Source organism: Dromiciops gliroides, chromosome 2 (assembly GCF_019393635.1).
Source record: "Dromiciops gliroides isolate mDroGli1 chromosome 2, mDroGli1.pri, whole genome shotgun sequence".
Taxonomy (NCBI): Eukaryota; Metazoa; Chordata; class Mammalia; order Microbiotheria; family Microbiotheriidae; genus Dromiciops; species Dromiciops gliroides.
In genome coordinates this window covers 95,233,946-95,306,034 of record NC_057862.1, presented here as the reverse complement: position 1 = coordinate 95,306,034, position 72,089 = coordinate 95,233,946, and the positions used below count along the sequence as shown (strand labels likewise).

Genomic DNA, 72,089 nt, shown 5'->3' with positions numbered 1-72,089 from the left:
TGGTTAGTGGGAATGAATGGATCTGGAGACTGTTATGGAGTAGTCAAAAAGGTAAGAGGAGAACAAGGAGAGAGAAGAGAATTATGAAAACCTGGAAAGTAAACAGCATCCAGGAAAAAAGAGTGATCAGTGTCAAAGATTACATAGAGGTTGAGAAGGATGAGAAAAGACCAGTGGGTTTGACAATTAAGAGCTCATTGTTCCCCATAACTATACCATAGAATTCCAGGGTTGTTGATGTTGACTCTTCTCTAGAAATGGGATGGCCTTGAAAGAAATGAACAGTTAAAAAGCAAGTGAATCTAGGGCCTTCAAACTATCATCAAAATTAGTATATGGTGACAAAAATCTAGATTGTGTGGTTGGGCTGCTTCTGTAGTGTTTTTTAGGGCAATCTTATTCAAAAGCCTTGGTACTTTAGAGTTACCATTTTTTACTTCTGCAGTACTTGCTAGAGAAGTTGTAGTTGACATTCATCCTAGGGTAGGATGATCCCTTTGTTTTGCATTATTCACCACTAAGCTATCTTTTGTAGTTGAGGCATATTCAATAACAAATAGCAAATAATTCTGTCCTGCAGAGTTCTTCAGTGGTTCTGATGACAGGATAAAACATTTAGGACTCCACTTCCAAAAGCAGTGTCAGCCTTTTTTCAGTTATTGGTGACTAAAGCAGAAGATGATGATAATGGGCATAGGTTACAGAATCCAGCTTCTTCACACTATGATGTAGGTAATAGATCAAGCCCTATAACAAGAAAGTCTCCCTCTCTTTTTCCTGATGTAAGGATTTGTCTTTGGATTTGTGTTTTTCATGGTCCAAATGGATATGAAAATGATTTTTTAAATTGCATCTGGGTCTTTTTGAAAGCATAGATTAAGAAATGTACTTGCTTCTGAATTGCATTTATTCATTGGTAAAGTCCTTCCTAGAATTGTTGGTAACAAATCTGCATGGTTCCCTATGCTGGTAAATAACTTAATAGAAAATGTTCGAATGGACCATATGCCTATCACCACCAATTCAATGTTCTGTAAATGGTTCTGAATTTCTTGCATCATTGCAGCAATATGAGATTTTGTTACTTTTTTTACATTTAGAACTATCATGTCATTTATTGTAAAAAAATTATCTTTGACCTAAAAGTTTCATAGATATTGCCCCCAAAATCACTCCAATTGTTTTGGTCAGAAAAAAAAAACACATTTACTTGGGGCAGAGTTAAGATGGCAGAGTAAAGCCAGGGACTAACTGAGCTCTCTCAAATTCCTCTTCAAACAACTTTAAAATATTGCTTCAAAACAATTTATGGAGCAGCAGGACCAACAAAAAGATGGGAAGAAACATTTTTCCAGCCTAAGACAACCTAGAAGATTAGCAGAAAAAGTCTGTCTAACTGAGGTAAGAGTAAATTGCTATCCAGCACAGGCCATGCTGACAAGCTAGCAACAAACCTTGGGAGTGACTGAATCAGTGATGTCAGGGGCTCCTAGAGCTCTCAGCCCACAGTAAGGGGGTCAGACAACTAGTCAGACAACAAGGGTACCCTTTATTGGCACTGGGTGCAGGAATCTGTTGCATTGCCCATGTTTTGTTCAGGGTTACAGTTGTAGAGCAAAAAGTAACACTAGCACACTAGAGCTTGCAGCCATAGGGTAACAGAAACCTTGGTCATAGTTCAAGGGTGGAAAAAAATAATTGTGGTCACTAACAGAACAGAGCATAATCAGGAGGGTAGTAAGCACAGCTCTGCTCAGATCATACCATTTTGGAAGAACTGAAAACTCAGACCTCCAGAACTTGCCCCCAAAACAGTAGCATCACAACATTAAGGTTGGGAAAGTACCCCCAGCACCCTGGAGAGCCAAATATTAAAGTCTCTTGACTAAAACTAGACTAGAAAAATGAGCAATCAAAAAGTACCATACCATAGACCATATAAAATTACTATGGTAACAGGGAAGGTAGAAATACAAACTCAGAAGGAGACAACTACATTAAAATACATACATCCAAAGACTCAAAAACAAAGGTGGATTGGTCTCAGGCTCCAAAAGAATTCCTGGAAGAGCTCAAAAAGGATTTAAGAAAACAAATAAGAAAGGTAGAGGGAAAATTGAGGAAAGAAATAAGAGTAATGCAAGAATAACATGAAAAAAAGAGTCAGCAGCTTGGGAAAAGAAGGAACATAATAATACTGAAAAATAAAAGAAAACAACAACAAAAAAACCCACTCACCTTAAAAAACAGAATTGGTCAAAGGGCAAAAGAAGCACAAAGATCCAATGAAGAGAATAACTTAAAAAGCTGAATTGGCCAAATAAAAAAAACATATTTAAAATTCACTGAAGAGAACTCCTTAAAAAGCAGGATTGGCCAAACGGAAAAGGAAGTACAAAAGCTCACTGAAGAAAATAATTCGTTAATAATTAGAATTGGTATTTGACTTTCAAACACAAGACCCTAGAGAATCATAAAAAGGTAAACAGGAAAAAGAAATTAAGAGGGATGTTAAAAGGTTAAACTGTTTACATTCCTATATGGGAAAATGATATGTCTAACTCATAAGAACATTCTCAGTTTTAGGGCAGATGATAGAAATAAATTTAGACAGAGGGAACAGGTGGGAATTGATTATGAAGGGATGATATCTGTAAAGCATTTATTTTTTGTTCATATTTTTTGTGGGGTGGTTGGAATTGGGTGACATGCCTGGGATTGTACAGTACATGAGTGTCTTGTGTCTAAGGCCAGATTTGGGCTTGGGTCTTCCTGGGTCCAGGGTGAGTGCTTTGTCCACTGGATCACCTAGCTGCCCATGGTGACATCTTTAGGGTAAAATTTAGGGGTGAGAGGAATGCACTGGGGGAGAGGGAAGGGGAAAAGTAGAATGGGTTGAAATCTCACAGGAAAGAAACAGGAAAGGGCTTATGGAGTGGGGGGAGAGATGGGGGAGGATCAAAGCAGTGAATGAGCCTTACACTCATCAGAATTGGCTCAAGGGGGGATTAACATACACACTCAATTGAGGGGAGTAATCTATCTAAACCTGCAGGAAAGTAGGAAGAGAAGGGGATAAGGAAGGGGGGGTGAAAGAAAGGAGGGCAGATTGGAGGAGGGGACAGTCAGAAGCAATTCCCTTTTGAGAAGGGATAGGGTGAACAAAGATAGAAAATAGATTAAATATAATAGGGAAGGAAATAGGATTGAGTGAAACCATTAAAATAGTAACTGTGAAAAATTTTGAAGTAGAGGCAAGAGTAATGTAAGACTATGATGATGATGGATTGATGGACTGATGATGATTGGATGGAGATTGATGACACTGAGGATGGATTGATGGTGATGAAACTTATGGTACTTAATTTGCTCGGTTATTGTGAAGAAAATTCTTTGTCAGGTATAAGGTACTATATAAATGTTATCTATTACTGTTGTTGCAAGAATCAACCTCATGGGTTTATTGTAAGGAAATCTTTTTAAAGTACTATATAAGTGTAGTTTACTGTAAAAAAAAATGATGAGCAGGAGGCTATCAGAAAAACCTGGAAAGACCAACATGAACTGATGCAACATGAAATGTACCGTATACAAAATAACAACAATACTGTAAGATTATCTTCTGTGAATGCCTTCCTTATTTTCAGCAATGCCATGATCCAAGACAACTCTGAAGGTCCTATGAAAAATGGAGTCCATCAACAGAGAGAACTTATGGTGTCTGAATACAGATTGAAGCATAATTTTTTTGTTAGTCAGGATCACACAAGATTTAGCAGCTTCTATATTAAAGGATTGGAGGGCTTGGAATATGATATTTTTTTCTTAAGGGCAAAGGGGCTCAAATTACAACCAAGAATCACCTACCCAGTAAAATTTAATGTTTTCTTTCACCAAATGACTAATATGAAAATATTTTTCCATGACTCCAAGTATATAACCTATATCAAATTGCTTGCCTTCTCAATAAGGAAATGGGGCAAGGAAGAAGAGAATTTGGAACTCAAATATTTTTTAAAAAATTAAAAGTTGTTTTTACATGTAATTGGAAAAAATTAAAATATCAAAAAGACCCACATTTATTTAGAGTTAAATATGCATATTTAGGAGTCTTACACTTTGTCTATAAAGTCAATGCAAAACAGATGGTTGAACAGTTATTTAATAAACTTGGATAGTATAGATCACCAGTTTCAATAATTCATGTATTTTATTTATGCAATATTAATGTGCCCTATGTTAGAACCTTCACAAATGTTGTTTTATTGGTATATCTTCATTATGCAATTTCTCTGTTATTTATTGTGCTTATTTTTTATTAGAACTGGTTGTAGCTTAGATTTTTATTTTTAATTCTAAAAACCAAACCACATGTATATTTAAAGTATCCCAGGCCTAGAAGAGTATGGTTAAAAGCATAGATCATTTTAATACAAGAAAGATAACCAGAACTTTAACAACATAATAAAATTGATTTTAAAAAATACTTTTTTCAAAGTGGTTTGCCCTTGCAATAAACATATGACACTACATTTAAAATATTGCCCTAAAAATAAAATGATTTTTCCTTCTATTTAAATGTATATATTACATTTAATGATGTTTTGTTGCATATAGAAATGAAGTCTATTTTTTCCAGAAGAAATATGTTACCAGTTGATAAATTTGTCAGTTGTACCTTATAACATCTCTCAGATCTGTACCTTTCCATCAGGCACATGGTTTCTACCCTAATTCAATCAATTAATTTATTTAGTTCCTATTTTGTGCCAGGCACTGAACATTCAGGACCTCGTCACCCTCACTAACCTTGGGTGTCCTCTGTGACTGTTCTGAGCCCTCTTTTCCTTTTATAATTTCTCTCTTGGTGGTTCAATCATTCCTATGGGTGCAATTATCTCTATGCAGATGATCATCACATCCATTTATTGAAAACACAAAACCCTCAGTCTAGCATTTAAATCCACTCACTCACTCAAGTACATGAGAATGTCTGGTGCCAAGAGATGGAGTTTCCTGTTCTGCTAGCAGCCAGGAAGCCAGTGTCACTGGATCGAAGAGTGATGGATCAGGGAATAAGTTATAAAAAGACTGGAAGACAAGCATATTGTAGCTCCCATCTACCTTTCCTGGCTTCTTTCATATTATTCCCCATTACACACTCTTTGTTCCTGTCAAAATGGCTAAATACCCTGTTAGCTATTCTTTGTATCTAACATTCCATCCCGACTCTTGCCTGGGCACAGCTGGTCTCTCATCCATGTAACATTTTTTTTTCTCTTTTCTCCAGAGAATTCCTAGTTTCCTTTAAAGCACAGTTTAGTGCCATCTCCAGCATAAGGTCTTCTCTGATCCACCCCTCTTGAAAATATTTACATATACTCTGTACATAGTTATCTGTGTATCAGTGTGCATGCTGTATTCTCCCACCTGCTCAGTAGAATGTAAGCTCTTTGAAGGCAGGGATTGTTAAGTCATTGTTTACATGTCCCTCAGCCCTAGCACAGTATACTGTCCATAGTAAGTAATAGATGCTTCTTTAATTAAATCAAACTGAAAGAAAACTGTTAGGTCAGAAAATTATCCATTGAAAGACTAGAGCAATTCTAAAATATGCCATTCCATCAAGCATTAAATACTAATGAACAATCATTTATTTTCATTTAAAAGAGGTGATCATTGCAATAAATTATTCAACTATATAAGCCTCCTATTTTTGAACAGATAAAATAAGTTGCATCAACAAACCTGCATTGAAGACAGATGGAATATGGCTGAGACATGAGCAAGACATGATATGAATATTTTATTATTATAAGATCTGATTTAACCTGTCTTTATAAGTACACAAAAACTTTCCATTTGATGTTAATATAATTTTAATTATATTAATAATATTTGGGGAAATTATTCAATTTTGCTATCAACAAAACACTTATTCAGGGATGTCAGATGAATTTCCCATTTTTCATTTACATATTTATTTAGCAATTGTGTCAAAATAGTCATGTAGGATCATGTTTAGGGAAAAGTGTGCCTGATGGAAAAGTGACCATTCCATGATGGAGTTCTTGTACTTCAAAGGAAAAAGTCTTAAATTTAACAAATAAAGTGCCATCCCTTCTTGTACACAAAATGGACAGTTAATATAAAGTTGATTGATTAAGTACTTTGATTTTGATTAAGAAATTGCTCTTTTTTTCATTCCAAGTTCTGCTGGAGGTAGAAAATGTGAACTGTATTATTGTAGATTGTATCAATGGGCCATTAGTATACATCACTGCAGTAAGTATATTCCAGGGATCAGGAACAGAAGTAGCCTACTTTATAGATATCCTTGTGGTAAGAAAACTTTATTTTAAAAAATTACATGGGGGCAGCTAGATGTTACAAAAGATAAAGCACAAGCCCTGGATTCAGGAGGCCCTGATTTAAAATCTGGCCTCAGACACTTGATACTTAGTATCTGTGTGACCCTGGGCAAATCACTTAATCCTTATTGCCCTGCAAAACAAAACAAAACAAAACAAAAATTACATGGAATTTTATGTTTCTTTCCCCTTTGCAGATGCTAGAATCTTGCTTTTGACTATTTCATTCTTCTCTGTCTGTCTGCCTTTGTCTGTCTCTCTATAAAGTAACATAAGTGAAATGTAACCAGAAAATAACTGCAATTTATAAAAATGCCACTGGATGGCGATGTTTCTTTACATGATTATCAATGAAAGAATAATGTCAATGAAATACCAGTTTGCTGTCTGGGCAAGTATAGATCATAATGGAGACTTGCCTTTAATGATTACTTGTTTTATCTACCAATACATGCAATTAAAGGGTGATCAATTCATGCAAACAACCCTGTTGATAAATAGTTAGCATGATCGTCTCTCTACCCCACTAGTTAGGTAGATGCTTCTTGAAATTTAGACAAATCCAAAAATATTTGTTTCTTTCCATGAGTTTTAAATCTGCCTTTAAAAAGAAGGAAGCACATATTTATTAAATGTCTACTATGTGTCATGTACTGTGCTAGGTACTTAACAAATACTGTCTCATTTGATCCTCACAGTCACTCTGAAAGTTATATACTATTATTATCCCAGTTTTTCAATTCAGGAAACTGGGGCAGACAGATTTAAATGACTGGCCCAGGGTCACATAGCTAGTAAGTTTCTGATGCTATATTTGAACTCATGTTCTCCTGCCCAGAGATATATCTACTATACCACCAAAGTATGCTCTCCAGAGTTGTCTCTTATGTTGGACTGCACTATTTTAAGAGCATATATAGTTGTTTATCTTTGGAGGCATATGCTGTCTATGCTCTTTGTATACTGGGGGGTTTGAGTTTGTTAATCAGGTGAACTTTGACTGGCATAAATCTGCTGTCTACCAGGGGAGAAAATGTCTGATGAATAAAAGACCTCTGAACCTAACTGAACGTGCCTGAAGAGTAAAATTTTACCCTGACTATAGCAGCCATTTCTATTTTAGAGTCCATGGTTGTACCATTGCCTGTAGTTTTCTCCTTTAGCCAAGCAATATGGTAGAAGTGGGTGAACCTTGTCTAGCATCTCCCTACCTATGGATGTGATAAACCAATACAGCATTCCCACCCCCCAATCTGAGTTTCTTGGCTCTTATGTATTAAAGAATATATTGCAATCATTTTCTTATTGGTCTCCCTGACTCAAGTCTCTCCCCACTCTGACCCATTTTTCACTCAACTGCTAAAGTGATTTTCCTGCAGTATAGGTCTGACCATGCTCCCCTCCCCCCCACCCAATTTCATTAAACTTCAGTGGCATCTTGTTACCTCCAGGAGAGGTCCCTTCATAAGCTGGCCTCTTACACTTTATTCTTTCCCATGCCTTCTACTATCCAACTATACTAACGTACTTTCTATTCCTCCATCTCCCAATTCTATTCCTTTGAAATGACTGTCCTTTATGCCTGCAATGGCCTGCCCTCTTACCTCTCCCTCTTAGCTTAATTATTTTTTTAAAGACTTAGCTTAAATCCTACCTTCTGTAGGCTTTTCTGGTTCTCTTCATTTAATCCAGCCTCCCATCAAAATCGTTCCTCTGAGTTTACCTTCCATCTACGCTATTTATATTTTGTATATACCTAGTTATTCAAATACTGTCTCCCTTATTAGAATATAAGCTCCTTGAAGTTAGGGACAATATTTTTGTCTTTCTTTGAATCCCAACTCTTACGACAGTGCCTGGAATATATTAAGTATTTAATAAAGGCTTGTTGACTATTTTCCTTACAAATTTTCACCAGAAAAAACTGCATTTTTTTTTGCAGGGCAATGAGGGTTAAGTGACTTGCCCAGGGTCACATAGCTAGTTAAGTGTCAAGTGTCTGAGGCCAGATTTGAACTCAGGTACTCCTGAATCCAGGGCTGGTGCTTTATCCACTATGCCACTTAGCTGCCTCCAAAAAACTGCATTTTTCCAAAAGCCATTTATTTCAACATGCATTTGTTTGTGTGTTTGTTTACCCATTTATTTATTCATTCATTTATTTTTTTATTCATTTGTTTCCATCATGTATTTATTTGATAGGTCATAGTTTGGGAGCCCATTTGCTGAGGAAGGTGGATTAAGTATGCCAGACATTGGGAGAATAACTGGCCAGTGATTAATTGGAGTTTTATTATGAGCTATAACACAACAATAATGTCACATTGCTTTATAGTTATAAAGCACTTTAATATCATTTAATCTTTCCAATAACATATTTAGGCAACACAATTATCATCAATCAATCAGTAATCAATAGTCTTCCCACTTTTATAGCTTGGAACTTCCATAAAAGTACTCTTCCTATATTCTAAGTCTCTCACTCTAATTCTTCCTCTTGAAATTATGGATTTCCAAAGGATATTACACAACAATTCAAATTTTGATAAGTCCTGCCAAAGTGGAAAGGCTTCAAGTTCAGGCCCAGAGTTGTTTTGAGGATCAAATGAGATAGTAATTGTAAAGCACTTAGCACTGTGTTTGGCACATAGTATATGCTATATAAATTATTAATATTATTACTGAAAAGATAAAAGATAGCATTACTTGAAACATGATAGAAATAAAGAAAAATATTAAAATGCTACTTATTTCTCCATAGCTTACCATATGTAAAGAGTCTAGATAGGCAGATATCCCATGTTTCTTCCTATTTCTAAAACAGTATTGATTTGGGGAAGCTAGGTGGCATAGTGGATAAAGCACCAGCTCTGGATTACCTGAGTACCTGAGTTCAAATCCAGCCTCAGACAATTGACACTTAACTAGCTGTGTGACCCTGGGCAAGTCACTTAACCCTCATTGCCCTGCAACAAAACACTATTGATTTAAAATTTTTTAAAATCTTAGATAAAAAAGCAAAGAAAATAGCTATTTCTACTATCCATAATAGCCCATTAAAATTGTAAAAAAAATTACTTTTTCAGGTAGGCACCAACTTCAATATTTTTAAATATTAATTTTTTTAAAAGGTTAATTTTGAGGTCTCTTGAAAACAGGAATCTTAAAGAATAAGAGAAGAAAGCAACACTTACCTGCAAGTTCCCTTAGTTCCTCCCTAGGAACGTCTAGGACAAGCCAAAAGTTAAATTCAGACATACATTAGCTTGTATCTGTACAGCTCAGATCAATTGCTTCTGGAGATTATTAATATTAATATGTGTGTTTCAAACAAAACTGGACATTTTTAAATGGTTGGTTAGTTCATTTACACTAACTTCAGATCATGTCTACATATTCAAGTAGAGTGATAGTCAACTAAGCATTTACTAAGCACCTACTAATGTACAAGCACTGTCCTAAGTGCTGAAGATATGAAGAAAAGTATGACAGTCCCTGCTTTTAAGGAGCTCCCAGTCTGAGGGAGAGCTTAATGTCTGAGGAGAAATACGCTAATATGAAATTTTCATCTGATATGGGCCCAACATAAGGGATAGAAAATTAGTCAGTAGATAAAACTTGGTATGACTCCAGGAAAATTATTCCACCTCTTGGTCTCTTAAGTATTTAAGTCTTAAATTTACTTTTGGAAAAGATTGGTGACTTTTGGTTGCCTATAACAAAGAAATTACAGAAATTACAAAAATTGTGAGATGTATGCATTAATGTATATGTATTATATATGTATACACATAATACATATGTATATATGCATAAATACAATTGTAATCTCTTTTTATCTATCATGTCTATTCATCTCTCTAGCTAATTGTGGACAAAATTTTCTTTTTGTAAGGAGTTAGTTTTTTTGTTTTAAAACAAAGTAAAGGGGCAGCTAGATGGCGCAGTGGATAGAGCACCGGCCCTGGATTCAGAAGTACCTGAGTTCAAATCCGGCCTCAGACACTTAACACTTACTAGCTGTGTGACCCTGGGCAAGTCACTTAACCCCAATTGCCCCGCAAAAAAAAAAAAAAAGGAAATATGTTCAATCCCAGATTTTATATTAAAGGATTCTTTTCTTGAAAATTTATAGGAATGCACCCCCCACCCAAAAAGAACCATTTGTATAATCATTTCATCATGTCTTTTCTCTGGAACACAATTACAACTATTTCTAATATTCTCAGCACAGGTCTAGATCAGTCAATTTGATTTCTTTCAAATTGTATTAAGTTACTTTTTACTTTGACATCTGTCCTAAAATATATATGTTTCTGTTCATTACACTTTCACTTCCTTATGTGGCATGGAGACTTTGATCCAGAAGGGCCACATTTCCATGACATGCCAAATGCCAGATCCATCAGATGCTAAATTTATTGCAGCCCACTTACTCTTTGAATTTGGCAAGCTTTTAATACAAGTGGATATTGTGATGAAATGCATTGTAGACTTTTAGAAGCATTTATTGTTGCTTTTATTTATTTTAGGTGTCGGAACGATTAATCCCTGTGGTCATATTGATTTTTACCCCATGGGGGAAAGTATATGCCTGGATGTGGTGATTTAATTTCATCTTTTTTAAACTTGATTTCATCTCCTTCACAAAAGGCAATTTTGTTTCTTAAACTGTAAAATGATTGATGCATTATTTATACTGTAATTTTAAAGATATCCCATACTAGCTGCTAAATAATTTAATTTTTTGAAGGACTTTAAGAATATAATTTCCTATGATGGAATATTGGGGAGAGAGTAGAATTCTTAAAGGCTAAAATTTTGTAAAAATGTAGTCTTCTTCCTCTTGAGGTTTCTTGCAAATGATACCAGAAAAATAGTCGTTTCTAGACATATAGATATGTGGCGTCATGAAGTCAAATGATTTTGATAATTAGAATTTTACCTAATATATATCTATATATATCTTGATGGTGTTATCATTATAATTTTTAATTCTTTTTTTCCAGAGCTATAACTAACCAAAATGTATCTTTCTTGATAATATGTACATATTTATATAAGTATATACAAACATGCATATATGTACTTATAGAAACACTTTTTCTTAAAGAATAAACTTGTTAGATGTTTTTGAACATCATATAGCTCTAGATATCTTTTCTAAAAGTTATGTCTGATAAGTATGTCAGATCTTTTGTGAAAACCAATTACTCTACAAGATGATTAAAATGAAAGTTTGGATCATTTCCACCTTGTAAAGCAAAGCACATTTTAGAACAAAGCTTCCTAATATAAATAAAATTAACGTGCCTCATTTTCTCCTACTAAAATGTAAAATAAATTGCTATTTACTAAATACTATAAATAATAAGGCTACATCTTTACTTCAAATGTACTATTAATAATAGACCATTTGAAACTTGTGATAAGGACTATCATCATGATGAACTTTTCTTAAATGTTACGTTTAATGCAAATTCAAGATTTTTATTACATTTTTTTGGTTTACAAAGCCCTTTTACACATACAATCTCAGTTGAATTCCTGTATTTGCCATATTTTCCTTCTCACTTTCACTTCTAAATGCCTTGAAAATGTAATTTCCACCTGATACTTCTACTTCCTTACTATATGCTCTTTCCTTGATTCCTTACATCCTAGCTCTAAACTGGTCATCAACAATGGATAGAGCTCTGGGCTTGCAATCAGGAAGACTGAGAGTTCAAAAGCGGTCTCAGACATTTACTAACTGTATGACCCTGGGCAAGTCTCTTAATTCTCTTTGCTTCAATTCCTCATCTGTTAAATGAGCTGGAGAAGAAATGGCAAACCATTCTAGTACCACAGTCAAGAAAATCCCAAACAGGTTCATGAAGTTTTGGATATGACTAAAATTACTGAACAACACTCTAATGTGCTCTCCAAAATTTCCCAAAGACAATCAAAATTGTCAGATTCATTAGCAGTTTGTTTTTGTCCTCATTCTTCTTGGCCTCTCTCTAATGTTCAACACTGTTGACTTATTTGTTACTTAACACTTGCCCTTCCTTGGTTTCCATAATATCTACTCCACCTTCTCTAGCCACATTTTAAATTGTTTCTTCTCCATTTCTTCTTTCAGCACTCTTTCTGTTCCCTATGACTGGTCCCCAAAAGTCCTATCCTTAATCCTACTTTTTCCCTCTCTATCTTTTTTTCTTGTCAATTTCCCAAACTTAAATTAGGCAAATAATGTCCAAATCCATATTTTTTTCCAAATCCATATTTAAAATGAGAACTCTCTTTTGAATTTTAGATCTCTATTACATATATTGAATATGTGGCTGTGGGCAAATCATTTAACCTCTCAGTTCTCTTGGCAACTCTAAAAGGCTATAAGTTGTGGATAAGATGCCAACCAACTTACACTGGTAGAAGGAATTTCCTCACCTGATAGTTCCCTATACCAATGAAATCAAAATATTAATATCCTCTATTTATTTAATGTGTTCTATGCCCTCCAGTAAATTATGAATAATATACTTTCATCTGCCTTAGTTTTTGGCATAGTGCTTCTTCACACATTATTACATAAGAGACTTTCTCACATGTCATCTCCTTAAGACGTCCAATTCTTTACTCAGCTTTTGGTACCTCTTCCTACTTTTGACATTTGTGGGGAACTCAGACCTTAAAGTTACTATTCTACAATCCATATTTTATCAGTTATTGGAGGATGATGAAACTCAGACTAACAATGCGATGATGGCAAAAATAAACTTGAGGAATTGTACCACATATAGCATAGATGTCCATTAAGAACTAAAGAAACTGGTTTTCAATATATTTTGATAAGTTTATATTTCATGATATCCTTTAATAAAATATGGTCTTCCACAGAATTTGCTTCCTTCGTAGAAAATCATCATTTCAGAAGTCAGCAATTCTATTCTGAAAGTATTGTCAATGTGGATGGATTTGCAGCTCATCCTTGTAAACCCTATAACTCTTTGAATGCAATAAGTACAATTTTACAAGGGATCATAAATAATCAAGTCATTGCCCTAGAAACAACATCTCCCGAATTATGTATAAAGGGAAATCATGGCCCAGAATGGAGTGAGAGCTAGTCTCTGAGTTGGGAAGACCTATCTTCAAGTCCTGACTCAGACACACACAGGCTTTGTGACCCTGGGCAAGTCACTTAACCTCTTAATGTGTCAGGCAACTCTGTAAGGCCCTCAAAGGTGAAGAGCAGGTATCCAACTCCATTTTGCAAATGAAGAAACTGAGACCCAGAGATTTGAAGTGACTTGCCAAAAGTTACAAATGTTAAAAGTGGCAGAGCTAAGATCAAAATGCAGGTGGTATGATTCAAAATATTGTATTCTTTCTACCATACCACACTGGCATAAAACTCTTATTTTCTCTTAAAATAATATGACTACAAAGTTCCTCTGCTTTGGGAATTAGGAATTTCTATGATACATAAACCCTGAGGAGTTGCTATGGGAAAAAGAAGCTTTATGGGAAATTTAGCTATTCAGGAATTCTCAAAATATACCCAGCTTTTTGGAGAACTAGTACTTATCCAGGCAACTTATCAATAAGGATATTTAACTCAGTAAACTACATTGGAAACTGAGATGGCCCCCTTAATGATATCTCTTACTGCATTCTTTATTGGTTATTTTGCTTTATGCAAAAAGAATGGAGAGTAGACTTCAAGGAGAGGCTTAAAATTAAATCTCTAAGTATAAATAATTAAAAAAATAAATTTTACTTAGATTTTTATGAAAAGGAGAGCTTATCTAATATCTTCCCTCTGCCTCTCCATCTTTATTCCATACTCCCTATCCTCCCCCCGCCCCCCCCCGCAACTCCCACCATAATCAATGACTGTATGACTGGAACAAAGATTCTGCTTTTCTGTATTTGTTCATATGGCTTTCACCTATTGAATTCTTATGTATCCTTTAAGGCACAATACAAATGTCACTTCTTTCTTGAAAACCTTCCCTGATTCCCTCTCAATCAGTAATGACCTTTCTTTGTCTTGGACCTCACTAAGTACATTATACACACAAATATTAGATCACTAGATTTAAGGAAGGAAGGATTGAGAGATCATCAAATCCAACTCCCTCGTTTTCACAGATAAGGAAACCCAGAGAGGTTATAAGCTACCTGTTCAATATCACAGACCTGGTAAGTGTCTGAGGCATGGTTCAAACCCAGTTCTTTCCTCCAAGTTCTAGGGTTCTATCCATAACATCATCAAATCACAATACACATCATTTTACATGATAGCTACTTGTCATAGTATTTTCTTAGTTTGTTAATCTCTATAAAAGCAAAGACATATTATTTAAAGTCTATTTTCCCCCCAGTAACTAATAAATGAGTAATAAAAGTAGTGATTCAACTAAAATGGATTCTGCTTTTCTTTCACCAGGAAAGCTGTTTCTATAATCCCAAAGAAGGGTGTGCAATAATGGGTCACTGTGCTGATAGATTTCCTCTCAGAAATTCAGAATCTGAGAGATCATATTATTTTTAAATGCATGGATGCTTCATTCATTTATCCATAAGTATTATAATGAGTTTTTACTATAACATTTAAAAACATCCACCTTTCTGCATTTTTATTGATCAAGAACATGGAAACAACCATGGATATATGTGACAGAAAAATAGATTGCCAATATTTTACTTTCTTCACTGAATGAAATAATTTTTTTCTTAATAGCTTGGTTTCCATTTACTTTTCTAGTCTTATTTCATATTTCTGCCCTTCATATACTCTCCATTCCAATCAAACTAGACTGCTCTAATTCTGTGTCTGCAATTCATTTTTTACTCACTTCTGCCTAGTAAAATCCCTAGGTTCCTTTAAGATTAGGGTAGATATCCCACAGGAGGCTTTTTCTTATTCCTATTAGTATTCTCTCCTTTAAAAAAATAATGTGTATTATTTTGTATATACTTTATGCAGTTAGGTGGCAGAGTGGATAGAGCATTTGCTTTGGAGTCTGGAAGACCTGAGTTCAAGTTCAGACTCAGACATTTACTAGCTGTGTGACCTTGGGCAACTTACTTAAGTTCTATTAGCCTTAGTTTCCTCAACAGTAAAATGAGGATAATAATAGCACCTACATGCAGGGTTGTTGTAATGATCCAATAAGATAATATTTATAAAGAATTTTGCTAACCTTAAATAGTTTAAATATAAAGTAAACTGTACTAAACTACATGTAGCTTTCTTACCTGGACTCTATGTAGTATATCGTAAACACACAGAAAAAAAGATGAAGTATTTTGGCATTCTTGATGTCTGCTTTGCCGCAATTGTAGTAAAAAATGTCATTATTTTTAAATGATCTTTTTACTCCACCCTTTAAAAATTATATTAATTACATAATTTGACCTTGATCTGACAACAGTGTTAATGATTCATGATGATATTAATATAAGACCATGCTATAACATAGTGGTTTGAATGCTTGTATTTATAAATTTTGAAAATGAATGAAATGCAATCAGGCTTCTTTGAGGTATTTATGACATTAGTAGGAAAATGAATACTTTCGTATGGATAAGTAACCATCCACAGTATAAATGTCCATTTTTTAGAGTACACATATAGGAATTTTCAGTTATCCTAAAGGCAATATTTCATTTGTGTATAATTTGTATAATATTTCATGTATATAATAATAATAGTTTTATTGTTATTTGTGTTCTATTTCTTACATCTATATTCCTTTTACTTTCCTTGCAGTTATGCACAGATAGGCAAAAAAGTGAACCAGGCTGAGTTCTCTGAGTAAGATGCTCAATGGATTGTTGAACTGAACTGAAGGGATTATGCATTTTTTTGTTAAAAAGTGGTTTTCTTTTTCCTCTAGCAATTTTATTATTGAAGAAAAAATCAATAACTATGCATAAATGAAGCCAAAATATGCCTGAAATCTTTAGCAAAAAGAGAGAGTGTAAATGCCTGAAATGTCCACTATATTTCTTTAACTTGAACATTCTGGGAGAAAAGCTCCAGTCATCCTGACCAACACTTACCATCTATCTGGGTAAGAGCTAAATCTGAGAAGAATAAAACGAGATGACTGTGGACTTCAAAAATCAACCAGGGAGCCTTTTAGCTACATAAAATCATACGTTTAGAGCTGGAAGGGACCTCAAAGAAGTAGTTTAACTCCTTAGTTTTACATATAAATATGTTTCATATATAAATGAGGAAAATGAGGACAAGAGGCTCAATGACTTGTCCAAGATTATACAGGTAATAAGTTCATGCTAGGATTCCAAACCAAGTCTTCTGACTTCAAACCCAATGGCTCTTTCCATTGTACCACACAATCAGCGGTGAATAGAGCTTAAGAAGCATAAATTATATTCTCACAAAAATAATTCCCTATCATTTGCTATTCCTATTTCAAAAAGAAATATTTTGCAGGTGAATAAAATATATATGAAGTTCTTTATAGTCTTGGGTGGGGGGAAAGCCTTACAAAAATTTATAGTATTTTGTGTATGGTGATCTTTCCATTATTCCTTCAGAAAGTGAGGGGACATTTCTACATTTCATTGCAAATTGTGGTTGATTTTTCTTATATGGAGCTTTGGACCTATAATTTTCTCAGTGCAATGTCCTGTTAGGAAATTATTTTGCACATTGAAAGAATAGGAGTGCCAATTCTGAAAGGTAAATTTCAGCTCAATAAACTTTTTATTCAAATTATCAGGGACTTTTGAAAATAGTTTAAGCCAAAACAACAACAATAAAATCAGGCTTAAAATAGGACTACATATAAAATCTAATGAAACAATCTGTAGAATATTTGAAAAACACATATTTGCTATTTAGAGAAGAGAGAAATGAAAGTCCACATGTGAACAAAAAAACCCACAAAAGATGATACTTTTTTTTTCACATCAAGACTAGCAACCAAAAGATCAATTCACTTATAGGAGGAGAGAGAATTCCACTCATAGGTCTCTGTGAAAAAAAGGATTCACTCAAACGCCAGTTCTATTTAGTTGTTATTGCTGTTATGTCAATAAAACTAGTTCCATATGTGATGCCCTGTCAGTCTGAGTGCTTGCAGGAAGGATTGTTGAAGGTAGCATCATTGAGGATGAGCATTGTTCTGAACTTCCAAGGTGCCTCTTGGAACAAAATGAGTCAGATGCTAAAATCCCCAAGTTTCTTCTCAGTGGGGGGAAAAGTATGCCAATTTTAAGAGGTCCCCTAAAATTGTACCAGAGTTCTCATGTCAGGAAGGATGTTCTAAAATAGGGCAACATAACTGAGTACCAACCTAATAACTTATCTCTCATAAAATTCCCTAGATCAATTTCTTTTTGAAATGGATTATTTGGAGTGAAAATTGTAGAATCCAGAGCACTCCCTTCTCACATGTGGTAGCTGCTTCAAAACTGTCCCAGTTTCAAGATACTTTTGGTGCTCATCCATTTAAAACCATAGTTTATGGCAAAGAATTGGAAATTGAGGGAATGCCCATCAATAGCGGAATGGCTAAACAAGTTATGGTATATGAACATAATGGATTACTATTGTGCTGTAAGAAACGATGAGCAGGAGGAGTTCAGAGAAACTTGGAAGGATTTATATGAACTGATGCTGACTTAGAGGAGCAGAACCAGTAGAACATTGTACATAGTAACAGGAACATTATGTGATGAACAATGGTGATAGACGTGGCTCTTCTCAGCAGGGCAATGATCCAAAACAGTTTCAAAGAACTCATGATAGAAAATGTTCTCAACATCCAGAAAAAAGAACTGTGGATTATGAATGCAGATTGAATCATACTGTTTCTACTTTTTGGGTTTTTTTCCTTCTTTTTTGAGATTTTTTCCCTTTGTGCTCTGATTCTTCTTTCACAAGAGGATTAATGCAGAAATATGTTTAATGTGATGGCACATATATAACATATATCAGTCTGTTTTCCGTCTTGGGCAGGAGGGAGGGAAGAGAGGGTAGGATAAAAATTTAGAACTAAAAATCCTATGAAAACAAATGTTGAAAAATATCCTTATATAAAACTAGAAAACAAAATATTTTTATTTATTTAAAAAAACAGCATAGCTTACTAACCTCCATTAATGAGTTTACTTGTATTCGTCATCCAGAGATGAGGAAAATGATAATAATGACATCAATATCATATTTTAAGGTGTGCAAAGCACTTTACACAGCTACCTCTTTTGCTACTCAATGTGAGGCAGGTATTATTATTATCCTTATATTACAAAAGAGAAAACTGAAGCTGAGAGATGTTCAATGACTTGGCTAGTAAATGGCTTAAATAGGATTTGAACTCAGTTACTCCTAACTCCAAGGCCAGCGCTCCACTGAATTACCTAGCTGCTTCAGAATTAATGGAAAGGAACAGCATTGAATAAAATAGCAGTGTGAGAAAAGCAGCAATAAAAGATTCCTCATAAACTTGAGATGTACTTGTCCATGGATATGCACACTATGGGTAAAAAGAGTAGACAAACAGGGAGTAAGTAGAAGGGAAGAATAAAGGATATGGGACATTAGAGTTCACATGTGGAAACACACACACACACACACACATACACACACACATGGCACGTATGGGACCAGGGCATGGTTCAATGCTGCAGGGTCTCCCATGTCTCTGGTGGGCTCATCTGTCTGCTCCCATTAGGCTTATTCTCTACTAATTTCACATGGCTTATGGTCTCCACCAATAGTACATAGCACGTAGCCCTGTGAGGCCTTGCTCCATGGGTCTTGTGGCCACTACTAGGGACTGGTCTCCTGGGTACATGGTTAAAGATTTAAGTCAGTTCATTAAAAAGCAATTATGTGGGGCAGATAGGTGGCACAGTGGATAAAGGACTGGCCCTAGATTCAGGAGGACCTGAATTCAAATCCAGCCTCAGACACTTGACACTTACTAGCTGTGTGACCCTGGGCAGGTCACTTAACCCTCATTGCCCTGCCAAAAAAATGCAATCATGTGCCTACTTTGAACCAGGCACTACACTAAACACTGGAGATTCAAAGACACATATGAGCTAGTCCTTACCTTCAAGAAGCTTCATGTACAAAAATAAATATATATACAAAATAAATCAAAGGCAATTTCAGGGAGGAGATGGGGGCAGGGAGCAAGAGGGAACTAGCAGCTGGGAGGATCTGGCTAACTTTCATATAGAAAATGTCACCTGGGTAAAGTCTTGAAAGAAACAAGTGATTCTAAGAGGTAGAAGTAGCCAGGGAGAAAATCCCAAGCATAGAGGGAAGTCAGTACAAAGTCATGGAGATGAAAGAAAGATTGCCATGTGAAAAATAGCAAGCAAGCCTTTTTGGAAGGAGAGCACTGTGTGGGAAAGGGAGTACTATCTAATATAATCAGAGAGAATGGCTAAGGCCAGGTTAAGGAGGGTTATCAAAGGACTATGTCATAAAAAGTTAAATAGAAAAACTTGTATTTGATCCTAGAGGTATATGGAGCTCCTGAGAGTTATTGACTAGGGGAGTGACTCAGACCTGCACTTTAGAAAATTACTTTGGCAGTTCTATGGGAGTGTTGTTTTCAATGGGGAGAGACTTAAGGCAAGGAGACCAATTAGGAGACTGTGGCAATAGTTCAAGTAAGAGATGATGAGGACCCTAATTAAAGTGAGGGCCATGTTAGGAGGAAAAAAGGGACCATATAAGAGAAATGTTGTAAAAGTTGAACTTTTGGGATTTGGCAGTTAATTGGATGAAGGGTCAAAGATAACATCAAGGTTGTAAACCTGAGCGACTAGAAGCATGGTGGTACATTCAAATGAAACAGAAACTTGGGATTGGAATAGTTTTGAGAGGAAACATAATGATGACTGTTTTGGGCATGTTGAGTTTGAGATTCCTATGAGACATCCAGTTTAAAATAGGCAGTACCTAAATACATAAGGTGGTTCATAGCTCAGGAGAGAGACTAAGATTGGATAAAGAGGTATAGGAATCATCTTCATAGACATAATAATTAAACCTTTTAGAGAAGCTGAGGTAATTAAGATTAGGGAGAAGGCAATAAACCTTTTATAAGCACCTACTATCTACCAGGCACTATGCTAAGCATTTTATAAATAGTATCTCACTTCATCCTCAAAAAAACCCTGAGAGGCCTGATCTGAACTGAGGTCTTCCTGACTTTAGACCCAGGTTTCCCTTCTTTCTGCTCCACCGTTCTGCCTAGCTGCAATATAGAAAAGATTCAAAAGAAGAAGTCTCTTATGGCACAATGAAATTCTGACTCTATCTAAAACCCTCCCCCTCAATGCTGTACCTTCCTTCTTTTGATTATCACCAATTTGTTCTGTATATACTCTTTCTGTACATACTTGTTTCCAGGTCATTAGACTGTGAGTTCCTTGACAGTATAGATCATCTTTTGTTTTTTGTGCATGTTCATGAGTTTCCCTCAGTTCCCTTGCTTGGGACAGGATTTCTTTTTATGCAGTTTACTGGAGGATTGCTTTGCCATGTTTCAAGCAATCTCAGATTGTAGAACTTGACAATAGGTACATCTTCTCCACCCACAATACTTTTTGTTTTCTTGACAGTTAACGTCAATCCTGGATAGTTTGCGCACAAATTGGAGAAAACTGAACTCAATCAGAATGAGGACAGGTTAGGCTAGCTGAAGGTTATAACAAGTTTATACAGAACTTGACTTTGTTGACATTTTGATTATTCAGAGCCACAGATGGCAAGTGTCCTTCCTTTCCTTCACCTGGAATTTGGTGGTGCAAGGCTGCCAGATCTCTCTGAAAGAATACACGTGTGTCAATATTAATTTTTCTGCAAAAGCAACATTGAGGGTTATACAAAGATAAGTTTTGTTTTGTTTTCTGGAGTAGGGCAATGAGAGTTAAGTGACTTGCCCATGGTCACACAGCTAGTAAGTGTCAAGTGTCTGAGGTCAGATTTGAACTCAGGTCCTCCTGAATCCAGGGCCAGTGCTATATCAACTGTGGCACTTAGCTGTCCCCCAGGGATCAGTTTTGTAGATATTTTCATCTCTTTCTAAATTAGCTGAATTTCTATTTAGAGAAGTCTCTACTAATTTGTGAGGTTTTTTTTTGGGGGGGGTAGGGCAATGAGGGTTAAGTGACTTGCCCAGGGTCACACAGCTTAGTAAGTATCAAGTGTCTGGGGCCAGGTCTGAACTCAGGTCCTCCTGAATCCAGGGCTGGTGCTTTATCCACTGCACCACCCAGCTGCCCCCAGTCTCTACTAATTTGTGACTTACAATTACAACGGTTGAAAGGGTAAACTAGTTAAAAGATGATGGCTTTCTTAATTTATAATTATAGGTTTTAGAGCAAGAAGAGTTCTTAGAGGGGGCAGGTAGGTGGTGCAGTGGATAAAGCACCAGCCCTGGATTCAGGAGGACATGAGTTCAAATCCAGCCTCAGAAACTTGATACTTACTAGCTGTGTGACCCTGGGCAAGTCACTTAACCCTCATTGCCCTGCAAAAAAAAAACCCAAAAAAGAGAAGAAGGAGAAGAGAGCTTAGAATATTCTATTGCTATATTCTTATTTTACAAATAAAACGACTGAATTCCATAGTGAGAAGGTGACTTTAGTAAGATTACACAAACAGTAGAGTCAGGATTCAAACCCATGTCTTTTGTTTCTAAGCCCATTGTTCTTTTGACTGCATTATTCTGTAGGGGTGGTCATGCTCATGCCTTCTTGCACCATAATCTGGGTGCAGTATCTAAAGATATTTTATGTGCATTGGAGATTGCACACTATCTCTCTCCCCTTCCTTCCTTCCTCTCTAAGTATTTTTGAGAGGGCATGCTCATAAAATGTTTAGATGACCAAATTTGCTAACTACATGGATGATAAAATCCAAAAAGATTTCAGAAAATTAGAACACTTGGTCAAATATAAGAAGATGAAATTTAATAAGTGTAAATGTAAAGTTGTTTTTCCAATTACATGTAAAGTTTTCATCCTTCTTTTTTGTTGTTTAATTTCTTTTTTACTCTGTTTAGAATTTTATTTTCCAAATCACATGTAAAAAAAAATTTTGACATAAATTTTTTAAAACTTTGTGTTCCAACTTCTCTTCCCCCCTCCCTTACCACCTCCTACCCCCAGGAACTCAAGCAATTCAATATAAGTTATATATGAGTAGTCATGGAAAACATTTCCACATTTGCTAGGTTGTGAGAGAAAACTGATTAAAAACAAAAATTCATATTAAGGAACTGTGAAAATATATATATATATATGCTTCAATTTGTTTTCAGATACCATCAGTTTTTATCTGTAGATGGATTGCAATTTTCAGAAGTCCTTCAGAGTTATATTGGATCATTGCATTGCTGAAAATAATTACATTCTTCCCAGTAGATCATTTTACACTATTGCTGCTATTTTGTACACAGTACATTTCACCCTGCTTTAGTTCATGTAGGTCTTTTCAGGTTTTTCTGATAGCATCCTGTTCATCATAACCTTTATATAGTACCTTAAACTTGACAAAGAATTTTCTTCACAATAGCCCAGCAAAGTAGGTACCATACGTTTTACCATTATAGTTAATCATCATAACTATTTCTCTCCATCCTATTCCTTTCCCAAGATATTTACTCTATTTTCAATCTTCTTTTACCCTATTGCTCTTCAAAAGTGTTTTGCTTCTGACTGCCCCCTCCCCCTCTTTGCCCTCCCTTCTTTCACCCTTCTCTCTTTATTCTCTCTACCTCCTACTTTCCTGTAGGGTTAAATAGATTACTCCTCCCAGTTGGATGTGTATGTTATTCCCTCCTTAAACCCACTCTGATGAGATTAAGGTCTTTGAGCTAATTCTGTGTTCTAAATTTCTCTTCCTCCCTCCCTCCTAAACCCTCCCTGTGAAATTAAGCAATTCATTATGTCATACATGTGCAGTTATGCAGAACATCTTCACCTTCCGGAAAGTGCTTTGCTTTTTACTGCTCCCTCCAGCAATATGCCCTTCCTTCCTTCCCCTCTTCTCTACCCCTTATCTCCTTCCCCTCCCACTTTCCCTCAGGGCAAAATATATTAGTATAACCACTTGAGTATGTATGTTATTCCCTCTTTGAACCAATTCTGAGGATAGTAAGGTTCACTCACTCCCCCACTCCTTCCCCCTCTTCCCTTCCCCTCCATAAGCTTTTTTCTTGTTTCCTTCATGTGAGCTACCTCTCCCCAGTCCACCTTTACCCTTCCCCCTCCCAAGTCTATTCCTCCTACTCATCAACCCTATTTTAAAGATGTCATCATGGGTTAACTAGGTGACACAGTGGACAAAGCACCAGTCCTGGACCCAGGAGGCCCTGAGCCAAAATCCAGCCCCAGACTTAAGCCACCCCACCCTGCCTGCCACAAAAAAAAAGGTAAATAAAAAATAAATGCTTTAAAGATATCATCCCTTCATATTCAGTTCAGATCTGTGTCTTCTAAGTATATTCCTTTCAGCTGCCCTAATACTGAGAAAGTTCTTATGGGTTAGTATTATCATCTTCCCAAGTAGGAATGTAAAGAGTTTAATCTCTTAAAATCCCTCATGATTTCTTTTTTTTTAATCATTTTATGCTTCTCTAGGGTCTTGTATTTGAATGTCAAATTTTCTATTCAGTTCAGGTCTTTTCATCACAAATGCCTGAAAGTCCTCTTTTTCACTGAAATCCATTTTCTCCCAGAAAGATTATACTCAGTTTTGCTGGGTACGTGACTCTTGGCTGTAGTCCCAGTTCCTTTGCCCTCAGGAATATCATATTCCATGCCCTCCAATCCTTTAATGTAGAGGCTGCTAGATCTTGTGTTATCCTTATTGTAGCTCTGCAGTATTTGAATTCCATTTTTCCCAGCTGCTTGCAATATTTTCTCCTTGATCTGGGAGCTCTGGATGTTGGCCATAATATTCCTGGAGGTTTTTCCTTTTGGGGATCTCTTTCAGGAGGTGATTAATGGATTTTCTTCAATTTCTATTTTACCTTATGCTTCTAGAATATCAGGGCAATTTTTCCCTGATAATTTCATGGAAGATGCTTTCTAAACTCTTATTTTGGTCATGGTTTTCAGGTAGTCCAATTATTTTCAAATTATCTCTCCTGGATCTATTTTCCAGGTCAGCTGTTTTTCCAAGGAGATATTTCATATTGCCCTCTATTTATTTTTTAATTTTTTAAAATTTTTTAGTGAGGCAATTGAGGTTAAGTGACTTGCCCAGGGTCACACAGCTAGTAAGTGTTAAGTATCTGAGGCCGGATTTGAACTAAGGTACTCCTGACTCCAGGGCCGGTGCTCTATCCACTGCACCACCTAGCTGCCCCACCCTCTATTTTTTTATTAATTTGGATTTGCATTACTGTGTCTTGGTTTCTCATAAAGTCACTAGTTTCCATTTGTTCAATCTTAATTCTTAGGCAATTATTTTCATCAAACATTTTTTTTAAATCTCCTTTTCCATTTAGCTTTTCAAACTGTTGACTTTTTTCTCATGACTGCTACATTGCTCTCATTTCTCTTTCCATTCTTTCCTCCACCTCTCTAAATCTTCCTTCTATCTCTCCTACTTTCTATTAAAAGTCCCTTTTGAGTGCTTCCATGGCCTGAGACCAATTCATGTTTTTCTTGGAAGCTTTGCATGTAGGTGCCCTGAGGTTATTATCCTTTTCTGAGGGTGCACCTCAATCTTCCTTGTTGCTAAAGAAACGTTTGATAATTCTCAACATTTTTTGCTTGCTCATTTTGCTGTATTTTATTTGACTTTTAACTCCCTCTTACAGTGGGGCCCTCCTTCTGAGCTACACTATCCCAAGCTTCAGAGGGTCCCTGGTTTTTCAGTTTGAGGGAGGGAAGGTTTTTTTCTCACCTGACGTGTTCTGTGTTCTAAAGATAACCTCAAGGCAACTTTCTAATTAACCAGCCAGCAGAACTTTGTGTGCTGTGGTAGTTCTTAGCTCTGACAAGCCTGCACCTCTCCCTCACCTGGGCCCCATGCCACTCAGAATTTCTTCCTGGTTTCCTGCGGTGGTGATATAACTGAATTCCTCCTTAGGTCCTTCAGACACCCCTGTAACCCCCCCCCCACCCCGCCCTGCCATTCAGTCCTTTTAGCCAATTGCAAGTTCAGTTCCAGAAGATGCTAGTGTTGCAGCTGATTCAGTGGCTTGGGGGTGAGTTCCTCTGTCATAGTGTGTCTGGGGTCTGTGTCAACTTGATTGTGGGGTTGGACTCTTCTAATAGCCCAGAATGGTACCCTCTAAACTGTCTTTGGCTGGAAAATAATCTCAGCCATCTTTTTGTGGATTTTGCTGCTCTGGGGGTTGTTTTTTTGCTGGTTTGGGGGTAATTGTGTCTTTCCTCCACCAACTTGGCTCTGCCCCATCAACATTCATTTTTATAAGATTTTAAGTTCCAAATTCCCCCCCCCTCCCTGTTTCCTCTCCCATACTCTACATGGAAAGCAATCTGATATATATGTGTAATCATGTTAAGCATGTTTCTACCTTAATCATGTTGTGAAAAAAGAAACAGAAGAAAGGGAAAAACCATGAAAAACAAAAACAGTAAAAATTGTATGCTTCAATCTGCATTCAGACTCTATAGTTCTTTCTCTGGATGTGGATAGAATTTTTCAACATGAGTCTTTTAGAATGGTCTTAAATCATTGTATTGCTGAGAAGAGCTAAGTCTGTCATAGTTGATCATCACACAATGTTGCTGTTACTGTGTACAATGTTCTCCTGCTTCTGCTCACTTCACTCAGCATCAGTTCATGTTAGTCTTTCCAGGTTTTTCTAAAATCTGTCTGCTCATCATTTCTTATAGCACAATAGTATTCCATTACATTCATATACCACAACTTGTTCAGCCATCCCCCAATTGATAGGTAATCTCTCAATTGCCAATTCTTTGTCACTACAAAAGGAGCAGCTATCAATATTTTTATACATATGGGTCCTTTTCCCTTTTATATGATCTCTTTGGAATACAGACCTAATTGTGGTATTGTTGGGTCAAAGAGTATGCACAGTTTGATTGCCCTTTGGGCATAATAACAAATTGTTCTCCATTTGGATCAGTTCACAACCCCATCAACAATGCATTGGTGTTCCAATTTTCCAACATCTTCTCCAACTTTTATCATGTTCCATTTCTTCCATATTAACCAATCTGATAGTCATGAACTGGTACCTGAAAGTTGTTTTAATTTGTATTTCCCTAATCAATAGTGATTTGGAGCATTTTTTTCATATGACTATAGATAGCTTTGATTTCTTTATCTTAAAATTGTCACTTCATATCCTTTGATCATTTCTCAATTAGTGAAAGACTTGTATTCTTATAAATTTGATTCAGTTCTCCATATATTTGAGAAACAGGGCCTTTGTCAGAAACACTGGCTGTAAAAATCGTTTTCTAGTTTTCGGTATTCCTTCCAATCTTGGTTGTATCTGTTTTGTTTGTGCAAGAACTTTTAAATTTAATGTAGCCAAAATTTTACATTTTTGCAATGAATGTAAGGTCATTGTATTAGTTCAAGTAGTCAAAGTTACAAGTATGAGATGTGGTAAGATAGGAGTTTACCTTAAAAAAAGATGTGGGGGGCATCTAGGTGGTGCAGTGGATAGAGCACCAGCCCTGGAGTCAGGAGTACCTGAGTTCAAATCCGGCCTCAGACACTTAATACTTACTAGCTGTGTGACCCTGGGCAAGTCACTTAACCCCGATTGCCTCACTTAAAAAAAAAAAGAAAAAAAAAGGAAAAAAAAACGATCTTGGAGCTTTCATGAGTACCAAGTTTGATAGATCAATAATGAGATAAAGCAGGCCAAAAGTCTGATGCAAAAACTTAGGGTGACTTAAGAATAGCATAATTTCTAGTTCTAGGGATCTGCTGTTATCCATTCACTTCTTTTTACTTTTAAATCTGATTACTTGAATCATGTCTAAGACTTTATATCTATAATCATTAAAATCCATCTTATTACATCTGACCCAGTATACTAACATTCTGAGATCTTGTCAGATTTTTGTCATTTAAAAAATAAACTATTCTTCCTTGGTTTTGAGCTCAGTTTCTAGCTCTAGGGGAGTGATTATTCCAATGTACTCTGCTCTGGGCAGACTAAATCTATTATACTGGCTTCAGTTCTTGGCACCACAGTTTATTTTATTTTTCTCTTTAAAAAGTTGTATTGTTGTCTCTACTTTTTATACCACAGACAACTTTGGACATATCCTCTTAAACAGGAGTGATCTTTCCTTTGTTTAAAAAAAAGGGTATGGGGTTAATGCATAACACAGCTATCACTTTTTTTTGCAGGGCAATGTGGGTTAAGTGATTTGCCCAGGGTCACACAGCTAGTGTCAAGTGTCTGAATCTGGATTTGAACTCAGGTCCTCCTGAATCCAGGGCTGTTGTTTTATCCACGGTGCCACCTAGCTGCCCACAGCTATCACTTTTGACAGTACATACAACAAGCTGCACCCTGCCTTTACCAAAAACAAACAAAACAAACAAACAAACAAAACCTTGGGGAGGTTAATTTCCTAGCCTTTTGACAAAAGCCAGTATTGGTCATTGTAATAAGTGTCCAACATTTGACCTCATTTCATTATTTATTTAATATACATCATTGTGATCCTTGTAGTGTCACATTTTAGGAAGGGAGCTAATAAGTGCGAGAGCGTCCATAAGAGTGCACCAGAACAGTGAAGGGCCAGAAGAACATGACATATGGAAATATTTTAGAGGAACTGGGAATGTCTGTGGCTAGTGAACAGAAGACTCAGAGGCAATATAATAGTTCTGTTCAAGTATTTGAAAGGTTATCTTGAGAAGAAGGATTAGATATGCCTTACATGGCCCCAGAGGACAGAACTAGGAACAATGGGTAGAATTTGCAAAGTGACATATTCAGGCTTTATATAAGGAAAAGCTTCCTAATGATTTTTAAAATGCTTAATTTATGGAATAAAACAAGTATGTCCATAACAGTACAATAAAAAAGATGTTTGCACATGAAACTTCTAATCTACTATACACAACTTGCTCTTCATTTCAAATATACAACAAATTTATCATGTAAATTTCTTGTTTTCCTTTTTTTTCTTCCCTTACTCCTTCCCTAGAGATGGCTACCATTAGACATATATTACACACACACATGCACACACACATACACACATGTAAAAGTATTCTATACATATTTATATTTTTCATTTCTTTCTCTAAATGCAGATAGCATCTTTCTTTATATGCCCTTTAGAGGTAGTGTGGGTATTTTTAATAGACAACATAAATTATTTGTTCAATGTCATTCTTAAAAAAAATTGCTGTTACTGTATACAATGTTCTCTTGGTTCTGTTCATTTCACTCTTCAGTATTTCATGCAAGTCTTCCCATGATTTTCTAAAATTGTTGAGCTCATAATGTCTTATAACACAGCAGTATTCCATCATAATCATACACTACAACTTGTTCAGCTATTCCCCAATTGATGGGCATCCCTGAAATTTTCAGTACTTTGCTGTGACAAAGAGAGCTTCTACAAGCATTTTAGAATATATAGATACTTTTCCTTTTCCCCTATTGATGTTTGGAAATAGAACAAGTAGTGGTAATGTTGGGTCAAAGGGTATAGATAGTTTAATAATGCTTTGGGCATAAATCCAGATTATGCTCCAAAATGGATGGATCATTTCTCAATTCTGTCAACAATGAATTACCATCCAGATTTTTCCATATCCTCTCCAACATTTGTCACTTCTATCATTTTAGCCAATTGGGTAAAATGATATTTCATGGTTGTTTTATTCTGCATTTCTCTGATAAATAATTATTTAAAGCATTTTATACTTAAATAAATTGTTTTGATTTCTTTCATAGAAAATTTCCTGTTCACATTCTTTGCTAATTTATCATTTAGGACTTCCTAATGATCTGAACTCTTCCAAAATGGTAAATGCTGCCTTGAGAGACATTGGGTACTCCATTCCTATAGGTCTTTATGCAAAGGCAGAGTGATCACTTGTTGGATATTTTCTTATATCTTTTTTCACATCCTCAACCAACTTCCCATAAAGTGCTATCAATATTTGGTTACTCGTGGTGACAGCTAGGTGGTGCAGTGGATAAAGCACCAGCCCTGGATTCAGGAGGACCTCAGTTCAAATCTGGCCTCAGACACTTGACACTTACTAGCTGTGTGACCCTGAACAAGTCACTAAATCGTCATTGCCCTGCCAAAAAAAAAGGAAAAAAATATTTGGTGATTACTTCCTTTATTCACTCCTAAACCTTTTGCAGACTGGCTTCTGACCTCATCACTCAAGTGAAGTTGTTCTCTCCAATGTTTCCAATTGTCCCTTTTTTTTCTTTTCTTTCTTTCCTTCTTTTTTTTTTTTTTTGGAGGCAATCAGGGTTAAGTGACTTGCCCATGGCCACATAGCTAGTAAGTGTCTGAGGCTTATGATCTCTTAATTGCCAAATCTAACTGCTTCTCTTTAGTCCTTATCCTTTGTAATCTCTCTGTACCATTCAAAACATTTATACAACCTCTATTACTGGATATTGTCTCCTTTCTGGGTGTTGTTGACACTACTTTCTTTTGACTCTCCTCCTACCTGACCATCTTTTCTCATTCTCCTTTTCTGTATCATCATACATATAATAAACCCTAACTGTGATAATACTGCAAGGCTTTATACTTCATCCTCTTCTATTATTTTTCTCCACTTTCTCACTTAGTGACCACATCATTTCCCATTAATTAATTATCATCTCAATGCAAATTACTCTCAGAGCTGTATATCCTGCCCTAGCATCTTTCCTGATCTATTGTCTATTGGACATTTTGAATTATATATCCAAATAGGCACCTCAGACTCACCAAGTCCGAAATGTAGCTTCTTACCTTTCTACATCTCACACAGCAATCCACCAATCTACCCTGGGCCCCTGAGCTTCTGATTTGTGATATTTCTTTTCTTTCTTTTTCATTTTTATGTATGGAGTAAAATAAGCATTTCCACATCATAGTATAAAAAAGATGATTGCACATGAAACTGCAATTCTATTATATACAACTTGCTATTCCTTTAAAATATATAATAAATTTATCACATAAATTTCTTTTTCTCTCCCTTTACACCACCTTAGAGGTGACTGTCATTAGACACAAATAGGTGTATGTATGTATGTATGTATGTTAACTTATTCTATATGTGTGTCTATTTATCAGTTCTTTTTCTTTTCAGCATACTGAGAATCCTACAGCTGTCTGCCTCTGTTCTCTCTCCACCCTTATTGTTGAGAAAATAATCAATTCAACACTAATATTCTCAGAAAGGACTTGCCATTCAATTGCTCTATACCATAACTATAACTTCCTTCACCAAAACATCCTTCGCAATCCACTAGCACTACCTTATATGTCATCTTTCCCTATTAGAATGTAAGCTCCTTGATGGCAAGGACCATTTTGCTTTATATTTTTTGTATACCTAGCACTTAGCACAGTGCCTGGCACATAGTCCTTAATTTTTTAAAAATACCTCTTATCAACTTTTCAATTATTGAAAAGGGAACACTCATCCTTCTAGCCAACCAGGATCAGAACCTCAGAGTCATCTTAGATTCCTCAATTTATCTTACCTGATATATCCAATCAGTTGTCACATCTTGCTCTTTTTACCTCTATAGGATCTCTCTCAAGTGTCACTAGTCATTGCTTTTATAGCCACCATATTAGTGTAATTCCTTATCACTTCTTGCCTGGACTATTGCAATAACTTCTTGATTGGCCTATCTACTTCATGACTCTGACCTCTAATCATCTATATAGCTGCCAAGTGATTTACTTAAAGCATAAATCTGACAAGATTATTCTCCTACTCAAAAAACTACAATGGCTTCCTATTACCTCTAATATCAAATATAAATTCTTCTGAATGGAATTCACATGTAAATTCTTCTATTTGGCATTCAAAACTGTTCAGAGTATGGTCACTAATTTTCCAGAATGTAACATGCAAACAGTTTTACACATTTCTTTTACTTTTTATCTTATATCTTTACTATCTTTTACCTTTTGTCCCATATCTTTTTTAGAATCTCTAGTTTCATTGAAGATTCAATTCAACCAATACCTCCTATATGAGACCTTTGTTAATACCTCTGGCTATTAGAGCATTCATAAACAAAAAAGGGTCTTATATTTATTTTTGTATATATGTATATAATGTCTTTTTTGTCTCTCCTGGAAAAAATATGGAATGAAGGAAGGAAATGAGTATTTGTTAAGCATTTGCTATGTACCAGGTACTATGTTAAGCAATTTACAAATAATATGTCATCAGATCCTCGCAACAACACTAGGAGGTAGGTGTTATTATTATGTTCATTTTATAACTGAAGAAACAAGGCAGATAGAGGTAAAATAATATCAAGGGTCACACAGCTAGTAAGTGTCTGGGGCAGGATTTGAACCTAGGTCTTCTTGTCTCAAGACCCAGTGTTCTATCCTCTGTCACCTACTTCACATTTTTGGAAAGTATTTTATTTCATTTTTTCCAATTACATGTAAAGATATTTTCTCCCTCCATCCATTCCCTCCCTCCTCTGGAAGCCAACAAGCAATCTGATATAGTTTACACATTAAAATAATGTTAAATATATGTCCACATTAGTTATGTTCTGAGAGAAGAATCATAATAAAAAGCAAAAAATATAAGAAAGAAAAAAACAAGGAAAGTGAAAACAGTATGCTTGAATATGAATTGAGACTCCAAAGTTCTTTTCCTAGATATGGAGAAGATTTTCCATCCTGAGTCTTTTGACATTGTATTGGATCATTGTATTGCTGAGAAGAACTAAGTCTACCACAGCTAATCATCACACAGTATTGCTGAATAATGTTCTCTTGGTTCTGCTAATTTCACTAAACATCAATTCATGTAAGTCCAAGTTTTTTTCTGAAATCTGCTTACTCATCATTTCTTACAGCATGAGAGTATTCCATTACATTTGTATACTACAACTTGTTTAACCATTCCCCAATTGATGGGCATCTCCTCAATTTCCAATTCATTACCACCACAAAAAGAGCAGCTATAATTATTTTTGTACCTATGGGTCCTTTTCCATTTTTTAACAATCTCTTTGGGATATAGACCTAGTAGTGATATTGATGCGTCAAAGGGTATGACATTTGGACATGGCTCCAAATTGCACTCCAGAATGGTTGATCAGTTCACAACTGCACCAGAAATGGATGTGTTCCAATTTTCCCACATCTTCTCCAACTTTTATCATTTTCCTTTGTGACATATTAACCAATTGGATAGATGGAAGGTGGTACCTCAGAACCTACTTCATTTGTCTTGGTATCCCTAGTGCCTATTCTAGTGTCTGGCACATAGGAACAGCTTAATAAATGCTTGTTAATAAATTGATTGATATTGTAGAGGGGATACTTGGTTAGGTTTGAGAGGGTCTATATGACTTGCAGGATCTCTTCTAATTCTCAGATACTATCACTCCATGATTATATATTACATATCAAAAATAATGAAGAACCCCAATTTCACTTTTTAAAATTAAAATTTATTTTCAATTGGCAGACATTCATTTTCTCTTCCTTCTCATTATCCCCCTACTGGAATAAAGGGAAAACGAAGTTATCCTAACAAATATGAATTTTTAGTGGGAGATTATATATATATATATATATATATATATATATATATATATATACAAAGGAACTCTTTTTTTTGTTTTGTTTGTGTGTGTTTCACTTTATTCCAATATGCCTAGAATAGCTGTTAATAGTAATGCTTTGCTAAATAATACCTACTCAATTATATTAAAATTATATATAAATTATATGTAAAATTTATATTGTGCTATATATACATAATATTAGACAAAAATAAGGGTAATTGTTTTTACTAATAACCAGAGATTTTGAGTAACTCTATTAGCTTAATAAAGACACTTCAGAATATATCACTTCACTAGCAGCTGTGGACCCCTTCTCCAATAAAGATTTTTTAGTTAGTTTACAAATATAGCAAGTGGAGTCCTTTCTAAAACTTTTGTTTAGGGATTAAATTCCAGGTTTTAGATACTTGTCACCTGAATCTGCTTGGCAGGCACATTGAGGATACAATGAAAGGCAAAAGACAATTCTTGCTTTCAAGGAGCTGAGTGGCCATCCATACGCATGTCATTGTGGTTTAATGGTTTAGTCATTTTCACTCATGTCTGACTCTTCATTATCCCTTTTGGGGTTTTCTTGGCAAAGATACTGGAGTGATTTGCTGGGTTTTTTTCTACAACTCATTTTACAGAAGCAAACAGGGCTAAATGTCCTGCCCATAATCACACAACTAATAAGTGTCTGAGAACTCAGGTCTTCCTGACACCAGTCCCAGAGTTCTATCCACTGTACGACCTAACTACCCCATCCACATCCATAGATTCTACATAATTATAGAGGGCCACCTCCAGATGAGCCACTTAGTCTTCTTAGTTGGGACCATAGTTCATACTTCTGTGGCTAGATACATTCAAGCAATATACAAACTTGCTAACAGTCATTTTTGCCTAGCTCGAAGAGTCAAGACATGGTAATTGTCTTCTCTGAAAGTTAGAAACATTATTTCTGTAGTCTGACTATGGAGACCCAGCTATAACTACTGAAGAATTGTCCCCACAATAAATAGGAAACAAAAGACCTGATTTCTTGTTTTTGTGAAGCAAGAACAATAAAGTTGAAGGACAGGGAAAAGATACAGATTTGTTTACCTGATCCTAGATATTTATCTTCTGGAATATTTTTAATATAGTTTCAATAGAGAGGTCATAAAAACCATTGTGCTTTTGTGAAATTTTATAGGAAAGTTGGTATTATTGAAGACATTTTATGAGGAAAAAAAGAGAGAGAGAGAGGCAGATGAACAAGCAGGCAGTGCAATACAGTAAAGATAGCACTGGCTATAAAATCAAAGCACCTGAGTTCAAATTGGGTCCCAGTTTCTTCATTTGTTAAAAAAAAAAGATGGTATGGAGTGGGGAGACTTAGACTTGAAGAACTCTTAGGTCCCACCTAGGTGCATGTCTACGAAATCATCTCTTAGAATGACAGCCATCTCCCAGCTAATTATCAAAGGATATGAAGAGGAGATTCTCAAAGGAAAAAAAAATCCAAGCTAGGAAAAAATACTTCAAAGTTCTAACAATTAGAGAAATGAAAATTATTAAACCAGTCTATTTGCCCCATATCTATCAGATTGGTAAAAATGGCAAAAAAGGAAAATGACAATTGTTGGAATGGCTATGGGAAGACAGACACATTGCTTTGCTATTGATGGAGTTGTGAATATGTCTAGACACTTTGGATTAGTTCAGAACTGTATTCCAAAAATCAAGAAACAGTGCATATCTGTTGACTCAGCAATGTCACTACTAGATCTGTATGCCCAAGAAATAAAGAGGAAAAATTCATTGATATAGTGATATTTATAGTAGCCATTTTTGTTTGCAGATGGATCATTATCTATCTCTTATACCTTCAGTGTTAGAGTATTCCAAAGCTTTCTGTCCTGGGCTCTTTTTCTGACTCTCTCTCTCCTCTCTCAGACATCTCATCTGCTCTCATAGATTTGAGAATCACCTCTGTACAGATAAATCCTAAATATATAAATCAACCTGTAATTATGTTTTCTCAAATATAGTCCCACATATCAATTATTTGCTAGACATTTCCTCTTAAATGTTCTGTACACACATCGTCATTACTTTAAAAGGCAACTCGATAGCTTCTCCCCCCAAAACTCATCTTTTACTGAGGATAAAATGCTGACTACTCAATATTTTATCTATAGTATATAAAGCCCATACCATCTGCTTGCTTCCTACCTAGCCTTCTAGTCTGCTTTCATATTACTTCACTTTACACACTCTTTGTTGAATTTGTTGAATGTTTGTTGAATCTGAGTAACTACTAATCAGAATAGCAAAGACTGGTTTACACCTACCCATTTACCATGGAAAATTTACCCACTATCTTGTTTTGTCTGTGATTAAAGTTAGAAATACACTTGGCAGCTTTCCTCTTTTTTTTGCATCCTTTTCCCATGGCAACGCTAGCAGAAGATAAGATCTTGTTATAAAAGAACTTTTACAGGCTGTTTGGAGTGGTGCATGGGGCTTGACTGAGCTTCCAAGGTGAGTGAGGGAAATCTTTTCCATGGTTTATTATGTAGATTATTCAAAACAAAACAAAATAGAACAATTGAAAAAATCAAGTTATCATGAATCATTAAAATCTTTATTATGTTTCTCTACCAAGACTCAACTCTTTATTTGGTTTTCTTTAGATGCTGCTTATTTGGACAATCTCACTGCTATTGGGCACAGTGGCAGGTAAGAAATTTCAGTGTTTGGACATGTAAGTCCCTTGGGTGTCTCAGTCTGTGAAATGGTTCAGGATTACTTCCTGTATAGAGACAGTCTAATGTGATAAATAGAAAACCAGCCTCTGCATCAGGAGAGCCTGGGTTCATGTCTTACCCCTGGTATATACAGGCTGCATGCATTTCCAGCAAGCAACTTAACCTCTCTGTGCTCTGGGGAATTATCTAAGACCAAGCTGCAGAGCAGGGATTGATCTGCAATGTTGAGAGATTTCTTCTCAATGAGTTCCCTGTACCCATGGAATCAGGATGGCCAAAAATAAGCATCTCATGCAATAGTGTTCTAACTTGAAGTTCTGGTTGGTAACTTTGCCAACATTGATTTTTTTTTTCTTTGGGAGAGTCCACTGATATAATGTTCCAGCCTAGAATGATGCTAACCTTAGAACTGCTTTAGCTCATGGGCTGAGCTTGCATCTCCTCAATCTTAAGTGTGTCTTGGGACAAAGATTTGGTTGGGCCCAAAGGATAAAAGTTTTTTGGATAAAATTTAAAGCTGGGGACATCTGTCCCTCAATAAGGCTGGAAAGAACACATTGGTTTACAATTGCATAATGATTTGCTGCTCAACACAATTCAAAAGACATGTACTGAATACCAACTATGTACCAGGAATTATATATAGAGAGAGGAAATAAAACATAGTTCATTTCCCTAAGGACTTATAATGGAATGAGGAAGAGGAAGCACGTACAGAAATAGCCATATTTCAAGGTAGAATATTCTAAGTGCAAAGGAGAGATCCAAGCAAAGTAATATGAGAAGTTTGAAGATGGGGAAATCACTTCTAGCTGGCAGAATTAGGGAAGACATTGTTGGGAAGTAGACCTACAATTGGACCTTGAAGGAAAGGAGATGAGGAAAGGGGAAACCATGAACAAAGGATAACTAGATCTAGAGCTGGAGGGGTCCAGAAAGTCCAATACTCTCATTTTACAGTTTCCTAAATGAAGCCCAGGGAACTTAAATTACTTTGCAAGGTCACACAGCTCAAACTAAGTATCTAAGTCTTTCTGACTCCAAGTCCAGTCTTCTATTTACTATACTCCTGACTGTACATGGTGCAGAGAGTATGACAGTGAGGGATGGTTAATAGTCTAGTTTGACTACGAATATATGAAAGGGATTGATATTTGTCAGAAATAGATAAGGCTATAAAGGTAGGATGAAATCGGATTGTGTAGAGCTTTTAAAGTCAAGACAAGAACCTTACACTCTATCCATTAGACAGTGGGGAGTCACTGATGCTGTTTGATAAGAGTTATATTTGAAAGGTTCCATTATCAAGATTATAACAGAGAGAACAGAGAAAGTGGAGGCATAAAGACCCATTAGAAAGTATTGCTATTGTCCAACTGAGAAGTGATGAGGCCTTTAAAATAGGAAGGTTGTAGAGGTAGCAGAAATGAAAGGCAGGAGGTGAGAGATGTTATAAAGGTCAAAGAGGCAGGACTTGGCAATTGATTTACTGTGGAGAAGAGAGAAAAATCCAAAATTACTTTGAGTTTTCCGGCTTTAGACACTGGGAAGATGGTGCTACCATTAACAGAAACTGACAAGTTAAAATAAATAAAGGTTTTTGGAGTGAAGGGGTGAGTTCAGTTTGAGGCATGTTGAATTTAAGGGACTGATCTGACAGGTGCTATAGGCAACTGGATATACAGTTTTTCTCACTTGATACCCCAACAACACTATTATGTATTATTGTCATCCCTATTTTGCAATAAGAAAACTGATGGGCATAGACACTGCAACTTGTCCAGAGTCATAAAACTAGTAACAAAATATAAATCACATTTATGTGTTACTTTATGGGTTTTTTCATGTTTTAACTTTATCATTAAAAAAATATCCTTTTTATCTACGTTTTTTGACTCTGTGCCTGTGCCTTCAACACCTTCACAACAATTTTCTGCTCCTCAGTCAGGAAAGCACACTTGATCCTGTCATGGACACATTTAGCACACATGGAGCCAGCCCTATTGACATGCTTTTGGGTGTTTGATAGCCTCATAAGAATTTTAGGTCTCACTGCACGAATACCTCAAAGTCTTCCTAGGCACACACCACAGTATGATTTTGGTGCTTTTCCAACTTTCTTAGTATAAAGGTAAACAATTCTGTTACCTGGGGTTCGTGACAGCTGAGTTTTGTTGTTTTGTAGGACAACCTACAATGATATGTCAGATGCTGAACAATTTTTAATTTCTGTCAGGTCTGTCACTAGAAGAGGGAAGAGCACTTTATGTTTTTTAGAGCAAGTTGTCAGGACTGGAATTCAAACCTACTTCTTTAAGCTACAAGAACAAAGTTTATTCTACTGCACTAGTCTGTCTTTAAGGTATACTTTTTTGAGACTGGGTCTCCCTATATCTCCCAGGCATACTCAGTGTCCTCATCTAATCACCACTGGAAATTTTTATCTATTTTCTTTCTGACCTGGATCATTTCAATCCCTACCTAGATAGACAACATTGTAGCCCCCTGTTCTGAATGACTCTATCTATAGAGACCAGTCTGAGCATATTGCAACTTAGAAATCCCGAGTTGAAGAGGTCCTTCAAATTTAGCCTCCCTGGTAGCAGGGACTATGCTGTGGGCCACCACATCTAGTGCTAAGATAATCTTAGCAGTACTTAGCACAGTGCCTGTCACATACTAGGTGCTTAATACATGTCTGTTGATTGGTTGGATAAGGTGTGCTTTCCAAAGATTTTATTGCCTCTGGATCCAGCACAGAAATGTTGGGATCTAAAAAAGGGGGTTTGGGGGAGGACTTACCAGGGCAATAAGATAAATGAGGCACTTTAGTACTTAAAATACTGTGCCTTTAGCTATTAGGAAATAATATGGATGTCACGTATAAACATTTAGGGATTTTGACAAGAAGGAAGTAAAATCGAAAACATTCTTTTAACAAGTCCTCCTTCTGTGTAGCCTAGAACTCATCAAAACTGCTTTCTAGTTTACTTTGTTACTGAGATATTCCTTTTGGGGTTATTACAGGAAAAGAAGTTTGCTTTTCCAGACTTGGATGCTTTACAGATGACAAACCATGGACTGGTATTATACAAAGACCCCTTAAGTTGCTTCCCTGGTCTCCAAAAGATATCAATACCCGTTTTCTTCTGTATACCAATGAAAACCCAAACAACTACCAAGTAAGTTCTGCTATTATTGTAAGATTTATGACTTGTGCATATTATTTATAGGAAATAATAGGCTGTCTACATTTCCTAATTCCTCACTGAACAAGAGAAGGCACTTTTAGTATTTGGAAACCTTTAAAAAACAATAAGACCAAGTTTTCCTTCACTATGAATTTTCCAGGGAGTCACTTTTTTTCATATGTCAAGTTCATTCATGTCAACAAGTATTTATTAGGCACCTACAATGTTCCAGGCACTGTGCCAACTGCCAAAGATATAAAGAGAGGGAAAAGAGTCTGCTCTTAAAGAGTTCATAGCCTAATGGGGAAGACAACATGCAAACAACTGTGTGTAAACAAGTTGAAGATCTATATTTCATATGTAAACTATGAATAATTGCTTTAAAAGTAACAGATAAAGAATTCTTCCTTCCATGTCATATTTTTGTGCATTCAAACTTCTCCCACTATCATTATTAGAATAGATGTTTTACACTGCATTTCCTATGGAATTTACCAAGTAGGCTGTGATTTGAGGTAGGGTTAGTGTAGCTATGTAAAGATCCCTTTTCTCAAAGCTTTTCCCTTCACATAGAAAGAATCATACTTCAGAAAATGGAGGGGTTGATATGTATTTTTTCTTTCTTTTCAGATAATTTCTACAGAAGATTTGGAAACTATCAAAAGCTCTAATTTCAACAAGAATAGAAAAACTCGATTTATTATTCATGGCTACATAGACAAAGGTGAAGAAAACTGGCTGTCAAACATGTGCAGGGTAAGGTAATAGTAATAATAATCCTAGTCCGCTACTTCTGTTATACTTATCTTTCTTTACAAGGCCCCTTCCTCATTCTGTATATGAGAGAACTAAGTGGTCAAGTGTTATCACTTATGCTCACACTGCTGAAAAAGAAGTGAAGTGGGAAAAGCATTGGATTTAGACTCAAAGGAGCTGGATTCAAATTCTGCCTTTGAAGCTTACTACTTGTGATCCTATGACCTTCTCAGTGAAGTAACCAGCAAGATCTTTTTGACCCCCTGACCAGTGTTCTTTCTACCTTATCATGTTGCCTTTGATTATACTCTTATGTTGTCACTGAAGGTACTCTCTTAGTCTTTTTTCAGGGTTTGTTATTCTCCCTGAATTCCCAAATGAAATATTTAATTTGGGGAAGGACAAAAATGTTCCATTAGACTGACTTCTTACTGAAAGCAAAGCATTCATTCATTCATTCAACCTTTACTTCTGATTTCAATGTTCAAAACCTGGAAATGGTTGTTTCCTTCTGATCATGTGTATTATTTTTAAAAAGAAGGATTAAGAAATTTTTACCTTACTACTAAAAATAATCAGCTTCCAATAGCCCAAGGACCTGAACAAAATAGTATTTTGGTGACACACATTAATTCATTTGCTCATTTAGAAAGTGTATGCTGATAACCTACTATGTGCTGAGATCATCGACTTCTCCAAGACTCCCAAAACAACTCAGTTAAAAGTTGTGCCCATTTCCCGAGGTTTAACCTAAGGGCTAATCCTTTCAGTTCTTCACTTCCATGGATTTTCCAATAGACATTTATTAAGTACCCAATATGTATGAGGGCAGCATGATGGCCCCAGGCCATTTGCTATAATTTAATTCACTGGAGGGAAATCCACAATGAGTATAAAGATGATGTCAATTGCTATATAACAACCTATTCTTTTCACAATTTTATACATGATGAACTACACTAGTTTTCTAGAGTAATTGAAAACTGGAGAGAGAAAAATTGTTGTTGTTTGTCCTTTGTTCTCAAAGAGGACCATGACATGGGGAGGTGATGTCATGACTTGCAGTGAATTGGATTTAAGTGATGTAGGGCTATGTAAAGTCAACAGCCTCACTCTCTCTTCCAGAGCCATCTGGATCCAGTAGCAAGATAGGTATCAGAACGACTGGAGATGGCTCTGGATGTTTGAGGCAGTTGGTTTAAGTGACTTGCCCAGGGTCACACAGCTAGTAGTGACAAGTGTCTGAGGCTAGATTTGAACTCGGGTCCTCCTGATTCCTGGGCCAGTGCTCTATCTACTGTGCAACTTAGGCTGCCCTATAGAGAAAAAAATAGATAACAAGGAAGGAAAACTATCATAAAATCATTTTTTCCTACCAGTGAGGATGTGAGCTACAAAGGAACATTTGTTCTAATATCATAGAAACAAAATTTCCTATGACATGGTAGGATTATACATGGAAAGAGAACTTATTTGGGAGGCTAATCCTGGCTTTAGTATTTACTATGTGACTTTTTCAAGTCATTTGCCAGTTCTATGTATCTGTTTCTTCACTGATATGAGAGGGAACATGGAGAGCAAGTGCTGGATTTATAGTCAGAGTTATTGGGTTCAAATTCCAACTCTGTTACTTACTAATGATATACTTTAGGGGAATTTTTGCGACTCTGGACTTCGGTTTCATCACTGATAAAATCAAGAGATTAGACTACTTGATGACAGATGCCCCTTATTCTATTGTAAGGTGTTTAATTAGATTATTTAAATTTGTAGCAGCTGGTTGGTGTAGTGGATAGAGGTTTGACTTTAGAATCAGGATGGTCTAAGTGCAAATTCTACCTTAGCCAGAGATTTGCTGAGTGACCCTTGGCAAGTCACCTAATCTCTTTTAGACTCAGTTTGTTCAGCTATAAAAAGGGGATATGATATTATTTTTACTTTTTGTTTTGTTTTCTTCTTTTAGGATTTCCTTTTATATTCTGATTTGTCTTTCACAATATAACTAATGTTGAAATATGTTTAATGTGATTGTACATATGTAACCTATAACAGATTTCTTGCAATCTTGGGGAGGAGGGAGGGAAGAGAGAGAGGGAGAAAAATCTGGAACTCAAAATCTTATAAAAATGCATGTTGAAAACCAATATTGGGGGCAGCTGGGTGGCGTAGTGAATAAAGCACTGGCCCTGGAGTCAGGAGTACCTGAGCTCAAATCTGGCCTCAGACACTTAACACTTACTAGCTGTGTGACCCTGGGCAAATCCCTTATCCCCAATTGCTTCACTAAAAAAAAGAAAAGAAAACCAATATTACATGAAACTGGAAAAATAAAATGCTACTAAAAATAAAATAAAATGGGTAATGGTAAAGATATAAGGAGGTTAAATATGTATAGTGCTTTGCAAACTCTAAAATGCTAAATAAATACTAGCTAATGTTATTCTTGTTTCCATTCAGTCCTAGCATTCCTTGTACAGTACTGTAGCAGATATAATTCTCATTTCCCCTTATGTTCTCAAGGAGCAATGGCTCTTGGATTGAGGTATCAAGGCTTACTAATGAGACAGATCTTACATGCTTGAGTTCTAGACTACTGAAGCTAGGCATAGGAGGGTTGAAGGGTTGTTGAATGAATGTCTGGTTTCCTCAAGGCTTCTTCTCCAAGTGTACTCTGGCTTGCTGTTTGAGAGAGCAGGGCCTCAGGCTTCTGCTGGTGGAACATGGCTCTCAGGAGTCAAGAGATCTTTCTTTTTCTCTTCCTCAATGACTCTCTCTTCAAGCCTTCCACAAACCAGTTCAAAAAGCATTTGTATTAATTGCATGGGTTCTCAGAAAGCCTCAATTCCTGTGAAGAATCCAAGATATAAAGGTAAAAGTCACCAACAGAGCCATAATTAATACAACTGTGGCAAATTTGTTTGGGTGGTTGAGGACCGTGGTGGCACAGAAAACCCATTACTCCCCATAGGTACCACCCATCCCCTACCCCCAAATAGTCCTAGCCCTTCTACCTTCTAGGTTCCGTATTGGGTGGAGGGTGGGGGTGGGGAAGAGGAAACTGGTCTCCAGGAAAGGCAACTATAGCTACAGGACTATAGGCAGAGGTTATTGCATCCCATATTCCACTTTACCTCCTACCTGGGATATCAGCTCCCTGGTGCAAAGCCCCATTTGCCCCATGCTAGTTATGGCTTTACAGTATGGTACACATGGCTAGAAGGGCCAAAGGTTTGAACTGCATATCTGCAGAATATTAGGTTTTTTGTGAAATGCCTTTCCAATAATGGAGCTCTAAACATAATTTTGAGTTTGTCCAAAAATCCCTTTATTTTCTTTGAAAACTGTATATTGTAAAACAAGCAACTTTTTTCACTTACTAATTATAATCATATATAAAGGCCCTGCTTGGGGAAAACAGAACTCTCTCTCTTATTGCTTAATAACTGCAACAAAGTATATGCCATACTTTCTGTAGTTGCCCATGATACAAAGTTCTCCACACGCTGCAATGGAATCATTCAACAAAGTCCTTGCTGAACTTAAGATGCTAATTTTCAGCAAGACCAAACTAATAGTTTGCAATGTTAAATGTCAAAGAGTAGTAATTTAATGGGTGGATCATCCAAAGTTTTAATTAATGTGTTTGTTCATATCTTTTAGAATTTGGGGGGGGTGGGGCAATGAGGGATAAGTGACTTGCTCAGGGTCACACAGCTAATAAGTGTCAAGTGTCTGAGGCCGGATTTGAACTCAGGTCCTTCTGAATCTAGGGCCGGTGACTTATCCCCTATGACACCTAGCTGCCCCGGTTCATATCTTTTAAGGTCATGAACAGATCATATAGAAATATGATAATATAATAGAAATAGAAATATAGAATATATAGTCATTATGCTGGTTAGTGAGAAGAAAAAAAATCTTCAAAAATTTGGGTGTCCTAACATTCTTTTGAGAATTTAACTAAATATGTTCTATTTGTTCTAGAATTTCTTTCAAGTAGAAGAGGTAAACTGTATCTGTGTGGACTGGAGAAAGGGTTCACGGACTGAATATACTCAAGCCTCACACAATATTCGAGTGGTAGGGGCTGAAGTAGCCTATCTTGTGGATGCCCTTAAGGTAACTAGATGTTTTCATCCTGTCTCTTACTCTTGATGCATTGTCTTCTGAATGATGTGCCCATGCAACTGCTAGAGGTCACCATGAACCTTTCTATACAGAGAGTTGAGTTGATTTTAGTTGACCAGAAGGAACCATTAGTGTGGATACAATTGGGTTTTTGTCTACAAATGAAGATGAAAGCAGTTCAGAGGATATAGTGCTAGACCTTGAGTCTAGAAGACCAAGTTCAATTCTAGCCTCAGATACTTACTGGCTGTGTTACCCTGGGCAAGTCACTTAATTTTTCTCTTCCTTGGTTTCCTTATCTGTAAAGTGGAGATAATAATAGCACCTAGTTTCCGGGGTTTTTGTGAGGATAAAATGAGAACATTTATAAAGTGCTTTGAGAAGTTTAAAGCACTATATGAATGCTATTATTAACACAAATTTATTTTTCCATATTGACTAAATTGCATAGTCAGTTCATTTTTAAGGGGAAAAAAATCAATAAACTAGTTTGATTTGACCTTCCCCATCCCCACTGCCTGCAGTTGTTTTTCACATGTTTGTTGACTTGATTTTGCTAGTTTTTTTAAACTATAATGCCTAGATAGTTATAAAGGGTCAAATTATTTGTGCATGTGTCAAAATCAGTGTTTAGGAAATGTTGGGAAGCAGTGAGGTACAGTGGAAAGAATGCTTGGAAGTTTTTAGATGAAGAAATCAAAGCTATCTATTGTCATATAAAAATGTTCTAAATTGCTATTGATTAGAGAAATGCAAATTAAAACAACTTTGAGGTGCCACTTCATACCGGATAATATGAAGAAAGTAAAATAATAAATGTTGGAGAAGCTGTGGAAAAATTGGTACACTAATGCATTTTTGATGGAGTTGTGAAATGACATAACCATTCTAGAGAGCAATTTGGAACTATCCCCCAAAGGCTATGGGGCTGTGCATACCCTTTGGCCTAGTAATATGACTACTGGATCTATATCCCAAAGAGATTATAAAAAAGGGAAAATGACCCAGAGGTACAAAAATATTTATAGCAGCTCTCTTTGTGGTGGCAAAGGATTGGAAATTGAGGGGATGCCCATAAACTGGGGAATGACTGAAGAAGTTGTGGTATATGAATGTAATGGAATACTATTGTGCTATAAGAAATAATGACCAGGCAGATTTCAGAAAAACTTGGAAGGACTTAAGTGGACTGATGCTGAGTGGAGAGAGTGAAGTGAGCAAAACCAGGAGAACATTGTACACAGTTACAACAGCATTGTGTTATGATCAACTGTGATAGACTTAGCTTTTCTCAGCAATACAATGATCCAAGATAATTCCAAAGTACTCATGCTGGAAAATGCTCTCCACAGTCAGAAAAAAAGAATTGTGGAGTCTAAATGCAAATTGAACAATACTGTTTCTATTTTTTCTTTTTTGGAGTTTTCTCTTTTGTTCTGATTCTTCTTTCACAACATGACTAATGCAGAAATATGTTTAATGTGATTGTACATACATAACCTATATCAGATTGTTTTCTGTCTTGGGAAGGGGGAAGGGGAGGGAGGGAGAAAAAATTGGAACTCGCAATCTTATGAAAAAAATAAATGTTGAAAGAATGCTTGATTTAGGGTCTTAGGGCCTGGGTTCAAATCCAAGCTCCACTATTTACCTACATTGTGTGACCTTGGGCTAGTCCATTTTCTGGGTCTCCATTTCTTACTATGGAAATGGATGAACTGGGATGACTTCCAAGGGCTCTTCCACCACCAAATCTATGATTCTATGATGTATATTCCTTATCAACAAAAGACATGAGAAATTTCTTTGACTCAAACTGTGGATGCCTGGGTAATTATTTCATTGTCACTTCTTATCCCAAATCTTTGCTTTGGCAAGCTTCTGACAATTCTACATGATGAGGCTGGTATCAAATCTTCCCCTTTGCAAAAAATGATGAAATAATCTTAAAGACAGGAAGCTTGGGGGGGGCAGCTAGGTGGTGCAGTGGATAAAGCACTGGCCCAGGATTCAGGAGGACCTAGGTTCAAATCCAGCCTCAGACACGTGACACTTACAAGCTATGTTAGCCTGGGCAAGTCACTTAACCCTCATTGCCCTGCCTCCCCCCCCCAAAAAAAAAGACAGGATGCTTAATAAAAAACCTGAGTTACAGAATAAAAGCCATAAATCATGAAACCTCAATATTTTCCTCTCCTTAACAAGTTAGAAATATCCTAATTTCTCTGTTGAGGAGAAGTGAGAAGCCACTTTCAATAAAGATTACCAAGAAGTGTGTCATGGGCATGTCACTAATATCAACCCAACCCTTTCTGAAAACCTTTTCTCTCATCAGAACAAGTTTGAATACTCTCTTGATGATGTCCACATCATTGGCCACAGTCTGGGATCCCATGCTGCTGGAGAGGCTGGGAGAAGGTCAAATGGCCTCATTGGACGAATCACTGGTAGGATTAAAATGGTGAAACCAGCAACACAGTGCTAACATTGTTGTGATGTAGTTAAGATATGAGGATGAACATGAAAGGAACATGATGATCTTTTGTTATGTAAAATATTAGAATGCTACTTCATTTTGCCTTCTATGAGCATCATATAGGTAAAGTTTATATAAATTGGGCATTTTGTTGGAAGAGAGCCTGGATCTGACTATATTTTCTGTCCTGGGATAATTAGATTGTTTTACCTCACAAAGATAATATTGCCATCCATATGAGATGAAATTTTCAGGGAACATTGATTAAAAAGTTATTTTAGACTTTTAGCTTTTCCTTCTTTTTTCCTCTCTGACATCATGGCTCTGTCAAATTTGCCAGCAAATCTTAAGGATTCTCAGAATAATCTGAATTTTGTATTTGTATTTTGACTGCCTAGTAGGGGCATTTATAAAAAATATCTGGTATTTTCAGATGATTTAGTTAAAGGAGAGAAATTATCCATAATGTTTTAACTTCTCATAACAGGCTAAAAGCACCTCATCCTTCTATTTCCCTCAGGCTTAATGACACCTTGGTGATATTCAAGGGATTGACAATTCTAAAAGTGGTTATCTCTCATTCCTATGAATTGAATCCTAAAAGTAAATTCTGTGAAACTAAGGAAATTCCTTTTATAACAAAGGAATCAAGGACATTCTAAAAATAATAACAAATTCAAACTATCTTTCCCCATAATTATCTATATACATACATATATAAGATCTTTGGACAAATCACTTGACCTTCTTAGCCTCAGTTTCCTCATCTTTAGAATGGAGATAATAGTTACTCAAATTACCTATCTTAAAGGAATGCTATGAGGGAAATATACCCTTAAGCACTACTTAATTGTGAAGTATTATATTATTATATGATACAACAAATTACAATGCATATATGTATAGATATTTTCTATAACATGTCCTGGGGGTAAAGCCTAGAACTGTTGTTTCATTGATAAAGAATTCTTGGATGTGGAAGTGCCTGTACCAGTTCAGGTTCACACTGTCTCTGCAATTTATAGTCTTAGAGAATTGCTTAATACAGTAAGAGGTTAAATTACTTGCTCAAGATCACACATCCAGTGTAGTAGATCAGACATCAAAGGGAGGAAGAGAGCCCAGGTCTTCCTGGCTTGGAAGTTAGCTTTCTATACACCATGTCATAGCTGCCATTTGATAATGTCTCATGTTATATGATATAAGAATAGAACAAAATATAGCCATATTTCTTCCAGGGTTGGATCCTGCTGAGCCTTGCTTTGAAGGTACTCCCGAAGAAGTCCGATTGGATGCCAGTGATGCCAAATTTGTTGATGTCATTCACACAGATATTGCTCCTATCATTCCTAATATGGGTGAGCTTCCCCACTCAAATCTTGCAATTATGATCAGTCATAATTAAGTTTGAGACAATGCATTCAAACCCACTTAACACTTGTTTAAAATGTCTTAGGCTTTGGAACGAGTCAAATTGTGGGACACCTTGATTTCTTCCCAAATGGAGGAAAGCATATGCCTGGATGTGAGAAGAATATGATTTCACAGATTGTAGATATAAATGGAATCTGGGAAGGTAAATCCATTAAGCCTATAACCAGGGTTACTAGTAAAATGCATACCACCATCTTGCCCAGCTTGCCAAGATATATTGACAACACCTTCCCTTATTCTTTTGAAAAACTATGGATTTTACAGTTTGTTCCATAGTACTCCACTGCTGTATGAGATCTCCATCCTAGATTGGGGGTAGGTAGTTATGAAAGGAAATGAATTTGTGAAAGATTTTCATTGGGTCAGTCCAGCTTGTCCTTCATTAAACTGCATAAACCTAAATATAACAATTATGCCTGAAAATAAATTTCCCCCTCTCATGTATATATGGCCCCATTTTGGTAACCACTGATTGAGAGCCAGAGGAGTCTAGTGGTTGAGAGCTGATCTTAGGTTCAGGAAGACCTCAGCTGAATCCTCCCTCTGACACATACTGGTTGCATTATGCTATACAAGGCAATGAACCTCTTGGTAGCCCAGTTTTCTCTCAAAGTTGAAGAGAATGCACCAATCTCTGTTGGTAAAGGAAATCTCTTCCTAAGAGCTGCCAATATTTATGAAATTATAGACTTGGTCTGGGAGTATTGATGATCCCTGAATATATCACAAAATATAAATTATACTTTTTTAAAAGTGTGATATGTCCTTAAATTTTGACCATGAACTATTAAGTCAATGACTTATTTAAATGTCATAAATTTCCAAAAATAATTTTGGATCAGAAAAAATAATACAGTGCTCCTTCTGTGTTATCCCATCTAATTTTACAGGAACTCGAGATTTTGTGGCATGTAATCATCTGCGAAGTTATAAGTATTATTCAGATAGTATCCTAAACCCAGATGGCTTTTCTGCATTCCCTTGTGATTCCTACAAAGTTTTTGAGGCGGTAAGTTATTGCGTATCATCAGAGTCAACATAGCATGGTGTATAGACAACTTGTGTTTCAAGTTCATAAAATTGAGATTCCATTCCTGCCTCTGACATACAGAAACTTGACCTTGGGCAAGTATCTTAACTTCTCAGTGCTCTGGAAAGATGCTGATCTGAATAGGTATGAGTTTCCTTAACATGAGCTTCCTTATAAATGAAATCACAGGCCAAGATCCAGAGGGGAAAAAAAAAGTATTTCTGTACACAGAATCAAAGACCTGGAGGGAACAAGGACCATTAGAATCCATTTAATATAAACTATACCAGAAAGCAATCCTTATTTCAACATGCCTGATAAATGACCCTCCAGGGTCTAATATAGCCCTCCATTGAGGGAAACTCATCAACAGCCCATTGAACTTTTGGGTAGTTCTAATTGTGTTTTTTTTTCTTCTGACATAAAGTCTCTTTCCTCTTCCACCCATAATTCCTGGTTCTGTCCATTGGTATCTAAGAGAACATATCTGATCCCTTTTTTCTTAACAGTTCTAGAGATAACTAATCAAGTGGCTCCTGTTTCTCCTCCAGAATAAACACCCTCATTTCTCAGTTGATGGAATATACCCAAGTATCCCATCCCCCACATTCCTGTAGAGTAACTCTTAACATGAAAATGTAGTGGAAAGAGCACTGAATTAGAAATGAGATGAACTGGGTTCAAGTCCTTCTCATTATACTATGTGACCTACAGCATCATTTCTAGGGTTCCAATTTCTTTACCTGAAAAATGAAGAAACTGGACCAAATTTCTCTAAGACCCTTATAGCTCTAGCATTTATTGATTTCTTATGTTGTTTTCTATGTTGAATTGATGTGGCTTCATGATGTTTCTTCTTTAACTCAAATAAACACAATTTTAATCACATGATGACATTAACATTTTTCAGGGCAAATGTGGAAATTTTCATTTTGGTTAAAATTACCCTAATGATTTCTTTATATTACCCTTCCCTTATAGGCACGGTTTAAGGTTGTTTTTTTTTTAATTTAGGTTCATTTTAGAAATTGTCTTTGGAAGCCATTTTTGGGAAAAAAAAGAGTATGGAGATTTGAGTTAATGTCCATCTGCTGCTAAGTTGGAAAGTATAATTAAAATCAAAGTTCTCCAAAAATGTGGATTATCTAATTATTCTGATACAGTTTTGTCTAGTGTTGTGGCATACTGTAAACAGAGCTTTAGGTTCCATATAAAGGAAAAAAAGGTTTGCTCAGGGATCTAGTACAGCATTATTGTGTTGTGATCTTGAATCCCAAATGTTGATTAGGTTCCCCCATTTTAAAAAATTAATCTTTCCTTAGTTCATACAAATGTTCAATCCAGCAATAATTAATGACAAATGTCACTTAACATGTAAAAAAAGCTCAACTTCTAATTGGTAGGTATGTCATAGTAGATAAAGCACTGGACTCGGTGTTAGAAACACCTGAATTCCAATTCCACCTCAGAAAGCTACTAGTGATGTGACTCTAGGGAACTAATTTAATCTCTCTCAGTTTTAGTTTCCTTATCTGTAAAATGGACATAGGAATAGCACCTACTATACATGTTGTGTTGTGAGGACCAAAGGAAAAGACACGCATAAAGTGCTTTGCAAAGTTTATGTACCATATAAATGCTATCTATGATTATTGGGTGGGTGAAGGAAAAGTCATAATTCCATATTCCTTTGTTAGGTTATGCTAACACCCATTATTTCAAGTTTTATTGAAAACTGCCTTCATCATTCAATTTAAGCTACCAGGTCAATAAACATTCATTTTATTATACAGAGAGTCTGGAGGATAGGATAAGTCCTCCATATATTTTTAGATATAAGATTATTTTTCCCAAATATCATAAAAATGCCAGAATTGTATTTGCTCTTTAGATATTTGAATTTAGATATTTGAATGGATGGGTTGAGGGTAGGGAGGCGAAAGCTGGAAATATAACATGTTCTCATTAACCATTTATTTATTTTCATCAGAACAAGTGCTTCCCTTGTCCATCTGAAGGATGTCCACAGATGGGCCACTATGCTGACAGATTTGCTGGTAAAACAAAGGCAGTGGGACAGGTTTTTTATCTCAACACTGGGGACAGCAGTGATTTTGCTCGTAAGTTTCCATTTGACTTCCCTCATTTTCAAAGTGCTGTGAAATTGTTATTAGCTGTTGAAAAGTTTTCCTCTAGTATCTACAGGAAAAGGGATGGAATAACTACATTTAGGAGAGGACTACTGGATAGCAATGGCCCATTTAGGGGAGGTAGTAGATTTTCCCTGACCTGAGAAATCTGGATAACCCCACAGCATGTTTTCACTATTAAATGTGTTGGATATAGAAATTGACCTCTGGTTTCAGATGTTTCTTGAAATTGGTTTCAAAATATTCAGAGGTTTCACAAAATAAATCTCCCATATTCTATAGTTGTGGCATTGGTACATGCCCTCCAGGTCCTTAAACATAAAGGTATGTTTTCTTTTGTGGATGTTAAAAATAACAGTCTGGACAGTTAGAGTTTTATGCTGCTTATCCAATATCTGCTGAAAGACAAACTCTATAAGGTGTAATTACAACTTATTCATACTTGAAAGTAGATAAAGGATCTGAGAAGAGCTTCATATAATGGAATGTAACATCACTGCTGTGTGCTATGGCCAAGAAATGAAAGAAGGGAGGAAAGGATATAGAACCAAGAGGTTTTCAAGGATCATGATAGTGAGTTTTAAGTTGGAGAAATAACCATAAAAATATCATTTTTGATTTAAAATTCACAAATTTTGAAAAAATATTCAATCAGGGGACAGATTAATTTAATGAAAAATAACCATTATAGACCATTTTAAAAGAAATTCCATTTTAAGAATGTAGAAATCCCAAGTTAAGTCATAAATAAGTAGAAATAAATAAAATGTAAGGAGCAGCAGCATGGAAAAAATGTTGGACAAAGAGATAGCAGAATTCAGGTCTTTGGCTGTTTTTTTTTTCCATCAATTTACTGTGTGATTTTGGGCAAGACCATAGTAGATCTAGTGCTGAAGTTGGGATCAGAAGACCTGTGTTCATAGCCTGTCTCTGACACTACCTAGGTATGCAACCTGGACAAGTCATCTAACCTCTCGAAGTATCATTTTCTTCTTCTGTAAAATGGAGACAATAATAGCACTTACCTTACAGGGTTAATTTGAGTGTAAAATGAGGTCAAATATGTAAAGAATTTCACAAACTTTTAAGAGCTATGGAAATATGAGTTATTATTGTTGCTGTTGTTATCTAAGCTATGGTTTTGTTATGGTAGCTCACATTTGCATAACATTTTAAGGTGCTCATCTATAAAAATGACTAGGCTGGGGGCAGCTAGGCGGCACAGTGGATTAAGCACTGGCCCCGGATTCAGGAGGACCTGAGTTCAAATCCAACCACAGACATGTGACACTTACTAGCTGTGTGACCCTGGGCAAGTCACTTAACCCTCATTGCCCCAGAAAAAAAATGGCTGGGCTAGACCAGAAGTTCACTAAGGTTTCTTCTACCTTTAATATTGTATGGTTTCATAACAATTGGGTAAGTTAATATAAAAAATTAGGCCCTCATTATATTATAGACCAAAAAAAAAATTCCTTAACAGAAAAGGATTGCTACACAGAAGTTAAAAACATTATGAAGAAATAGGCAATGTCTAGATCACTTAGAAAAGTTTGAATTCATTTTATTTGTAAGAAGTAAATATTTGCAAATAATTACTTAAAACTTTGTACCCGATAAGGACTATATTATAATTAAGTTATCATATATTATAAATTAATGACATCTAAATTTATATTTTTATTAAAATCTCTCTTTCTATTTATATAGTCATGCATTTAATATAATTATTTCTTCAAATTTCTATTTCTACATTTCTCTATAGGCTGGAGGTATAAGGTAACTGTCACATTGTCTGGAACCAAGGTTTCTGGAAGAGTAGTAGTTTCTTTGTTTGGAAGTAATGGAAATAGCAAGCAATATGATATTTTCAAGTGAGTTCAATATTACCATATATCTTAAATGTTGAAATTATTATAATTTATATTGTCAAATTTTGTTTCCATACCTGTCTTCCTAGGGGAAAAAACAGATCAGAGAACCGCTAGGAAAAAACATAGTACCAATTTATTTGTCCCAAGAACAAGCAGGCATGAATCAAGCAAAGAACCCTTCCAAAGAAGGAGCTCGAAGACTCCCTCTTTCTGAGGGTATATGTTTCTTTGTTCACTGGTTACAGGGTTTTGTCAGTTTCATTAGCATAATACAAATCAACCTAAAAGGAAATACTATGACAAGGATGGATGTAATGCAAATAATTTTAACAATTTCAGTTATAACAAGAATGTAGGAAATACCCATCAGTTTGATAGTTCGACAACGGAAAACACTACGATTCCCCCCCCCCCAAAATGGGATTTGGCAAGGATGAAGATGCCCAGATGGTTTTCCAAGATTGGGACACAATCCTGGGGAAATAAGTCAGTAGATAGGTACATATCTGCTAACTATCTGGGTTCAGTTTGAAGTCCAGTTGGAGGACATTTTGCTCCTATTAATGCAGGGTTTCAAAAAATCCTTTTGGACAATGAGACAGGTTCATCAAATCCAGGTGGCCCATACATTCATTATAGCAATATTTTCATTGCTATGAAAATTGACTTGCTATTAGTATAAACATTTTATGAAGTTAATCACAAGACTTCCTTTTGAATTTTTCACACTGAAATCAATTTCAGAATTATTAATTTGGTGCGTTGCTATTTACTGGGAAAATCATTTAATGTCATTTCATGAAAGGATTTTATTTTGGTTTTGTTGTCAGGTTTAATTTAAAATAAGTAAACAATTGTGCTGCCAACAGAAAACATGGGGGTTTGAGATCTAATGAGGTCATAACTTATTGAATTGTAGGAGAAAGATTTTTTTAGCATAAAATTATTTTATTATTTTCCAGTTACATGTAATCAACATTTGTTTTTATAAGATTTTGAGTTCCAAATTTTTCTCCCTCCCTCCTTTCCCTCCTCAAAACAGAAAGTGATTTGATATAGGTTATACATGCACAATCACATTAAACATATTTCTGCATTAGTCACATTGTAAAAGAAGAATCGGAACAAAAGGAAAAAACCTCAAACAAGAAAAAAATGTAGAAACACGATGGTTCATTCTGCATCCAGATTCCACAATTCTTTTTTCTGGATGTGGAGACCATTTTCCATCATGAGTACTTTGGAATTGTCTTGGAACATTGTGTTGCTGAGAAAAGTGAAGTCTGTCACAGTTGGTCATCGGAAAAGTTACTGTTATTGTGTACAATGTTCTCCTGGTTCTGCTCACTTCACTCGGCATCAGTCCACTTAAGTCTCCAGGTTTTTTCTGAAAAATGCCTGACCATCATTTCTTATAGCACAATGGTATTCCATTATATTCATATACCACAATTTGTTCAGCCATTCTTCAACTGATGGGCATCCCCACAATTTCCAATTCTTTGCCACCACAAAAAGAACTACTATAAATATTTTTGTACATGTGGGTCCTTTTCCCTTTTTTATGATCTCTTCGGGATACAGACCTAGTAGTGGTATTACTGGATCAAAGTGTATGCAAGCTCCATAGCCCTTTGGGGGATAGTTCCAAATTGCTCTCCTGAATGGTTGGATCAGTTCACAACTCCACCAAAAATGCATGTGTTCCAATTTTCGCACAGCTTCTCCATCATTCATTATTTTCCTTTTTTGTCATATTAGCCAATCTGATAGGTATGAGATGGTACCTGAGAGTTGTTTTAATATGCATTTCTCTAAGAAATAATGATTTAGAACATTTTTTTCATATTGCAATAGATAGCTTTAATTTCTTCATCAGAAAACTGTCTGTTCATATCCGTTGACCATTTCTCAATTGCTGAATGACTTGAATGCTTATAAATTTGGTTTAATTCCTGCTATATCTTAGAAATTAGGCCTTTTTCAGAAATACTGGCTGTAAAAATTATTCTATTCCCTCGCTTTCTGCTTGTAGGAGAAAGTTGTGATAAAACATGTTAAAATACTATGAGGCAATTGGGGCACTAAATTACAACTATGCTTGTGCACCTTTTTACCTTTGTTTGATACACTGGAAACACAATTTAATTAGCAAAATATGTGTCATGCATGTATAGACTAATATATGTTACAAATGCAAATATATTCCTATATTTAAAATTGTCCTATGCTTCTATTCCAAGGGGTTCTCTGAAACCAGGTTCTACTCATTCTAATGAGTTTGATTCAGATTTCAATGTTGGAACACTTGAGAGAGTTAAATTTCTTTGGGACAACAATGTGATTAATCTAACTCGGCCCAGGTTAGGAGCATCAATGATCACCGTAGAAACTTCAGACGGAGAAACGTAAGTACTTTTATTGTGAACCAAGAGACACATGAAGTAGTGGAGAGGTATATTTGTAATATGCTCAGCCAGAAAATCTACTTTGGGATAGACTTGTTTCAGTAGCCTTCCCATATCATCTTTAGCTCATATGTAAAATATTTCATGAAATGATAGTTTATTTTAGGAAAATTGAACTTTCAAAGATGTATCGTTTGGCATTGTATCATCCGATCAAAATCCATGGAAAGGTCAGAGTTGGATCCTGAGATTCTACTATAGTTTAATTCCCATGATTCAACTATATCTCTATGTAATGTAATTCAATGGAGTAAAGAATCACAGAATTCAGAGACAGAGACAGAGGTAGGATCTTAGAAATCATGTAATCCACATCTCTCATTGTACAGATGAGAAAGCTGAGGCTCAGAGAGAAGAACTTCCCAAATATCATACAAGTAGTAAGCAGTTAATTGGTTCTAAGAAAACAAATTTAAGGGGAACAAAATCACTGAGGGCAGTTAGTTCCATAGAACAATGTGAATACCATTAAGTGGACTTTGGACTCAATAATATTATAGTACAATTGTACCATGTTATTTTATAGTTCGGTTGTAATTCATTAACATTCTTATTGCAAAATGACCATGATTGAATTAATTTTGTGTGATATTTAACTGGTTATTAATAAGGAAAATAATTCAATGATCATGTAACAATTTCTTCATACTTTCTGGGCCAGTATAATCCTATTCCATGTGTTTTAGGAAATGTCTAGTATAGTTCAAGTACTACTATTGAGCTAAATTATAAGAAAAGCTAAACATAAAAAGCAACAGGAGGAAAGTAATATTTTACTCTGAGCTGATTTCTTATATTGTGTCATATATTTATTTAACGGTTAGCAAATATTTACTGAGTGCCCATGAAACGCTGGATAAAGTACTAGAAGGGAATGAATACAAGGATGAAAAAAAGTTTCTTGAAAATTTTTTTCTAATCTTTGTATCCCCAGCATTTAGCCATTGGCTTCACATACAGTACATTGTGGGTGTTTTTAAAATGCTGATTTAATTGTTAAATTGAATTGAACATGCTAACTGTCCTCCTAACAGAGCAGGAGCTTCAGGAAATATGTAGTATTGTGCTAAAATAAGTTTCCTAAAAGGTGTTCCACAGATCCCTGGTGTTCAGCACCCAATATGCATAATGGTTCTATGGGAACATTGTGAGATTAGCAATATTTTCTTCTCTAGAATATTAACTATAAAATTATATATTACCTATAGCATTTATCCATGCAAAAGTAAGTTTGTTTCCACTTTTCTTTAAAAGTACCTTGATATTCCTTTATTCTGGTGGCTTTCCATGCCCCTAGATTTCCTTGATCAGCACCTAGCATAATGCCTGGAATGCAGTAGGTGCTAAGTAGATGCATGATTTTTGATTGATTGATTATGAGTTCTGTCGATATCTTTAAAGCCTATTGGTGCTGTGGTCAAATTAGTTTCTGAAATATCATATTAAAGGGTTGGTAATATTTTAAAATACATAGACAAAGTCCATTCCCAGTCCTGTGACCCTTGTACTTGGTGAAGTTACTCAGAAGGTCCTTACTTGTACACATTGGAGACAAAGCATAAAAATCAGCTCTTGTGAAAAATCTAATACCCTCTCCCCCTTCTTGCAACAATGACTTTGAATGAGGAACCCCTCTTCTTTTTTCATTTTATTTTCTTCTCAAATTGAGCATAAAGGAAGTTTGCAATCTTAGCAAAACAAATCATCTATATTTATACTTTGAGACACTGTTTAAAAAACATTTATTGAGTACCTACTATAATCAAGTCTCTCAATTAAGTTCTTTGAAGGATTCAAAATCTTTGCTCCATGTATGACCTTAAAGGAGTTACTGAATTTCTTGGCTTTATGTTACTCATGAGATGACACAGTAGATAGAGCATCATGCCTGGAGTCAGGAAGACATGAGCTCAAATCTGGCCTCATATACTTAGTAGCTGTGTGACTAGCCAACTCACTTAACCTTCTCATCTGCACAGTGAGGATAATAAACAGTAACCTACCACCCAAGGTTGTTGTGAGGATCAAATACTTTTTAAGTGCTTAGCATACTGCCTGGAACATAATAAATGCTACATAAATGTTATATAGTTGTAATAGGAGTAGGAGTAGGGGTAGGGTTAGGGTTAGGGGTGGTGATGATGGTGGTGGTGGTGGTAGTAGTAGTAGTAAACTGAGAAGGTTAGAATAGAGTAAATACAATCAAGTAAGAATTTATTAAATACTTACTAGGTACAAGGCACTGTCCCAGGTATAATCTCTGCCTTCAACTTGGCTTATATCCTACTGGCTCTTCCAGCTTTAATTCCTATGATAAAGGGGCTTACAGTCTGTTAAAGGAAATATAACTTCCTCGAATTACTAAAGTAAAAATATAAATGCTTATGAGAGATAAAATGCTGTGAAATAGCTCTAAATATATGTATATGTATAAAGGTAATAAGATAATTATAGTTAATAGTCCATTTTTTTCCCCACAGGTACAACTTCTGTAGCAAAGAAACTGTAAGAGAAGAAGTTCTGCAAACTCTCAATGCTTGCTAAAAGCATGTTAAAGTGAAATCATTATTTCCTGTGATAATAAAAGGCAAAAGTAAAGCTGTTCATTGTATTCATTCATCATTACTATCTACCTTATTTTCAATGCAATTTTTAGTGGGGAAACATTTTAAATTAGAGATTTGTTTTAAAACTATACCTGAACATTTATTCAATTTCACAAATTATCTCCTGGCAATTCACTAAGATAGTGATTCTGCAAATCATCATTTATCATCATGGGTTGGTAGTCATTATTCATTTAGGTAATGCTATTTATTTTTTACTGCCGTGTCCAGATTGAATACAAAACCGGTATAATTCCTATACTTTCTATTTTATGTTTTTAAGTGAAATGAGAGATAAGCATTTTTTTCTCTGTGTTTTTGCTAATTTCACCATCTTTTCACCAGTCAATCTGACATTTGGAGGACATGGAATTTAAAGAGTTGAAAACATGACAGATATGAAACTACATAATGGTTTGGGAAATGTGATAAATAAGAATGAAAGAGATGTAGGAGAAGATAAAAAACGGTCAAGGGGACAGCTAGGTGGTGCAGTGGATAAAGCACTGGCCCTGGATTCAGGAGGACCTGAGTTCAAATCCAGCCTCAGACACTTGATGCTTACTAGCTGTGTGACGCTGGGCAAGTCACTTAACCCCAATTGCCTCACCAAAAAAAAAAAAAAAGATTTAAAAAAAAGGGTCAAGAAAAATTTAGTTTGAGTTCAGTGGAAACTAAAGGAAAAAGAATAGGCAGATTATCTACAGGAGTGACATTGATGAGGAAGTAAGGGTTACTTAGAGATTTATGAGTAGTTGGAGGAAATGAGAAGTTAATAAGGATATATTTAATGCTTATTCCAGTGGATGATGTAAGGGACTGCTATTTTGAAATATATGGATGATAGGTTAAATTCTACACACATACGTGCACATAGACACACTTACTAATGCACATACCTATCCTTTGCTTGTACTTCTTGCTTTCACATAAACCATTAGGTTTCAGATATCAAGAGTTGAACAATGTCCAAATAATGCCAATGCAAACATTTTATTGATAGAATATTTCAGGTTTTATCCTTTCAATAATTAATTAGTGAGTCAATTAAACCAATTATTGTATTTTGTGGTTCACAAAGGCCTTTCATCAATACATGAAGAAAAAATGTTTTACATGATTTTATTTCACTTTTTCTGAGTTATGGCTGGCCTCCATGCCTGGAATGTTTGCTCTCTTCACCTCTGACCTCTAGCTTTCCTAGTTTCTTTTAAGACAAGTCAAAGCCCATTTCCTAAGAGAAGCTTTTCCCAGTTCCTCACACCTGCAAACAACTTCTAAGATAATATTCCATTTAACACACATACACACACACACACATATATATATTTACACACATATATGATATGTATATATTATATATGAAGGAACTGTGATATGTAATGGGGATACAAAGAAAGGTGAAAATATAGTCCCTGCCTTCAAAGAAGCTCACATTCTAATGGGAAAAACCCCATGTAGCAGGGACTATATTTTCACCTTACTTAGTATCCCAATCACACATCAGTTCATATTGTAGGGGCCAACTTTTAATTGGAGAGTGTTAGCTAGGTGGCTTGTCATAATATTGGGGCAAAGAAGGAGACCAAGGGCCTTCCTCAAAAACAAAACAGGGTTTATTAACAAGAATTATCTTAAAAACACAAGCAAGATCAGTAGAATTAAGGAAAAAGAAAAAATGGGGAAAGGGAAACGATACAACCTGAATAACACCACTGCCCAGGGATCAACTGAGAACACAAGGCTGCATCCTGTCGCTTTCCAGCTTTAAGCTAGAATGGCAAAATTCCTCCCTTCTCCTTCCCAGCAGACCCCGGGCTGACCAGACACACAGCCCCAAGTCAATTGGTTGGCAGCCCTGACTGACAGTCACATGACTGCCCTAATCGGGCTTCCAGTCATTATAATTTTGCCAGACCCATGTAGGTGTCAACTAGTAGTGATGATGTGAGGTGCCAGTGCCACGGTGACAGCTACAACCAATGGATGGAACACCTTGCCATTGTGGAGGTGCAGCACCTGAGTCCCAGGCCAGTGCTCACACAGTGGTTTTTTTAATTCTAGCCAAAAGATGGGGTCATAAAAACCTCAAATAACAATTAATTCTTTACAATACATACACGCATACATATGTGCATACACATGTATGTATATATATATATAAAATTCATGTACATTTGAAAATTAATTGTGTAAAAATTCAGCACACTTGAAATGGGACAGTCAATTTGCAAATGGGAATTTAATACCTGTTCATGGGCACAAAGAACTGCTCAAATAAAGAGGCCTAAGAAAAACTATAGATATTTTAAAAAGAAATTTTACTCAAAAATCAATGTATTAAGACAATCTCTTAAAACTCAAAAACGCAATAAAGTAATTCAATTATTTTAAATCTTTGTTCACAATATTTTTTTAAAAAATAACCTTTCTAATTTTGAAATCTAATTTTGAACTTTATAAATGTTCCTTTAAAAAATATAACTTGGGGCAGCTAGGTGGTGCAGTGGATAGAGCACCAGCCCTGGGTTCAGGAGGACCTGAGTTCAAATTTGACCTCAGACACTTAACAATTACTAGCTTTGTGACCCTAGGCAAGTCACATAACTCCAATTGCCTCACCAATATATATATATATATACATATATATATATATACATATATATATACATATATACACACACACATATACATATACATGTATATATATGTATATATACATACATACACATGCATATATACATACATATACACACACATATACATGTGAGTGTGTGTATATATTAATTGCCTAAAAAGCATTTTCCATCAAGAGTTCATTGGAATTGTCTTGGATCATTGTATTGCTGAGAGGAGCTATCTCTCACAGTTGATCATTACACAGTGTTGATATTACTGTGTACAATGTTTTCCTGGTTTGGCTCAATTCACTCAGCATTAAGTCCACTTAAGTCTTTCCAGGTTTTTCTGAAATCTGCCTGCTCATTATTTCATATAACACAAAAGTATTCCATTACATTCATATACCACAACTTATACAGCCATTCTCCAATTGCTGGGCATCCCCTCAATTTTCAATTCTTAGCCACCACAAAGAGGGCATATTTTTTGTACATGTGAGTCCCTTTTCATGGTCTCTTTAGGATACAGACCTAGTATTTCTGGATCAAAGGGTATGCACAGCTCCATAATCTTTTGAACATAGTTCCAAATTGCTCTCCAGAGTGGCTGGATCATTTCACAACAGTATGATCAATGCATTAGTGTTCCAATTTTTGCACAGCTTCTCCAACATTTATTATTTTCCTTTTTTATCATATCAGCTAATCTGATAGGTGTTATGTGGTACCTCAGATTTGTTTTAAATTGCATTTCTCTAATCAAGTGATTTAGAGCATTTTTTCATATGGCAATAGATAGTTTTGATTTCTTCATCTGAAAACTGCCTTCTCATATCCCTTGAAAATTTCTCAATTGAGGAATGCTTTGTGTTCTTATAAGTTTGATTTCTTTCCCTATATATTTTAGAAACGAGTCCTTTATCAAAATATTGACTGTAAAAATTATTTCCTAGCTTTCTGTGTTCCCTCTGATGTTGGCTGTATTGCTTCTGTTTGTTCAAAACCTTTTTAAAAAAATGTAATCAAAACAATCCATTTTTTATTTTGCAATATTCTCTATCTCTTGTTTTTTCTTGATGGCTTATTCAATTTTTTAAAAAATGGGACCATTCAAATTTTTTATTTCCTCTTCTATTAACCTGAGAAATTTACGTTTTTGTAAGAATTCATCCATTTCCTTTAGATTGTCAAATTTATTGGCATATACTTAGGCAAAATACGTCCTAATTATTGCTTTAATTTTCACTTCATTGTTGGTGAATTCAACCTTTTAATTTTTGATACTGGTAATTTGGTTTTCTTCTTTCTTTTTAAAAATCAAATCAACCAAAGGTTTATTTATTTTTTCCATAAAACCAGCTCTTAGTTTTATTGATTAATTCTATAATTTTCTTACTTTCAATTTTATTAACCTCTTCTTTGATTTTCAGAATTTATAATTTAATTTTTAATTGGGGATTTTTTATTTGTTCTTTTTCTGACTTTTTAAGTTACATGTCCAATCCATTGATCTCCTCTTTCTATATTTTAATCATGTAGGTATTTAGAGATAAAAAATTTCTCCTAACAACTGCTGTGGGTGCATGCCATAGATTTTGGTATGTTGTCTCATTGTTGTCATTCACTTTGATGAAGTTGTAGGCTATTTCTATGACATATTGTTTGATCCACTCATTCTTTAGGATGATATTACTTAGTTTCCAATTCATTTTCAGTCTATCTTTTTAAGGCTATTTATTAAATGTAATTTTTATTGCATCATGATCTGTAAATGATGCATTTACTATTTCTACCTTTCTACATTTGACTGTGAGGTTTTTGTGCCCTAATACATGGTCAATTTTTGAATATGTGCCATGTATTGCTGAGAAAAAGGTATATTCCTCTATCCTCATTCAGTTTTTTCCAGAGGACTATCATATCTAACTTTTCTAAAATTCTATTCACTTATTTAACTTCTTTCTTATTTATTTTTGGTTAGATTTATCTAGTTCTGAGAGTGGGAGGTTAAGATCCCCCACTAGTATAGTTTTGCTGTCTATTTCCTCTTGTAAATCATTTAACTTCTCCTCTAAGAATTTAGATGCTATACAACTTGGTGCATATATGTTTAATATTGATATTACTTCATTAGCAAGATGTAGTTTCCTTCCTTATCTTTTTTAATTAGATCTATTTTTGCTTTTGCTTTGTCTGAGAAAAGTATTGCTGCCCCTGCTTTTTTTAACTTCAGCTGAAGCATAATATATTCTGTTCCAACATTTTACATTTACTCTGTATGTATCTCTCTGCTTCGAATGTGTTTATTGTAAATAACATATTGTAGGAGTCTGGTTTTTAGTCTACTCTGCTATTTGCTTCTGTTTTATGGGAGAGTTCATTCCATTCACATTCACAGTTATGATTACTAACTGTCTATTTCCCTCTATCCTATTTTCCCAGATGTTTATACTTTCCTTTCTTCTTTCAACCTACTCCTCCTCACCAGCATTTTGCTTCTGACCACTGTCTCCCTCACTCTACCCTCCCTTTTATCAATCCCCCTCCCTTTTCTTTACTCTTTCCTCCCCTGCTTCTGACCTCCCTTTTCCCCTTACCCTTCTTCTTCCCTAGAGGGTAATCTAAATATCTTGATCCAAATGAGTGTGTATGTTATTTCCTCTCTGAACCAAATTTGATGAGAGTAAGGTTGAAACAATGCTTACTTCTCCCTTCTTTCCCTCTATTGTAATTGGTTTTTTGTGTCTCTTCATGTGATGCAATTTACCCAATTCCACCTCCCCCTTCCTCTTCTCCCTATATACTCCCTTTTTTACCCCTTACTTTTTTGTTGTTTTTTTTTTGGTAGGGCAATGGGGGTTAATTGACTTGCCCAGGGTCACACAGCTAGTGAGTATCAAGTGTCTGAGGATGGATTTGAACTCAGGTACTCCTGAATCCAAGGCTGGTGCTTTATTCACTGTGCCACCTAGCTGCCCCTTACCCCTTACTTTTTTATATCATCACATCAAAGTCAATTTACACCTTACCCTCTATGTATACTACTTCTATCTGATCAAATAGAGATACAGTTCTGAAGAGTTATAAGTATTACCTTCCTGTGTCCAGATGTAAACAGTTTAACCTTATTGAATAATTTTTTCCTGTTTAATTTTTCATACTTCTCTTGAGTCTTATATTTGAAGATCACTTTTTCTGTTCAGTTCTGGTCTTTTCATCAGGAAAGCTTGAAAGTTCCCTATTTCATTGAATGTCCATCTTTTCTCCTGAAAGATAACGCTCAGTTTTGCTGTTTAGTTTATTCTTGGTTGCAGTTCAAGCTCCTTTGCCTTCCAGAATATCACATTCCAAGTCCTCTCATCCTTTAATGTTGAAGCTGCCAGATCCTGTGTAATCCTGACTGTGGCTCCATGATATTTAAATTGTTTCTTTCTGTTTGTAATATTTTCTCCCTCACCTGATAATTCTGGAATTTGGCTACAATATTCCTTGGAATTTTCCTTTTAGGGTCTCTTGCAGGAGGTGATTGGAGGATTATTTCAAATTACTATTTTATCCTCTTATTTTACAATATCAGGGCAGTTCTCTTTGATAATTTCCTGGAATATGGTATCTAGACTCTTTTTTTGATCACGGCTTTCATGTAGTCCAATAATTTTTATATTATCTCTCCTGGATCTACTTTCCAGGTCAGTTGTCTTTCCAATGAAGTATTTCACATTTTCTTGTATTTTTTCAGTCTTTTGATTCTGTGTGACAGATTCTTGGTGTCTCATGGAGTCATTAACTTCCATCTGCCCAATTCTAATTTTTAAGGCATTATCTTCCTCAGTAAGCTTTTACACCTCTTTTTCCATTTGGCCAAATGAATTTTTTAAGGAATTGTTTTCTTTAGTCAATCTTTGTGCTTCCTTTTCCAAGCTGTTGACTCTTTTTTCATAATTTTCTTGCATCACTAATTTCTCTCATTTATTTTCCCAATTTTTCTTCTACCTCTCTTATTTGATTTTTAAAATCCTTTTTGAGCTCTTCAAGAAGGCTTTTTGGTCTTGAGAACAAATCATCTTCTCCCTTGAGGCTTCACATGTAGGCATTTTGGCAGTATTGTTCTCATCTGAGTTTGTGTTTTGGTCTTCCCTGTCGCCATAGAAGCTTTCAATGGTAAGGGTCCTTTTCTTTTTCTTACTCATATTGTATCCTATTTTTTTTTTACTTTTAACATTGAGGTATGCTCCAAGGGTACAGGGGCCACTGTTACAATATTTTGCTGAGTCATAGGGGACTGGTCATTGGCTTTCTGTTCTGAGACCTCTTGGCCTTGTGGATTCCTCAATGCTCTGGGCTTGTTCCCTGCTCTGGGATGCTTTGTCCTAGCACAACTAGAGGTGCAACCTCTCCTGTGGGTGGTTCTCTAGCTGTCAGTTTGCCCTCTCATCCATGGCTGGGGGGTGGGGGTGTCTCACAACTGCACAACTGGCCTGCTGTACCACCATCCTGCAGAGCCAAGTCCAAGGGGCTTCAGCTGCTGATCCTAGCTGTGGCCAAGAGCCCCTTCCTCACTTGCCCAGACCCCCTTCATGCTGTGCTGAGCTATGCTTCACTCCCCTTTCACTCATGTGAGACAGATCTTTCCTGAAGTCTTCTAAATTATCTCAATTTGGAAGATTGTGTCTGTCTTTTTGTAGGTTCTATATCTCCAGAATCCATTTAGAGGCTTGATTAAATGTTGTTTCTGAGGGAAACTAAGGAGAGTGCAGGCAACTTCCTGTCTTCTCTCAGCCATCTTGGCTCTGCCTGTTCTGTTTGTTTTTTAAATTTAGCATGGTTGGATATTGTATCCTTTCAAAATCCTTTTATGCATCTATTGGTTTAGTTATGCTTAACTTTAGTTTTTAAAGAACATCCACTCAGTGAATGTATATTTAGAAAGTCACTAGGAAGATAAGTTTATTTTAGAAATAGTAACCTTGAAGATATATTCATTATCTTTGGTTGCATCTAAAAATTGAGTCCTGCTTTGTTTCATCTGCCAATAGAGTTTCCTCTTATGTTAATAATTTCCATTTTGTGACAGTCCAATATTTGTTGTTTTTGGTTTTCCTAAAGTAGTACTTCCTCAATTTATTTTTCTTTATGATAGAGTGTAGAATATTTAACAAAAAATCATAAATGTATATGTTTTTACTGTGTTTTGAAATGTTTCTTGGTAATGACTTGAGTGGAAACAAATATATTAAACATAAGTTTTGTTGCCACAATTGGGATTACTACTTTATGCAAATTTCTTATTGGGAATTAGAAATACCATGTGGCAGAAAATATAATTAGCTTCATTTATATGTATCTGAATAAGAAGCTTATAATGGCTCCTGATACACATGATCATCACATAATCTGAAAATTGTAATCCTTAGAGCCATTAAACCATTCCTGCAACATATCCAGTTTGACATGACACCAAATACCCAACTTATATCCACAAAGTGTAGAATTTTCTGACAATACAAATGTGGGCCTTTATAAAAATGAGATGAAAAGGTAGTCCATATTAAGCTCCTACTAAGTGTTGCGGCCCAGGTGGCTACCCACCTTTTCTAACTGGTACATTTACTTCTGGTCTATGTCATTCCAAACCAGATGAAATTTTTGAAAATCAGTAAGAAAGTTATTTAGTCTCATTTATCTGTTAATATAACTATATTCAATATTCTAAAATTTTACAAAGTTGAGCGAAAATAGCTTATAAGTATTATGATTTCATTATTGGGAAATCATCTAAGAGTGTTATCAAAATGAAACTAAAGAGGTAAGCATTCAAAGATTGTTTATCAGCATTATATGAAATTGTAAAAGCAAACAAAAACATTTTGGTAGTAAATGAAATGCCCAATAATAGAGGAATGCTTTTCTTAATTCTAGTACATCCATATAAGTATTTTAATTCTATAATGACATTAAAAGTGACAGGTGTTAGGAATCTGTAAAAGTCTTTTATTAAGTTATTTGAAGAAGAAAGAAGAGGAACCAGAAGGGAATATACATTAACAAGCATCATACATGTAGGAAAGTTAATGAGAAAGAATTCAGATGGTCTTCATAAAGTTTGTAATATGTGGTTAAAAAGATTTTTGACACATGTATTGAAATTAATTCATGTAATTATAAATAGTTACTTAGAAATATCAGTTGATTGAAGCCAAAAAAATTGTCAGCATGTATTTATACTATGTTCTAGGCACTGTGTCATATGCTGGGGATACAAAGAAAAGTAAAAGACAGTCTGTGCTCTCAAAGAGCTCACCATCCAGTTGGAGAGACAATATGCAAGTTTCTATATACAAATGAGATATATGCAGATTAAATTGGAGACAAATGTCTGAGAGAAGGTACTAAGATTAAGAACTGGGAAACTTTGTTCTGGAAGCCTGACTTTATCTGACACTTAAAGGAAGTCAGGGAAGCCAGGAGGAGCTAGAACATTCCAGACATTCTCTCCCCTGAGAGTCAGCAAAAATGCCCAGATTTGGGGAAAGGGTGTCTTGTATATGGAATGTCAATGAGGACAATTACTAGATCACAAAGTATATGGGTTTGGGAGTAAGGTGTAAGAAAACTAGAAAGGCAGGGAGAGACCAGGTTATAAAGGGTTTTAAAAATAGAGGATTGTATATTTGATGGTGGAGGTAATAGGGAAGCATCAGAGTTTGATGAATAGTAAGGTAATGCAGTCAGGCTTGCCCTTTAGGAAGATCAAATTGATAGCTGAGTGCAGGGTCAACTGGAATAGGGTAAGACTAAAGGTAAGGAGACCAACCAGCTGGGCATTTCCATAGGCCAGGAATGAGTTGATATGGGCCTGCACCAGGGTAGTGGCAGTGTCAGATAAGGAGGCAATAATTAATAATAATCATTAATAATATCAATAACTATTATTATTATCATTTAACACTATGTGTCAGGCACTGTGCGAATGTAAAATCAATAGGACTTGGTAACTCACTGGATGTGGGGGTGGGGGTGGGGCAGGAGAATATGAGGAGTCAAGGATAACACTTCAAACTTAAGTTTTGAGTCTGCTAACTTATGAGCCTTGAAAGGTGGTAAGTCCTTGACAAAAATAAAGATGTAAGGAAGAGGATGGGGTTTTGGAGAAAAATAATCTGTTTACTTTTAGATGTGTTGAGTTTAAGAAGTCTAGGAGATACAAACATAGGGTCTAGGATACATCTTTGGGACCATAGGGGTGCTAGACCCAGATTATAGTAGCTCTTAAGAGCTAACTGTGTTTAATTCTCTCCTGTATGACTCCCATTCACACCTACCCACCCTGCAGTCTCCCTGCTACAGCACCCTTCCACTGTTTCCTCTTCCTTCTCCTCTTCCTCTTCCTCAGTAAGTTGGGCCACTAAAAATGACAATACATATAATCTAAGAAAGTCCAGTTCAGTCCCGGACTCTGCACTGTTGACAAGGACATGGGACTCCTGCCAGATTCCAGATGCCCCATCCCTGGAGCAGCACAGACTCTGATAGTTCCCTCCACAATTTGAAGTCAGATGCAACCAAAGTCAGCAGCTTCTGTGGAATTTCAGTTCTGACAAGAGGAGATAGTTCTGGAAACTGCAAAAGCAAAGGCAGGCTTTCAAAACCAGGTGAGCTCTTTACAAATCCTGATGGTAGTCTAGTCATATATAACCCTCCCATGACTCAACAACCTGTGAGAACTCAAGTGACTGGACCTCCACAGCAACCTGCTCCTCCCCAATCATCTCAACAACAAGCAGCCAAACACATTCTATCACAGAAGGGCAACCTTGGATCCCAGTTTAGTCATATGAGTCTTGTCTGCCAGCCATCTGCTGATGCTTCTGACCCTCATGCTACTATGTCCCAGTCTACTGTTGTCCTTCAGCCTTCACAGAAGTCTGGATATATTATGACACCAGCCCCTCCTCCAGCACCACCTCTTCCCACCTGGCCAACCAATCCTACTACTGTTTATTCTGCCTCTGGCCATCCTGTATACTAGCTATGCTCCAACAACAGGGACACATGTACAACCCATGCCTCAGGTGCCGGTGTATTACCATGCTCGCTGGCATATATCCCTCCAGGTCAACATCAGTATTGCTCAGTTGTGGCTTCTGTCCATTATAACGCAAAGCCAACCAGGCACTGTCACATCCTGAACAGCAGACAGGTAACTAGGTTATGCCCTGCTGGCAACAACAAAACTACCAAGGGATAGTTGCAGTTTAACCGTCCCAAAATCAAAATCTAGTCAGTTGTTACCAAAACAATATTGGAAATCAATTCAGGTGTGATTGTCCCATACCCTTCAATGCTATCTTATCAGTTTTCACTGCCTCAATGTTCCCAGGAATGCCTCAGCAGACTTATCAGGCAGCCTGTTATATATACCTAATCCATCTAATCAAGGACCTTTGCCTACCACCGGAATGCCAGTTTACTATACTGTCATCTCACCTGATCAACAAAAACAATTTAAGCTCATCTGTAGGTTATTTGTCAACCTTTAGGTTCACATGAGTTCAATTTCCTCAAACCTCTTCACCATGCAATTCCAACTTCAAAGCCACAAATGTGCAGCTGTACTACCACCTGGTGGAGGGGTGGTCATGATGTATTTAAATATACCAAACCATTCTCAGACTCGAGTCCACCCCCTGCCATCCATGGAAACAAAACAAATACTACTATGATCATCAAAGAGTACAGAAGGTAGTAGAATTTAGCAATTAGAAAATGTCATCCCAGTGACAGCAAGCCTCAACTTAGTAGCCCAGTAACTTCCCTAACCAAATCACCAGCATCAGTTCAATTCTCCAATATGAAAAATATAGGTACAACATTAAGACTTCTTTCCCTCATACCCCAGTTTTCTAGGACGTTTGTGTATCTACACAAGGTGATGCTACATAATCCATTATGATGTCAACCACTGCAGTATAACCCTCCTTCTATTCTACACGAACACATTCTGAGCCAACAGTGTCAGCCTAGAAACAGACATGGAAACTGAGGAAGGTAAAAAGCTAAAAGGCTGCTTGCACTGACCTTGGCACAGGAGAATCAGTTGTTGGAAAGGTCTTTGAATTAAAGAACTTGGATAGGCACCAGCCTTGGAGTCGGAGGACCTGAGAGTTCAAATCCGGCCTCAGACGCTTGACACTTACTAGCTGTGTGACCCTGGGCAAGTCGCTTAACCCCAATTGCCTCACCAAAATAGAGATAGATAGATAGATTAGAATAGATAGATAGATAGATAGATAGATAGATAGATAGATATATAGATTAATTAATTAATTAAAGAACTACCTGATGGGATGACCCACACAGAAGTTGAGAAGCTTTTTGGAGAACTCTTTAAAATTGGTGCCAAGATCTCTGGCTGCAAGGATCCGTAGGTCTCAGATACACTGTGCCACCATTCTTTCTACGGTGGCAGTAGAAATGGTAAGGTGGAGACAGAAAAATCTAAACTAGTGACTTGGCCTCCACATAGCACAGTTCTTACAATATTCCCCTCCATTTAGCTAACCAAAACACATTGAAAGAAACAAATTTACCTCAGTTAACATGTTTAAACTGAGGACAATCAAGAAGCACTATGACTTTCATATACTAGAAATGGCAAGTTCTCACTAGCAGATCCATTCCTGGACCATCAGCCTTTATGACACCTCTGTCTTCTCCATCCTTGATAGCTTAATGTTTAGAACTTCAATTAACATTATAGAGACTCCTGGGACATTTGGTCATGGAATGATAGCTTTCAAAGTATAGCCAGTGATCCAATAAGAGCAAAAAAAAAGAGACAATCACAGTTGACCCCAGATGACCAGAATTCATACCAAACCTGATTCAGAGTAGCAGCCTTCTCGGTAGTAATGCTGTTAAAATGCCACTAACTTTTTTAGTTGTTTTGTTTTATATTTCTGAATTCTTGTATCAGATCCAAAGCTCTATTGTAAAGCATTTTTTCTTCCCAAAAATAACCATATTGGAAGCTGTATTTCCTATCCTCTTTCTAGTCAGGACACTGTGATCCATCTTGGATGTGGGAAGGATGCAAGAGATCAACTATCTGAGCCAAAACTATACATTTTCTTTTTCTTGGTGGGTGAAAGCAAAGAATCCTTACATAGAAGATTCCTATTTTCTCCTAAATTTCCACACACATATTGTAGAAATGGTAGAATTTGTTCACAAAAGTCCTTTCCTTATTCAATATATTCAGACATGTAATGTTAATTATAAAAAACTTAGGTTAACTCATTTTAATCAAACCATTTAGCAGAGATTGTCTAAAGGGAATAGGAATCCTTAAACAGGAAGAAAGTAACAGAAAATGTTTCTATTATTAATTTTATTTTTTAAGTCAAAGGATAAACATTATGAACCTTGAACATATGTCCCCCAGATACTATGCCACTCATTTGCCTTCCCTCCATATAGAATCTTATCTTTGATCACCCTAAGGAAATACATTTGTCAAGTGATAGAAAATTCCTAAATGGTTTATTTTTTTTCATTGTTGTAGCGGATCACTGAACATGAAAGATTCATTGCACTAAGAATGAGGAACCTTTTATTTTCCAATTTCTATGTAATTTGCAAGGCTGTACAATGCATTCTGAGGCAAGCCTTTTTTCAGTTCAGAATAATAATGTTTACAATAATTTAAAAAGACCCAATATATTAAACTTCAGAGTGGGCATTTATACCACAGAAACAGGCAAACAGAGAATCAGTGTTTTACTTTGCGGGTGGAGTTTGTTGTCTAGATTTAATAAAGTGGATGGAGAAAGAGGTTATATGCAAAGTTTTTAAAGTTTTTGATGTGATTCATCTAATAAATCAGCCATTATTTCTAACATGGGTAAAGTCTCCCCATGTTTCAAATCTCCATATTCAATAGCTTATTATAATGATGTTCAATATTGTTTTGATAACTTGAATTTTAAAAATCAAAATGACTTTAAAGTATAGGTAAAATCAAGGCAACTCTTGGTGTGACTACGTGTTATATATTTATAAATTTGCTAGAGGATAGGAAGAGGGACTAAACTTTGATTGCAGTGCCTAAAGGGAATTCCCAGGCAAAGAATTTCTTTATATCATCACAAATTGGTACCTTTCTCTCTAACTTATGGTCTTAGAAAGGTGTCTAGATCACCGAGAAATGAAATGATTGCCCAAGGTCATCCAGGGTTGTATTTACGTTCCTAGATTCAAAGCTAGTTCTCTTTTAAATACAAAACCCTGCAATACTATCTTGCTGTCCTGATTACAAAGTAAAAAATTTACCAGAAAATTCAACCTTAAATTTTAATGTTCAAGAATGAATATGAAGTCCATGAGTGATTCCCTACACCCTCTAGTAGTAGTATCCAGCTTGGGATGATTTACTGAAAGCTATATGATGTGATCACTTCTATATGGTGATGCTGAAGTTAATCACAA

General features: G+C 35.9%; 1 protein-coding gene and 1 pseudogene across 1 annotated transcript; both read left to right on the top strand.

Moving 5' to 3' along the window:
• The first annotated feature begins 35,562 nt into the window (after positions 1 to 35,562).
• LOC122738113 (pancreatic triacylglycerol lipase-like) lies at positions 35,563 to 57,973 on the top strand. Its single transcript, XM_043980174.1, has 13 exons — positions 35,563 to 35,641; positions 35,794 to 35,839; positions 38,896 to 39,050; positions 39,690 to 39,815; positions 43,800 to 43,934; positions 46,279 to 46,390; positions 47,658 to 47,777; positions 47,876 to 47,995; positions 48,744 to 48,862; positions 50,874 to 51,003; positions 52,799 to 52,907; positions 55,151 to 55,315; positions 57,856 to 57,973. The coding sequence occupies exons 2-13, from the start codon at positions 35,794 to 35,796 to the stop codon at positions 57,917 to 57,919; spliced, it is 1,401 nt and encodes a 466-aa protein (XP_043836109.1). The 5' UTR covers positions 35,563 to 35,641; the 3' UTR covers positions 57,920 to 57,973.
• Positions 57,974 to 68,100: 10,127 nt separating this feature from the next.
• Positions 68,101 to 70,271, top strand: LOC122738346 (annotated as a pseudogene).
• The last annotated feature ends 1,818 nt before the right edge of the window (positions 70,272 to 72,089 follow it).

Bases quoted from the DNA above. Each gene is read 5' to 3' on its own strand.
- LOC122738113 (XM_043980174.1), top strand. From the start codon at position 35,794: ATGCTGCTTATTTGGACAATCTCACTGCTATTGGGCACAGTGGCAG. The intron at 35,840-38,895 runs GTAAGAAATTTC...GGGTTATTACAG, and splicing joins GCTATTGGGCACAGTGGCAG to GAAAAGAAGTTTGCTTTTCC. The intron at 47,778-47,875 runs GTGAGCTTCCCC...AAAATGTCTTAG, and splicing joins TCCTATCATTCCTAATATGG to GCTTTGGAACGAGTCAAATT.